General features: G+C 47.0%; 2 non-coding genes across 2 annotated transcripts; one reads left to right on the top strand and one right to left on the bottom strand.

The window, feature by feature from the left end:
• Positions 1–54,062: 54,062 nt before the first annotated feature.
• On the bottom strand, positions 54,063–54,135 carry trnak-cuu (transfer RNA lysine (anticodon CUU)). Its single transcript has one exon. It is a non-coding gene; the product is annotated as a tRNA-Lys (tRNA).
• Positions 54,136–60,320: 6,185 nt separating this feature from the next.
• On the top strand, positions 60,321–60,392 carry trnaw-cca (transfer RNA tryptophan (anticodon CCA)). The gene has a single exon. It is a non-coding gene; the product is annotated as a tRNA-Trp (tRNA).
• The last annotated feature ends 11,697 nt before the right edge of the window (positions 60,393–72,089 follow it).

Below are 72,089 nucleotides of genomic sequence, written 5' to 3'. Positions count from 1 at the left end.
ACTCCTTTCCTACATCTCTCGCTCCTAAAGCTGGCGCGGACTGCAAGTCCTTCTTGAGCTGATTAAATGCTGCCTCGCAACCCTCATCCCAGTCCCACTCTACCCCCTTGTGTAGGAGCCTGAGCAGAGGGGCTGCGGTGGCTGCATAATCCTCAATGAAGTCTCTGCAGTACCCAGTGAGCCCTAGAAAGGATCTCACCCCTGTCACTGTGTTGGGGGCTGGTAACTCCTGTACTGCCGTCCTTCTAGCCTTGTCTATGGCCCTTGCCCCAGCGCGCACAGTCAGCCCCAGGAATTTGACTTCCTTCTGGCCGATTTGTGCCTTATTCGGCTTTACTTTAAACCCTTCTTCTTTTAGCAGCTCCTGCAGCTCAGCCAGCAGTGGGCCATGCTCCTCCCTGATCGGTGAACAGGAGCAGGTCATCACATACTGCACCAACTGCTGGGGTCTGCTAAAGCCCTTTAAACAGTTCGCCATGCATTGGTGAAAAATGCTGGGGCTGTTGTGGAAGCCCTGGGGAAGACAGTTCCACGTGGATTGTTGGCCCTTAAAGGTAAAGGCGAACTTGAACTGGTCCTCCCGATTTAAAAGAATGGACCAGAACCCATTTGAAATGTCCAACACCGTGAAAGTGGTCGCGGATGCTGGAATACTCCCTCTGAGGTCCGCTACGGCTCCTACAATGTGTGCACAGGCAGGGATATTCTTATTTAGCACTCGATAGTCCACGGTGGCCCTCCATGAGTTGTCCCATTTCTTAACCGGCCACAGTGGAGAGTTCACATGGGTTGCTATCGGTCTTAACACCCCTTGCTCTACCAGTGATCCCAGCGTCGTTGTCAGGACTACCTCTGCCTTCCTGGGGAAGTTATATTGCTTTTGTGGTTGGGTCATGGGGTCCCCTTCTATACTAACTTCCACCCCCGTTACCCTGCCACAGTCATGTTTGTGGGTGGCGAATGCTGCAAGGTGTGCCCGTACATATGCCTGGTACTCCACTGGGGTGTTACTGACCAGTAATTCCAAGTCATAACCCTCCTTTGGCTTCACGGTACACAACGTTTCCTTGGCCTCTTTTTCTGTGATCACTGCCACCTCACCTTCCCTGTCTGTCTCTATGGCTCCCCATCGACAGTGGTTCCTCAGATCCAAAATGATCTAGTGGCTAATGATAAAATCAGCCCCCAGGATACATTTTCCCTCCTGCTCCCATTTCATCAGGACACACTTCCATTTGGTTTTGAGTGTCCCTAACTGAATGGTGAGCGGGATGGGAAACGAACCAGTTTGCTCGTTGCCTGTGAACCCCACTAGACTGTACGGGACCCCGTTCGATAGAGGTGAGGTAGCCGGGTTATCTGCATGTACAAGGGTGCAGGAAGCACCAGTATCTAGCAGGTAGGTCCCGTTCACTTTCTCCACCTCCATTGTAACGCACGGTCTCTTCCGGGCATCGTACTATCGAGAACACAGGTACACAGGCTGCGCTGGCTCTAGTCATACACATGGGTGGGTTGGAGCAGAGGGATTTACCGTACCGGCTACTGTACCGGTTGCGGTAGCTACTGCTCCCAGTCCATTTATAAGTGTCTGTAGGGTGGCTACGAGTGTCTCATATGAGTCGGGTGTTCCTGCTGTGGCTGAAGTGGCCTTTCCCTTAGTCTCTTTCCATGGGTTCCTACAGTCCTTCCTCCAGTGCCCACTTTTCCCACACCCAAAACATTCACCCCCTTTGTGGGGAGGGTTCCCACCTTCCTGATGCCACTCTCTCTTGCATTGGCTGGGTTTAATCTCATGGACCTTCCCGTTCCGGTAAGCCACGGTCAACTGTCTGACCACTGTCTCCTCGGTGGTTCTGGGATCTCTTGGATCGAACCAGACCTGGGCTTTGGCCTTTACTCCAGGTAAGCTGTTTGCCAACAGGCTGCGGAGCCAGTGAGCCAACTCGTTAGGGGCCAGGTGGGCCCGGTCAAGAACCCCACTACAGGCCCTTTCGTAGACCGGCCACAACCTGTCGGCGAAAGCCTGTGGAGTCTCCCCATGGAGCTGCACTGTCTTCTCCACACGGGAGAAAGGACTCCCGTCGTTCATACCCATGGCCTCTAGAACCTCCTCCTTAACCGTAGCGTACGTGTTTCGCCCCTTTCTGCTGTCTGCAGAGAGGGAATGGCACAGCTTGGTGTCTCGTGAGAGGAGCAACAGCTTAGCCTGCTCTGAATCATTGCACCCGTTAATATCCCCTGTGTGTTCCACTTCCAGGAAGTGTACCGAGGGATCCCCCTGTTGGGTGAGCTTAATTAGGTGGCCTATCATAGCGCTCAGTTTTTGGGTGTCATGGGGGCTATGAAATTGCTTACTCGGGGTCCTGCTGCCCCATTTGCACCAGGTGGACCAAACGTCTGCTGCCGCACCGAGTGCATTGGCCCTGGTTCCAGCCCTCCTTGTATTGGCTTGCCTGCTTCCCCCTGCTACCAAACCGATTTAAAACTCGGGGCCGCCGTTGTTGGTAGTTCACAATCGTTACCTGCCCTGCACTCTGGTTGACACCCCCGCTGCTCTGGGCTGTTCCCGGGAGCTGCAGGCGGTGACTGCGGGGTTTCTCCTTGCTCTACCAGGTATTCCTGGGCTAAACCCGGGTTTATCAGGCACACAATGCCTTTAGCCCGGGATAGAGCAAGGTTCAAGCCTTGGATCAGCTGCTGGCGGGGGCCATGGTCACCAGCCTCAAATTCCCTGGTACTGGCTACCTTATAGGCTACCTGAATGTCTTTCACCCTCTCCCCATAATCTTTAACTTGCTTGGCGAAGCAGGAATTCTATTCCCACAATGCAAGTTCGCTATTCTTGGCTTCAATAATCTGACACTGTAAAAGGTCCAGTTGGGTTTTGTGCCTTTCTTTAGTGAGCTCTCTACTTTCCTTTCACGGTCCCACCTCAGTCCACAGCCTTTCCCCGACTGTGTCCCTTGCACTGGACCTCTCTTCTGCCTGCCTCAATACTCCCTTTAATTTCTCATTCTCCTCATCGAGAAGCCGGATCTGTCGCTGAAGGCAAATTAGCCAAATGGCCTTCTCTATTGACTTTTTATGGTCCTTGCTCTCGGTCCATTGAGCTGCAGCATCTTCTGGACGCTCAGCATACAATAGATCAAGTACCCACTCCTGAGCCACATTTACCCTCTTAAACACATACGAGGAAATTCCCTCTTCCTTTTTGCTTCTTTTCACGAAACCACTCTCTCTCTTATCACGTCCCTTGCCGCAGAGGCCCTTGGTTGTCACCATTATGTAAGGGGTGGTTTTCAGAGGGTCAGCTTTCCCTTCTGCCCTTAAATGAATCGCTCCCACACCCTTGGTTCTCGACACTTGAATTATAAAGGGGCTGTGACAGACTTGGGCAAACAATCGGTTTCAAGATAGGAAGCAGGTGTGGCTTTATTGTGTTTAAAAGGAAGTAAAAGGCACATCTTTAATAACACACACAGAATAGTAATAGCAATAGACACTAAGGGGTACAACACGTTGAATAAATTGTCAACATACAGCCTATGGGGAAAAGAATACAGCTTAAACTCTAAATGGGGTAAAGAGGAGAATGCAGATACATTTACACGAGTTATCCCAGCCTCCCCCGCTCTCAATTCCCCTGACTAACTAAGTTATAGCTCTGGGGGTTCAGGAGCTATGCTCACCAATAGCTTTTGACAGTTGCCGGTGAATCGCGGTTTCGGGATTCACTGCACTTGGCCTTCTAGGCAAGCCGTATCCCGGACGGAGGAGAGGCCTTCGGACTGCGTAGTCTTCGGTTGGGGTGCGTCCGTTGATATGCTAATTTGCGTTTTGGATGTATGGGGAAAGTACCCACTTTCTTTGGTTAGGAATAATTTTAGTTAGTCCTTTTTGGTAATTTCTCACCCGTTGGTTGTTCAGAAGTAGATTGTAGAGTGGAAATAAATGTCGATTCTTCGGTTTTTGCTGAGTTGGTTTCGGTTGGTCGTTTCGCTGGTTGTGGTGGCCCGGATTGTCAATTTGGTTCCTGACAACCTTCCGTTTCGTGGGCCTCGTGCTGTTTGCATGCTCGGTCAGTCCTTGATGAATTCTTGCAGTTTTCTCCACTACACCATTTCTTCACTCCCCACCTCCGGCTGCTTGTGTTCTTTTCCTTGTAAAACTGGGAATAGATATATCCCAAAAAGGCTTCCTTATCTCCCATCAAATCTGGCCCAGCTCTTTGTTTCAAGGGAGCTGCTCATTAGTTTTGAGCTCTCTTCTTTTTCAGAATTTGTCGGGCTTGTTCAGCAGTAATTTGATTGAGTTGTGTCATTTAGATAATGGTTGGTAATTTGATTATCTATTAGGGGGTGAATTGGTGTTGCATAGTTCCCCCAGACAGTCTGGGATCCTTAATACACGAATTTGCTTCACAGAGGTTAGCCCCATGTCATGTATTCGGTAGCTCTTTTTTCGCAGCCAAAATGTTGTAGAATCTTAAAATTGATATGCTGCTTCCCAGAGATGTTTAGGGGATCTCAGGCTTCTGTAATTTAGGTACAAATTAAATTCTCTTTCTTATGAGTTAAAACACTGTGGGGGCTCCATGAATGCATCCCCTTTTATCCCCTGCAGGCCTCGTCTTCCTCTTTAAACTCATTTGTGTCCCGAAGTTTGTCCTTCCATTTTAAAAGTCCAGAAAGGGATTTTTCTCCTCTGCAGGGGAACAGGTACAAGGAATCTTTGCGAAATATTGGTAAATTCTACATCTCCAAAGCAAGTAAAGCAGTATTAAATATGGAAACCAAAACTGCACGCATTATTCCAGGTCTTGCCTTACCAATCTCCTTTATAACTGCAACAAGACTTCTCTGCTTTTCTACTCCATCCCCTTTGCAATAAAGGCCAAGATTCCATTTGCCTTCTGATCAATTGCTATACCGACATACTAACCTTTTGTGTTTCATGCACAAGTACCCGCAGGTCCCGCTGTTACTGCAGCACTATGCAATTTTTCTCCATTTAAATAATAACTTGTCTTTGATTTTTTTCTGCCAAAGTGCATAACCTTGCACTTTCCAACATTATACTCCATCTGCCAAATTTTTGCCCACTCACTAAGCCTGGCTATGTTGTTTTGCAGATTTGTTGTGTCCTCCTCACACATTGCTTTTCCTCCAATCTTTGACTACGTTACACTCGGTCCCTTCTTCCAAGTCGTTAATATAGATTATACATAGTTGGGGTCCCAACACTGATCCCTGCAGCACCCCACTAGTTACTGTTTACCAACCAGAGAATGAACCATTTATCCCGACTTTCTGTTTTCTGTTAGTTAGCCAATCCTCTATCCATGCTAATATATTACCCCCAACCCCGTGAACTTTTATCTTGTGCAGTAATCTTTTATGTGGCACCTTGTCAAAATGCCTTCTGGAAGTCCAAATACACCACATCCCCTGGTTCCCCTTTATCCACCCAGTTCATTACATCCTCAAAGAATTCTAGCAAATTTGTCAAACATGACTTCCCTTTCATAAATCCATGCAGACTCTACCTGACTGAATTATTTTTTTTCCAAAAGTCGGAGGAGCAGTGACCGGAGGAGGTGTGAGCAGCGGCCTATAAAGGCCCAGCGGGAGTCCGGGGATCGGCGGCAGTCGGTGGAGCAGCGGCTGGAGGAGCAGCGAGCAGCCAGCTACAGCTGGTGCAGGGTCAAAAGTAAGAAAGAAGTCACAAGTAATCAAAGGGTGACGTCACAGCCAAGAGGGTAAGTGATTGGCTGGTTGAGTGGTGAGTAGTTTTCTGTTTCTTTGTCTTTCTTCTTGTTCTTAGCAGCAAGTAATCTAATGGTTAAGTCATGGCAGGAGAGCTCGGACACGTGTCATGCTCCTCCTGTGCTATGTGGGAAGTCAGGGGCGCTTCCAGTGTTCCTGATGACGACATGTGCAGGAAGTGTATCCAGCTGCAGCACCTAACAGGCCGCATTGCGGCACTGGAGCTGCGCATGGTGTCACTCTGGAGCATCCGCGATGCTGAGAATGTCGTGAATAGCACGTTTAGTGAGTTGGTCACTCCGCGGGTAAAGGTTACTCAGGCAGATAGGGAATGGGTGACCATCAGGAAGAGCAGTGGATGGAAGGTTGTGCAGGAGTACCCTGGTGTCATCCCCCTGCAAAACAGATACACCATCTTGGGTACTGTTGGAGGAGATGACTCATCAGGGGAAGGCAGCAGCAGCCAAGTCCATGGCACCAGGGGTGGCTCTGCTGCACAGGAGGGCAGGAAAAAGAATGGGAGAACTATAGTGATAGGGGATTCTATTGTAAGGGGAAAAGATAGATGTTTCTGCGGCTGCAATCGAGACTCCAGAATGGTATGTTGCCTCCCTGGTGCAAAAGTCAAGGATGTCTCGGAGCGGCTGCAGTGTATTCTGGAGGGGAAGGGTGAACAGCCAGCTGTCGTGGTACATATTGGTACCAACGATATAGGAAAAAATGGGATGAGGTCCTACAAGCTGAGTTTAGGGAGCGAGGAGTTAAATTAAAAAGTACGATCTCAAAGGTAGTAATCTCAGGATTGCAACCAGTGCCACGTGCTAGTCGGAGTAGAAATTGCAGGACAGCTCAGATGACGATGTGGCTTGATGAGTAGTGCAGGGGGGAGGGATTCAAATTCCTGGGACATGGGAACCGGTTCTGGGGGAGGTGGGACCAGTACAAACCGGACGGTCTGCACCTGGTCAGAACCGGAAGCAATGTCTAGGGGAGTGTTTGCTAGTGCTGTTAAGGAGGGGTTAAACTAATATGGCAGGGGGATGGGAAACTATGCAGGGAGATAGAAGGAAGTAAAATGGGTGCAGAAGCAAAAGATAGAAAGAAGAAAAATAAAAGTGGAGGGCAGAGAAACACAAGGCAAAAATCAAAAAGGACCACATTACAGCAAAATTCTAAAGGGAGAAAGTATATTAAAAAGACAAGCCTGATGGCTCTGTGCCTCAATGCGAGGAGTATTCGTAATAAGTTGGACGAATTAACTGCATCAACAGCAATTAACAAATATGATATAATTGGGATTACAGAGACATGGCTCCAGGGTCACCAAGGCTGGGAACTCAACATCCAGAGGTATTCAACATTCAAGAAGGATAGACAGAAAGGAAAAGGAGGTCGGGTAACGTTGCTGGTTAAAGAGGAAATTAACGCAATCGTAAGGAAGGACATTAGCTCGGATGGTGTGGAATCTGTATGGATAGAGCTGCGGAATACCATAGGGCAGAAAACACTCATGGGAGTTGTGCACAGACAACCAAACAGTAGTAGTGAGTTTGGGGACAGCATCAAACAAGAAATTACGGATGCGTAAAGGTACAGCAGTTATCATGGGCAACTTTAATCTGCATAGACATTGGGCTACCCAAACCGAGAGGCGGGAGTGCGTGGTTGGTGAGGCCTATAAAAGGCCCAGCGGCAGCGAGAGGCGGCGGCAGTCCGAGAGGCGGGAGTGCTTGGTTGGTGAGGCCTATAAAAGGCCCAGCGGCAGCGAGAGGCGGCGGCAGTCCGAGAGGCGGGAGTGCATGGTTGTTGACGCCTATAACAGGCCCAGCGGCAGCGAGAGGCGGCGGCAGTCCGAGAGGCGGGAGTGCGTGGTTGGTGAGGCCTATAAAGGCCCAGCGGCAGCGAGAGGCGGCGGCAGTCCGAGAGGCGGGAGTGCATGGTTGTTGACGCCTATAACAGGCCCAGCGGCAGCGAGAGGCGGCGGCAGTCCGAGAGGCGGGAGTGCGTGGTTGGTGAGGCCTATAAAGGCCCAGCGGCAGCGAGAGGCGGCGGCAGTCCGAGAGGCGGGAGTGCATGGTTGGTGAGGCCTAAAAAGACCCTGCGGCAGCGAGAGGCGGCGGCAGTCCGAGAGGCGTACCTGTGCAGCTGCAGCGGGGAGAGAAGGCAAAAATGAAGTAGAAAGAAATCAAAAGGTGACGTCACAGCCAAGAGGGTAAGTGATTGGTGAGTAGTTTTTCTCTTTTCTTTTTTCTCTTCTATATCAGTGAGTAACTTTTAACATTGTTGTTGCCAATTTAAGTGTATCTAAGGGTTAAGTCATGGCAGGAGAGCTCGGTCGGGTGTTATGCTCCTCCTGTACCATGTGGGAACTCAGGGACGACTCCAGTGTCCCTGACGACTATATCTGCAGAAAGTGTATCCACCTCAAGCTCCTGACGGTCCACGTTGCGGAATTGGAGCTGAGGGTGGATTCACTCTGGAGCATCCACGATGCTGAGAATGACGTGAGTATCACGTGTAGCGAGTTGGTCTTACCGCAGGAGAAGGGTCCACAGCCAGCTAGGGAATGGAAGACCAGCAGGAAGAGTAGTGCAAGGAAGGTAGTGCAGGAGTCCCCTGTGGTCATCCCCCTGCAAAACAGATACACTGCTTTGGGTACTGTTGAGGGGGATGACTCATCAGGGGAGGGCAGCAGCAGCCAAGTTCATGGCACCGTGGCTGGCTCTGTTGCACAGGAGGGCAGGAAAAAGAGTGGGAGAGCGATAGTGATAGGGGTTTCGATGGTGAGGGGAATAGATATGCGTTTCTGCGGCCGCAACCGAGACTCCAGGATGGTATGTTGCCTCCCTGGTGCAAGGGTCAAGGATGTCTTGGAGCGGGTGCAGGACATTCTAAAAAGGGAGGGAGATCAGCCAGTTGTCGTGGTGCACATTGGTACCAACGACATAGGTAAAAAAAGGGATGAGGTCCTACAAAACGAATTTAAGGAGCTTGGAGCTAAATTAAAATGTAGGACCTCAAAAGTAGTCATCTCGGGATTGCTAACAGTGCCACGGGATAGTCAGAGTAGGAATCGCAGGATAGCACAGATGAATACGTGGCTTGAGCAGTGGTGCAGCAGGGAGGGATTCAAATTCCTGGGGCATTGGAACCGGTTCTGGGGGAGGTGGGACCAGTACAAACCGGACGGTCTGCACCTGGGCAGGACCGGAACCAATGTCCTCGGGCGAGTGTTTGCTAGTGCTGTTGGGGAGGATTTAAACTAATATGGCAGGGGGATGGGAACCAATGCAGGGAGACAGAGGGAAACAAAAAGGAGGCAACAGCAAAAGACAGAAAGGAGATGAGGAAAAGTGGAGGGCAGAGAAACCCAAGGCAAAGAACAAAAAGGGACACTGTACAGCAAAATTCCAAAAGGACAAAGGGTGTTAAAAAAACAAGCCTGAAGGTTTTGTGTCTTAATGCAAGGAGTATCTGCAATAAGGTGGATGAATTAACTGTGCAAATAGATGTTAACAAATATGATGTGATTGGGATGACGGAGACGTGGCTCCAGGATGATCAGGGCTGGGAACTCAACGTCCAGGGGTATTCAACATTCAGGAAAGATAGAATAAAAGGAAAAGGAGGTGGGGTAGCATTGCTGGTTAAGGAGGAAATTAAGGCAATAGTTTGGAAGGACATTAGCTTGGATGATGTGGAATCTATATGGGTAGAGCTGCAGAATACCAAAGGGCAAAAAACATTAGTGGGAGTTGTGTACAGCCCTCCAAACGGTAGTAGTGATGTTGGTGAGGGCATCAAACATGAAATTAGGGGTGCGTGCAATAAAGGTGCAGCAGTTATAATGGGTGACTTTAATATGCACATAGATTGGGTTAACCAAACTGGAAGCAATACGGTGGAGGAGGATTTCCTTGAGTGCATAAGTGATGGTTTTTTTAGACCAATATGTCGAGGAACCAACTAGGGGGGAGGCCATTTTAGACTGGGTGTTGTGTAATGAGAGAGGATTAATTAGCAATCTCATTGTGCGAGACCCCTTGGGGAAGAGTGACCATAACATGGTGGAATTCTGCATTAGGATGGAGAATGAAACAGTTAATTCAGAGACCATGTCCCGGAACTTAAAGAAGGGTAACTTTGAAGGTATGAGGCGTGAATTGGCTAGGATAGATTGGCGAATGATACTGAAGGGGTTGACTGTGGATGGGCAATGGCAGACATTTAGAGACCGCATGGATGAACAACAACAATTGTACATGCCTGTCTGGCGTAAAAATAAAAAAGGGAAGGTGGCTCAACCGTGGCTATCAAGGGAAATCAGGGATAGTATTAAAGCCAAGGAAGTGGCATACAAATTGGCCAGAAATAGCAGCGAACCTGGGAACTGGGAGATATTTAGAACTCAGCAGAGGAGAACAAAGGGTTTGATTAGGGCAGGGAAAATGGAGTACGAGAAGAAGCTTGCAGGGAACATTAAGACAGATATGTAAAGAGAAAAAGGTTAGTAAAGACAAATGTAGGTCCCCTGCAGTCAGAATCAGGGGAAGTCATAACGGGGAACAAAGAAATGGCAGACCAATTGAACAAGTACTTTGGTTTGGTATTCACTGAGGAGGACACAAACAACCTTCCGGATATAAAAGGGGTCGGAGGGTCTAGTAAGGAGGAGAAACTGAGGGAAATCCTTATTAGCCGGGAAATTGTGTTGGGGAAATTGATGGGATTGAAGGCCGATAAATCCCCAGGGCCTGATGGACTGCATCCCAGAGTACTTAATAAGGTGGCGTTGGAAATAGTGGATGCATTAACAGTCATTTTCCAATATTCCATTGACTCTGGATCAGTTCCTATGGAGTGGAGGGTAGCCAATGCAACCCCACTTTTTAAAAAAGGAGTGAGAGATAACAGGGAGGTCAGCCTGACATCGGTAGTGGGTAAAATGATGGAATCAATTATTAAGGATGTCATAGCAGTGCATTTGGAAAGAGGTGATATGATAGGTACAAGTCAGCATGGATTTGTGAAAGGGAAATCATGCTTGACAAATCTTCTGGAATTTTTTGAGGATGTTTCCAGTAGAGTGGACAAGGGAGAACCAGTTGATGTGGTATATTTGGACTTTCAGAAGGCTTTCGACAAGGTCCCACACAAGAGATTAATGTGCAAAGTTAAAGCAAATGGGATTGGGGGTAGTGTGCTGACATGAATTGAGAACTGGTTGTCAGACAGGAAGCAAAGAGTAGGAGTAAATGGGGACTTTTCCGAATGGCAGGCAGTGACTAGTGGGGTACCGCAAGGTTCTGTGCTGGGGCCCAAGCTGTTTACACTGTATATTAATGATTTAGACGAGGGGATTAAATGTAGTATCTCCAAATTTGCGGATGACACTAAGTTGGGTGGCAGTGTGAGCTGCGAGGAGGATGCTATGAGGCTGCAGAGCGACTTGGATAGGTTAGGTGAGTGGGCAAATGCATGGCAGAAGAAGCATAATATGGATAAATGTGAGGTTATCCACTTTAATGGTAAAAACAGAGAGACAGACTATTATCTGAATGGTGACAGATTAGGAAAAGGGGAGGTGCAACGAGACCTGGGTGTCATGGTACATCAGTCATTGAAGGTTGGCATGCAGGTACAGCAGGCGGTTAAGAAAGCAAATGGCATGTTGGCCTTCATAGCGAGGGGATTTGAGTACAGGGGCAGGGAGGTGTTGCCACAGTTGTACAGGGCCCTGGTGAGGCCACACCTGGAGTATTGTGTACAATTTTGGTCTCCTAACCTGAGGAAGGACATTCTTGCTATTGAGGGAGTGCAGCGAAGGTTCACCAGACTGATTCCCGGGATGGCGGGACTGACCTATCAAGAAAGACTGGATCAACTGGGCTTGTATTCACTGGAGTTCAGAAGAATGAGAGGGGACCTCAGAGAAACGTTTAAAATTCTGACGGGGTTAGACAGATTAGATGCAGGAAGAATGTTCCCAATGTTAGGGAAGTCCAGAACCAGGGGACACAGTCTAACGATAAGGGGTAAGCCATTTAGGACCGAGATGAGGAGGAATTTCTTCACCCAGAGAGTGGGGAACCTGTGGAATTCTCTACCACAGAAAGTTGTTGAGGCCAATTCACTGAATATATTCAAAAAGGAGTTAGATGAAGTCCTTACTACTAGGGGAATGAAGGGGTATGGTGAGAAAGCAGGAATGGGGTACTGAAGTTACATGTTCAGCCATGAACTCATTGAATGGTGGTGCAGGCTAGAAGGTCCGAATTGCACATTTGGAAAGCAGTGACAAGATCTGTCCAAGTCAGCAAGGATTTATGAAAGGGAAATCATGCTTGACAAATCTTCGAGAATTTTTTTAGGATGTAACTAGCAGAGTGGTAAAGGGAAAACCAGTGGATGTAATGTGTTTGAACATTCAAAAGGCTTTTGACAAGGTCCCACACAAGAGATTAGTTTGCAAAATTAAAGCATATGGTATTGGGGGTAATGTATTGACGTGGGTAGAGAACTGGTTGGCAGACAGGTAGCAGGGAGCAGGGATAAATGGGTCCTTCTCAGTATCGCAGGCAGTGACTAGTGGGATGCCACTGGACTCAGTGTTGGAACCCCAGCTATTTACAATATACTTCAACGATTTAGATGGAATCAACGGAATTGATTGTAATATCTCCAAGTTTGCAGGTGACTCTAAGCTGGGTGGCGGTGTGAGCTGTGAGGAGGATGCTAATAGGCTGTAGGGTGACTTGCACAGGTTCGGTAAGTGGGCAAATACATGGCAGATGCAGTATAGTGTAGATAAATGTGAGGTTATCCACTTTGGTGGCAAAAACGTGAAGGCAGAATATTATCTGAATGGTGACAGATTAGAAAAAGGGGAGGTGCAACGTGACCTGGGTGTCATGGTACATCAATCATTGAAAGTTTGCATGCAGGTACAGCAGGCGGTGAAGAAGACACATGGCATGTTGGCCTTCATAGCTGGGGAATTTGAGTATTGGAGCAGGGAGGTCTTACTGCAGATTGAAAGGGCCTTGGTGAGGCGTCACCTGGAATATTGTGTTCAGTTTTGGTCTCCTAATCTGAGGAAGGATGTTCTTGCTATTGAGGGAGTGCGGCGAAGGTTCACCAGACTTATTCACGGGATGGCAGGACTGACATATGAGGAGAGACTGGATCGACTGGGCCTGCATTCACTGGAGTTTAGAAGAATGAGAGGGGATGTCATAGAAACATATAAAATTCTGACGGTGCTGGGCAGGTTAGAGGCAGGAAGAATATTCCCGATGTTTGGGGAAGTCCAGAACCAGGGGTCAGAGTCTAAGGGATAAGGGGGAAGCCATTTAGGACCGAGATGTGGAGAAACTTCTTCACTCAGAGAGTTGTTAACCTGTGGAATTCTTTGCCACAGAGAGTTGTTGATGCCAGTTCGTTAGATATATTCAAGAGGGAGTTAGATGTGGCCCTTAAGGCTAAAGGGATCAAGAGGTATGGATAGAAAGCAGGAAAGGGGTACTGAGCTGAATGATCAGCCATGATCTTATTGAATGGTGGTGCAAGCTCGAAGGGCAGAATGGCCTTCTCCTGCACCTATTTTCTACGTTTCTATGTTTCTATGTCCTGCTACTGCTTTTTTAATAACGGACGCAACATTTTCCCAACCACAGACGTTAGGCTAACTGGTCTACAGTTTCCTGCTTTTTGTCTTCCTCCTTTTTTAAATAGGGGCATTACATTTGCAGTTTTCCAATCTGCTGGGTCCTCCCCAGAATCCAGGCAGTGCATGTCCACAGATCCCTGAATGTAGCAGGCCAGGTAGATAAGGTGGTTAAGAAGGAATATGGAATGCTTGCCTTTATTATCCTAGGATAGAATACAAGAGATGTGGTCGGTGGGGCAGGTTTGGCCACTGCTGGAGTACTGCGTGCAGTTCTGGTCGCCATATTACAGGAAGGACATGATTGCACTGAAGAGGATACAGAGGAGATTTACGAGTCTGTTGCCGGGAGTGGAGAATCTTAGCCATGAGGACAGATTGGATAGGCTGGGTTTGTTTTCCATGGAACAGAGCCTGAGGGGAGACTTCATTGAGGTGTATAAAATTATGAGGGGCCTAGATATAGTGGATAGAAAGGGCCTATTTCACTTAGCAGAGGGGTCATCAACAAGGATACATAAATTTAAAGTAATTGGTAGAAAGTTTAGAGGGGAAATTTCTTCACGCAGAGGGTTGTGGGGGTCTGGAACTCATTGACTGAAAGGGTGGTAGAGGCAGAAACCCTCACCACATTTTAAAAGTGCTTGGATGTGCACCTGAAGTGCCGTAACCTGCAGGGTTATGGACCTAGAGCTGGAAAGTGGGATTAGGCTGGATGGCCTCTTGTTGGCCGACGCAGACACGATGGGCCGTAATGGCCTCCTTCCGTGCTGTAAACTTCTATGATTCTATGATGTCCTTCACAAAGAGTTGAGGTGCGTGCGAGGTGACTTGGGCACATCTTTCCTCACGTGACAACATTTCAAAGGCAACTCAACGACTGTAAAGCACTTTGGGGCATCATGAGTTCCTGACAGACGCTGCAGAAATGCAAGTCCTTCTTTGCAAAATTTCGATGCAAATTCAAAATTCGCGGCAAAATGAGGGCTCGTCCGGGATTTGAACCCGGGACCTCACGCATATTTCAAACAACAATCCCGAAGCGAGAATCATACCTCTAGACCAACAAGCCAACTATGTAGTTTATTTGGAGATAAGGTGTAACCATTATTAAGCATTTATATTTTGTTGCTATTCCTGATTGGAGGAGCACATGAGACGGAATCAGTGACTTTGTCTTTTTGACATGTCTTCTGAAGCGCCACACGGTCCCACTCCTGCAGTCAATGAGCTGTCGGGACGTTGATGTATCCATCATCATCATCATCATAGGCGGTCCCTCGAAATGAGGATGACTTGCTTCCACGCCAAAAAAGGATGAGTTCATGGTGGTATGGTGTAACTCCTCCCTGTGCGATCCCCAAGTTTGGCCAGGGAGCGTACAGACTGACCTGACGGCCTCTGCGTTTCACTCAACAAGTGAGACACCATAAGTAAAGAATAATCGCGAGTTGACAGACAACCAAAAAGTGGGAAGCTATTCTGATCCCGGCAGGAACTTCTATATTTCTGAAAATGTCCCACCAAGGTGGAATTGTGATCTCTAGAATCTTTCTCCCGATCTCTATTGTTTTCTGTTCTCGAGAATCGAAATGTTTTTGTGAGATTACTACAGCTGCTAGCAGAGCAGTTAGTTGTTAGGGTAGTGGGGGAATTTCATCGCCAAATGTACAACATAATCCTGCAGTTTTTTGATGTTTTCTCTCACAGTGAGGTGAACAGTGGAGGGTTCAGGAATGGGGACAATCTGTTCCTGGGACACTTGAACTTCTGCCTCGGGTTTAAAGCAAATACTGCTGTCACTGACCGGACACCAGAAGTGTCCATGTTGGTAGTGGGGCGCACTGGTGGTGACACAATATGTCCCACCCCCGATGTATGCTCCCTGTGGAGGAACATGGTTTTGTGCCCTTACCTCCATGGTACAGTTGATAGACTGTGCACCAGCAGCTTTAAACCCACACTGTGGTTTAGAATAGGTGTTCAAGTGCTGGGGACACAGTATTATGTGTGCACCCGGAGAGGTCAGTACCCGTCACAGCGTGTTCCCACTTTATGACATAGGGTGGGACTGGTGTGAAATGAACATGTGCACCTCCTTGAATGACTCCAATGTTCTCCACCCTGTAAACAGTGTGGGAAGGGCTGTCCCACCCATGACCGACATCCTTAGTACTATCCCCATGATGGTGTGATTAGAACATCGCGATCGACTGGGACAGGGTAAGTTTCAGAAGCTAGGCCGAGCTGGCACGGGCATCCTGAGTTACTGTATGGGTGGAGGGCTGCGAGGTGCTTGTTACTGATCCAGGAGGGGACTAAACCTTGTTTTAAATCCTCCAGGTTGTTGCGGCCCTCGCCCAACAACCATGCCCCGTACAGCACACACACCTCGTTCTGTGCAACCTGGTCAGAAGCATTCCTATCCTCCCGTATGAGTGCATTCCCTGTCTGTGCATGTTTTTCCAGCTCAGCCACGATTTCCTTTCAATGGATCATCATAGCCTGGTCCTCGTGTAGCTCTGAGCCTTCTCCTGTGTTTTCTTCTTTCATGATGTTTCTCAGTTGGTTCTTTTGACCATTTATCTGCATGTGTCGTTCTATATCGTCCAGGCTATTTATCACAGAGGATCCTGCATGATATGCAGTTAAAATGTCGTTCAAGGTGCCCCTTCCAGGTCTTCCCGTGCCCCTGGTGTCCCTAGCGTATACGATGTATATATCTGTTTTGTCTACATTCTCAAATTCTAACTCATAAAAATTCTTGAACATTTCTCTGAGTAGGGCCTGGCATAGCTGCTCTGTTCCCTTCGGGCACCAGTCAGGTATATGCACCTCGGTAAAGTTTAAAATAACTGAAGCTACTGCATAATGTAGCCCCTGGTATAACACCTTTTCGGTTGGTACCAATACTAATCCATTCCCGAGTCACTTGGTGGTGGTCGGACACCTTTCTATTATTGTTCTCACTGGTGGGGTCGTGGGCCGGGGTTTCTTAATGTGTGCTATAAGTTCGGTGGTGTTAATTGGGAGTGGGGCGTGTGGGACCACACACCCGTGTAGGCTGGAATCCCACCTCATCCCTTCCCCCTCATCTTGCCATTGCCTGGCAAAGGCGATTGATATGCCTGCAGGACAGATCTCCTCTGACCCCCACATGCAGACGTAAATTCCCTGTTCAGAATCCCACCACTTGTTCTAACACACCTTCACTCCTCCCCGTGTCCCCGTGATGGTACGTTACGTGTCATTCCCGAGTCTTTCCCAGTCAGAGTGCTGATCCCCCACATCCTTGCTCAGCTTCCTGAGCCAGCACCATCTACCCAGGAGAATCTTTCCTTTACAAGTCAAACACACGTTTTCCCTCCGTGACACTGACCCACGCAGCAACGACCCGTATCCTGGGGCATGGAACGGAGGCCTCCCCAGAGGTAAACCCTTCCTGGCTGGAGTAGTGGGTGGAATGAGACCCCATCCACCCTGGCCACCTTCCCTCGTGGGCGTACACGGCGAGCTCTTCCACACCCGGGGTGCCACCCCCTGCAGTCACGATCGGTGCTCTCTCTCCTGAGACCATAAATGGGGGATTCTTCCACGTCTCCTCAGCTGTCGCTGCTCATCCTTATCTCGGTGAGCAGGAACAGGACCCTGTTCATGTTGTTATCGATCTTGTAGTGCCTCTTTTGCTGCCGACAAGGTGGGGTATTTTCCTTTCCCCAATACATATGTCACTATTTAGTCACCGGCTGTCGGCTGAAACTCTTAACTTCTATATTCATATAAACATCCTTATCCTATTCTACTCGTTTCACACCTTCCATACGTGTGGTTTCTTTTCGGTTGTGGTGCCCTGAAATCATTACACGCATAATCTACACTGCGCTAGATTCTTACTAAACATACCTTAACACATATCGTATTATTTATGTACATCTGCCACCCATCTCCGGGTGGCCAGGTTAATTCCTGTCCTTCTCTTTTCTTCCCTGGTCTCAGTGTTTCCAGCGGGGCCGGTAGTAGTCGGAATGTACCGCAGGACCTGGAGTGTCCTGACCGGAGGTGGGTCTGAGTCTCACACTATTGGGGGAATGTCGCCTCCGGTGCTACAGCACACCGCTCCTTTGGGGGTGGCTGCCTGGCTCATTTTGTCCCCTGGGGGTTCTGCCTGGTTGAGGGCCGTGGGCTGGGGACCCCCAATTAGTGGCTGGTCCACCACTATCTCTTCTGGGGCTCCCTCGTCGCCCGAGGCTACCGGCTGGGTGTCCCTGCTCGCAGGCTGGTCCCTGATCTTAGGTACCCTTTCATGGCAGGTCCCTCTCCCGGGGCTGAACCATTTAAATTGGGGCGCTGGTGACCACGGTGCCTTAGGCCGTGGTGTGAGGAGAGTCCTTCTCAGGGTTTTGACCCCTGGGGGTGCGTCCAAGTCCCAAATGATTTGGGGGATAGCTCCTCCAGTAACTCAGTCCATCGCCCCTCTGGGTACAGTCTGTGGGTCTGCCACGTCCCCTGTGGGATTTCCACAGTCGGGGGCTGCTGGCTGAGGGTCCCTGCCTTTAGCACATTCCCTGTTCCTGGCTGTCCCTTACGTTTAGCTGCTGTCCCGGGTTTGAAAAGTTTGCACTGGTTTATGTGGAACCACTTTGTACGGCGGGGCATTTTCACGGCACAGACCATGGGGCTTGCCTTGTCGACAATGTGGTACGGCACCATGTACAGTGCCTCATAAACCCCTACTCGAGCGTAGTTCCATACCATAACCTGGTCCCCTATCTCCCATTCGTGGTGTTTGAGGGGCTCTAACAGCAGTCAGTTGCTCCGATGCTGTTTTCCCATATTGTCAGCAGCCTGCCAGTGAATCTGTTTAATGTGTTCAAACAGGTTCCTGACAAAGCTGTCCCAGCTCGCTTCCCGGAGCTGACCTTCCGTGAGTACCGGGGCTAACACATGGGTGGGGGTTCACCTGGCTCTGCCGGTCATGAGCTCATACGGGGAGTACCCCATGATATTTGACTGGCTGGCCCGGATCCCTATGAGGACCAGTGATAGGACCTCTACCCACCTCTTGGGTGAGTCCCCGGTCTCTTTGCGCAGCCTTTCTTTGATGTTACGGTTTAAACGCTCCACAGGCCCGGATGACTGCGGGTTGTGGGCGACATGCCATTTACCTTTAATGCTGAGCAACTTAAGGGTCTCCTGCATCACCTGCCTGGTGAAGTGGCTCCCCTAGTCGGACTTCACGTACTGGGGTAGTCCCCATCGGGAGAACACCTCCCTGACCAGGATCCTGGCTGTTCCCAGGGCAGTGGCTGTTCGGCATGGGAAGGCTTCCACCCATTTGGTGAATACATCCACCAACACGAGACAGTACTTGTAACCTCCATGGGCAGTGGGTAGGGGCCCAATGTAATCGACCTGGATCGACTGCCAGGATCCCTCTACCCTCCTGATATGTCCCATAGACACCTTCCTTTTCTGGGGGTCGGGGTTGTTGGCAGCGCACACCAGACAGCTGGCACAGAACTCGCGGACGTATTCCCTGAGTCCCGGCCACCACCCTGCCTGTTCCACCAGTTTCCAAGTGGTCTCAGGTCCAGGGTGTCCTGCTCCTGGACCCTCGTGGGCCAGCTGGAGGAATTATCTCCGCTGTTGTTGGGGTACTACCCATTGCTCCCCCCTGAACAGCATGCCTTCTGTACGGGCCGTCTACCCTATCCCCTTTTTCTAGCGTGTTCAGGACAGTTTTGGGGACGGGGTCTTGGATCTGAACCGTTTTTAGGTCCGGGGACAATGCTACCCCTGCCCTCCCTGTCATCCCAAACCTGCCCCTGACTGCTGCGATGGGGCCTGGGTTGTACAGATCCTAGAGCTTGCCCGTGCGCGCACCTTGCTTGGCCAACATGTCAGCCTGCTGGTTTCCCTCGCTACGGGGTTCAGTGGTGGAATGTGCCTTCACTTTATGTATATAGATCTTCCATTCCTCCCCCACGGCTGTCATGATCTTTTCCAGTCGGGGCTTAATTGCCAGGGGTCTCCCGTCTGCAGATGTGTATCCGCGACGGGACCAGATAGCCAAGTACTCCAGACACGAATTGCATGTGAACATACTGTCCGTGAAAATCGTGTGTGGGCTGGGGGATTCTTCGGGGTGTGTGACTAAATACACCACCGCAGACAGTTCAGCGTGCTGGGCACTCATCGTACTGGGGAGTTTAATCACCAGGGCAATGCCTGCCTCTGGGTCATAAACTCCGCAGCCTGTGAGTCGTTCACCCGCAGATCCGTGCTTGAACCGTCCACAAGGATCTCTCGGCCTCTGCGGTGTAACCCAGCCCGAAAACCTATGTTAATTTCCCACCGTACACCGGTGGGCAGTCCCTGGATAGATCATGTTGGCTGCGAGTCTTCGCTCGCAGAGACCCTTTACCCTCAGGTCCATCTGGGAGAGGAGTAGGGTCCAGCGAGCAATGCAGGCACTGCTCTCTGTCCCGTCCTAGATCCGACCGTCCAGGAGCATTTGGGTGGGCATATGGTGGGGAAGGAGTGTGATCGGGGACCCCCCTGTGAAGATCAGTGAACTTTTCACAGCCCAGTGAGTGGCTAGGAGATGCCGCTCACAGTTGGAGTGTCCCTTCTCCACATCCGTGAGTATCCTGGGGGACTAGACCACTGGTCTCAGCCGGCCATGCCACTCTTGGAGCAGTACTGCACTCAGGCTGTCCCTTCACTGGCTGCTACCTCCAGGAAAAACTCTTTACCCCCATCAATAGCCCCGAGAGCTGGTGCGATCTGCAGGTCTTTCTTGAGTTGGATAAATGCTGCCTCGCAACCTTCGTCCCATTCCCACTCCACTCCCTTGTGTAGGATTCGGAGCAGAGGGGCTGCTGTGGCTGCATAATCCTCAATGAGATCTCTGCAGTACCTGGTTAGCCCGAGAAAAGGTCTTACTCCTGTCACTGTGTCGGGAGCTGGTAACTTCTGCACTGCTGCCCTTCTAGCTTTGTCAATGGCCCTTTCCCCAGCGCGCACAGCCAGTCCCAGGATTTTTACTTCCTTCAGGCCGATCTGTGCCTTTGTGGGATTCACTTTAAACCCTTCTTCTTTCAGCAGCTCCAGCAGTTCAGCCAGCAGTGGGCCATGTTCCTCCCCCTCATCGGTGAACAGGAGCAGGTCGTCCACATACTGTACCAGCTGCTGGGGTCTGCTGAAGCTCTTTAAAAAGTTGGCCATACATTGATGGAAAATATTGGGGCTGTTGTGGAAGCCCTGAAGGAGACAGTTCCAAGTGTATTGCTGTCCTTTAAAGGTCAAAGAAAACTTGGACTGATCGTTCCTTCTTAAAGATATGGACCAAACCCGTTGGAAATATCCAGCACTGTGAAGGTGGTCGCGGAGGCTGGGATATGTCCAATGAGGTCGATGACAGCAGCAACAGTGGGTGCACAGGCGGGGATGTTACGGTTCAGTACTCGATAGTCCACAGTGGCTCTCCAGGTGTTGTCCTGTTTCTTAACAGGCCACAACGGTGAGTTCACATGGGTAGCTATTGGTCTCAATACCCCTGTTTCACTAAAGAATCCAAGGCTGTTTCCATGTCTGCCTCCGCCTCCCTGGGGAAGTTATATTGTTTCTACGGTCGGGTCATGGGGTCCCCATCTATGCTAACCTCGACCCCGTTTATCCTCCCACAGTCGTGTTTGTGAGTGGCAAAAGCTGCAAGGTTTGCCCTTACATACTCTTGGTACTCCATTGGAGTGTTACTGACCAGTGATTCACGGTCGTAACACTCCTTTGGCTTCATGGTGCACACTGTCCCCTTTCCCCGTTTTTCTGGGATAACCATTACCTCACTCTCCTGTCCCGTACAGACTGACCCCCAAAGACAGTCGTTTCTTAAATCCACTAGGATCCCGTGGCCTAGAATAAAGTCAGCCCCCAGGATCCCTCTCCCTTCCTGTTCCCACATCATCAGGACACAAGTCCACTTGGTGTGGAGTGTTCCTAAATGAACAGAGAGTGTAATGGAGAATGAGCCAACGTGCTCGGTGCCTGTGAAACCCACCAAGCTCTAGGGGACCCCGTTAGACAGAGGTGAGGCGGCGGGGTTATTTACATAGACAAGGGTGCTTGATGCACCGGTATCTAGCAGGTCAGTCCCTTTCACCTTCTCCACTTCCATCTGAACGGTCGGTCTCCCCCATGCATCGTACTCGAGGGAACACAGGTGAACAGGCTGTGTCTGTTCTAGTCACTGTTTTGGCTGGGATGGGGCAGATGGGATTTTGGTACCGGTGGCGGTGGCTACCCTCCCAGAGCCATCCAGCATTGTTCGCAGCGCAGTCAGAAAGGTATCAAACGTGTGGGGAGGGGCTGGCTTCTCGGTCTCGGTCTTTTGGGCAGGGGCAGGAGAACTCTTCCCTGCGCTACTCTTCCATGGGTTTCTACAATCCTTTCTCCAGTGCCCACTCTTTCCGCACCCAAAACAGGTACGTTTTGTACCGGAGGGATTGCCCCCCTCGTGGCACCATTCCCTCTTGTCCTGACTAGGTCTGATTTCGAGGACCATTCCCTTGGGTGGGTTCTCTTCCATCCCCCTGCCGTTCCAGTAGGCTCGGGTAAGTTCCCTGACCACTCCCTGTTCGGTGGCCTGGGGATCTCTCGGGTCAAACCAGGCCTCAGCCTTTGTCCTTATACGTGGTAAATTGTTTGCCATCAGGCTTCGTAGCCAGTGGGCTCTCTCATCCCGGCTTAGGTGATTCCTTTCGAGGTCCCCTCCACAGACGCTCTGGTACACAGGCCACAGCCTGTCTGCGAAAACCTGTCGGGTTTTCCCTGTGAGCTGCACTGTTGGGACTCCCATCATTACAGTCCATGGCTTCTAGAATATCTTCCTGGACAGCGGCACATGTCCTCTGCCCCCTCTTACTCTCGGCAGAGAGGGACTGGTACAGTTTGCCGTCCAGTGAGAGGAGGTGCATATTTGCTATCTCAGCATCATCACACGCGTTAATATCCCTTGCCTGTTCCACTTCCATAAAGTGGACTGAGGTGTCCCCCTTTGGGGTGAGCTTTCCCAGGTGACTTATCATAGCCCTAAGGTGTTGGTTCATGTGGGGAACCACAAACTGACTTTCCACGGGCCCCAGACACCCAGCACCGGTGGGCGGGCCAAACGTTTGTTGCCGGACCAGGCACATTGGCCCTGGTTCTGGCCCTTCCTGTTCTGGATCGCCTACCCCTCCTCCCTGCTGCCAAGCCAAGCTGAAACTCGGGGCCACAGGTGGTGGTGGTCCGCTATCCCTGTCCGCCCCACAACTCGTTCACCCTCCTGCTGCCGAACCGGTATAGTCACCGGCACCACAGGTGGTGATTGAACAGTTTCCTCCTTCTCTTCCAGGTTTACCCGGGCCATACCCGGGTTTATTAGGAATACCTTGCCTTTTTCCTTGCACAGAGCAAGGGTTAAACTTTTGATTGTTGCTGGCAGGGACCGTGGTCTCCTGACTCAAACCCATTAGTGCTGGCTACTTTATAAGCTGCTGTACGTCTCTTAACTTATCCTCCAGCTCTTTTACTTGAAGGGTGAGGCGAGTGTTTTCCTCCCACAGTATCTTTTCATTATTCTTCGCCTCGGTAACCTGCCACTGAAAATAGTCCTGGCTGTTTTTGAACCTTTCCATTCGCTGTGTCTTTCCATGTTTTAGTTTACGGAGTTCCCCCCACACCTTTCTTCTGCCATAGCCCTGTCATGTGATGTTTCTGCACATTCACATCGTTCTGCCTGCAGTGACTCGATGTTCTTATCTCGGGGTTGGACCTTTTGCTGTCGTCAGGACAACCAAATTGCCTTTTCTACTGATTCCTTATGGTACTTGCTGGCTGTCCACTGGGCCGCAGCGTCTCCTGAACACTCAGCGCGCAAAAGACCAACCACCCATTCCTTAGTGACATTCACTTTCTTGTACACATAGGAGGAAATCCTCTCTTCCATCTTTGTTCTTTCCTCCAAAACAGCAATCTCTGCATCACATCATTTACACCAAAGTACTGCCATGGTCGCCATTCTGTCGGGCGTGGTGTGTGGGGTGAGGTTCACCTCTGACCTTCTGAGCGGTTTGAATCGCTCGCACTATCTGGGTTTTAGACTTTGGATTTATTTGGGAATGTGACAAAGTGCAAGAAACAACTGGTTTTGGTGCAAAGAACCTCAATTTTATTCAGAGCACGAACGTAAAATGTCAAGTTTGTAATTACTAGAATAAAAAAACACTTATCACACTTTAAAGGGGTTACAGAAAAATAATACACCTCCCACCTCCCAATGCCTAACTCTGACTCGGTGAAACTCGAGGGCAAACAGGGATTATGCTCACCAATCCTCTTATTGTTAGTTGGCGGTGGTTTGCAGTTTCGAGGTTCGCTGGACTCTGTAAGTTCTGCTTGCCGTACCCCGAACGTCGGGGAAGACGTCTTACTGCGTGGTCTTCAGTTGGGTGGTGTCCGCTGATGCGGTAGGGTGCGTTTTGGATTTATGGGGTGAGTACCCACTTTCTTCCGTCAGCAGTAGGTTTTAAAGTTCTTTTGGGTAATGTTTCACCTGTTGGTATCGTGGAACAGATTGTAGAGGGGAAACTTTCGAAGCTTCGGTTTATTCTTGAGGACTTTTGTTCTTCGAATTTGTCGATCGCGGTGTTTTCGATGTTACCACATTGGCTGTGGTCAGTTGCTGCCACGATGATGATGTCCGAAGTTACTGGGAACTGCTTTCTCTGCTGTGATGATGTCCTTCCTTCTCCTGGAGTGTGGTCCAGGAGTGTCGTCGAGGCTGAAGATGTCGGAGCTCAGAAGAGCTGTATAGGAGGCTGTGTAGCAAGCTCTCTGGAAGGCTTGTTACAAAAAGCTGCAGCGATCTCTCTCCTTTTTCCCTCCTTCCCGTTCTCCTTCTTTTGTTAAAAAACAGGGACCCAGTTATACTTTGGGAGCCGTTCTAATCTGCGTGACAAATGAGCCCCGATTCTTTGTTTTAATTTTGGCGTGCTTGATATCTCTTTGTTATATTTTGGCGGGCCATTAATGGTAACCTGTCTCGGATGTGTCGATCTTTTGAATTTGTTAATTGATCGGGAAAATTAGATTTTTGGTATTTGCAATGTCTGCCGAGGCCTGGGTTTTCCATGCGGGCTGGATGGGCCATTGTCATTATGTATACGCTGGATGGGTTTCCTGCTCAGAGTGATGGCTGGCTATCTCTGGGTTGATTGTTGCTATGTCAATGTCCCCCAGGGAGATGGGTTTTCGAGTTTACACAATTCCCCAGATAATTTGTTCAGCTTCAATATCCCAGACAGCTTCAATACCCAAACTGCTTTCTTTGAACGATCCTTTAGTTCTCAGCCCTTTCCACACGGAACCAATCTGCCTTGTAAAATCCCAAATTTGATTAAAACTCGTAGTTTCTTCCATGTGCACTTTAAGATCCCAAACTTTCTGGTTGATTGTTCCAAATTAAATTTCCTTTCCAATGAGTCCACACACTGCGGGGTTGTCCAACGAATTTTTGCAATCCTACTCCGGCACCTATTTTCTATGTTTCTATGTTTCGATGTTTCTATGTTTCAAAAACTTTGGCATGATTGGTTCCATGGTGTAATGGTGAGCATTCTGGACTCAGTACACCAGTGATCTGAGTTCACATTGTGGTGGAACCTCAATTCTTGCTGTCCCAGCTGCTGAAAATTTGGGACAAACAAGTGAAAGACACCTGGTGTTGGTGGGCAGTTGTGTTGCCTTTGTCAGTGAAGCTTGATCTGCGAGTCTAGTTGTCAAATCGTGTGTTCAACCATCAGTTACCTGTTCCAAATCAGCGGAGGATAAACCAGTTTTTTATCTTATGCTGCCTTTACCTGCACAATGTGTGCTGAGATTATCTGTGCAATATGCTTTCAGCAGGATGAATAAAAGCAACGCTTTTTGAAATACAGGCACTGCATGTTTTGTACTCGAAAAAAATTGCATTTTCTTTTCATGCCAAGCATTTACATTAATGCATTGCAATGCCAATGCACTTTTTACCTGTCAAGACTGAAGTACAAGCTGTGATGAACAGTGTGAAACAAAAACAGGCACTTGAGAACCCAAAGCCTCGACGGCATCTGTGTGAATTGGTCTGCATCGATAATTAGCAGAACGTAAAGAGGGGAACGCTATGGAAGAGAAAAGTCTCAGCCAAAGTGTAATGTTGGAGATGATTTTATTGTTTTTGAGAAATGTTTCAAATAATTTTTGCATTGTTGGTTCCATGGTGTAATGGTAAGGACTCTGAATTCAGCGATCTGAGTTCAAATCTTGGGGGACCCTGCATGCTTGTTGTCCCAGCTGCTGAAAATTTGGGACAAACAGATGAAAGACACCTGGTGGGCAGTTTTGTTGCCTTTGTCATTGATGCTTGAGCGACAAGTCTCGTTGCCAAATCGTGTGTTCATTCACTGGAGTTGAGAAGGATGAGAGGGGATCTCATAGAAACGTATAGGATTCTGACGGGACTGGACAGGTTAGATACAGGAAGAATGTTCCCGATGTTGGGGAAGTCCAGAACCAGGGGTTATAGTCTTAGGATAAGGGGTAGGCCATTTAGGACCAAGATGAGGAGAAACTTCTTCACTCAGAGAGTTCTTAACCTGTGGAATTTCCTGCCGCAGAGAGTTGTTGATGCCAGTTCATTGGATATATTCAAGAGGGAGTTAGATATGGCTCTTAAGGTTAATGGGATCAAGGGGTATGGAGAGAAAGCAGGATGGGGGTACTGAAGGAATGGTCAGCCATGATCTTATAGAATGGCGGGGAAGGCTCGAAGGGCCGAATGGCCTAATCCTGCACCTGTTTTTTTCTATGTTTCTATGTTGCTAACCATCAGTTACCTGTTACAAATCAGCGGAGGAGAAATCAGTTTATTGTCTATAATACTGCCTTTACCTGCACAATGTGTGCTGAGTTTATCTGTGTAATATGTATTCAGCAAGATGAACAAAAATAACGCTTTTTGAAATGCAGGCACTGCCACGAGAGATAAAAAAAGGCCGAACCAAAGTGTAATGTTGGAGATGATTTTGCTGTTTTTGAGAAATGTTTCAAAGATTTTGGTGTAGTTGGTTCCATGGTGTAATGGTGAGCACTCTGGACTTTAAATCCAATTATCTGAGTTCAAATCTCAGTAGAACCTGAATGCTTGTTGTCCCAACTGCTGAAATTTAGGGACAAACAAGTGAAAGATACCTGGTGCTGGAGGGAAGTTTTGTTGCCTTTGTCATTGATGCTTGATCCACAAGTCTAGTTGTCAAATCGTCTGCTCAACAATCAGTTACCTTTTACAAATCAGCGGAGGAGAAATCAGTTTGTTGTCGAATGCTGCCTTTGCCTGCACAATGTGTGCTGAGATTATCTGTGCAATATGCATTCCGCAGGATGAATAAAAGCAACGCTTTTTGAAATGCAGGCACTTCATAGAAACATCGAAACATAGAAAATACTTGCAGGAGTAGGCCATTCAGCCCTTCGAGCCTGCACCATCACACAATAAGATCATGGCTGATCATTCACCTCAGTACCCAATTCCTGCTTTGTCTCCATACCTCTTGATCCCTATAGCCGTCAGGGCCACATCTAACTCCCTCTTGAATATAGCCAATGAACTGTTATCAAAAACTCTCTGCAGTAGTGAATTGCACAGGTTAACAACTTTCTGAGTGAAGAAGGTTCTCCTCATCTCGGTCCTAAATGGCTTTCCCATTATTCCAAGACTGTGTTCCATGGTTCTGGACTTCCCCAATATTGGGAACATTCTTCCTGCATCTAACCTGTCCAGTCCCATCAAAATTTTATATGTTTCTATGAGATCCCCTCTCATTCTTCTAAACTCCAGTGAATAAAGGCACAGTCGATCCAGTCTCTCCTCATATGTCGGTCCTGCCATCACGCGAATCAGTCTGGTGAACCTTTGCACTCGACAAAACGTTGCATTTTCTTTTCATGCCAAGCATTTTACATCAATGCATTGCAATGCCAACGCACTTTTTACCTGGCAAGACTGAAGTACAAGCTGTGATGAACAGTGTGAAACAAAAACAGGCACTTGAGAACCCATAGCCTCGACGGCATCTGTGTAAATTGCTTTTGTGTTGCTTTCACGGGAAATTAACCCCTCACCTTCTTTTGCACAATAAAAGAAATGCTAACTGAGGGACAGTCGATACTTCAATCATTGTCCTGTACTTTGAGGAGCGGGCAGGGAAGTTGACCTGAGTCCATGATCGGATCGGCCATGATCGTATTAAATGATGGAACAGGCGCGAGGGGCGTATGGCCGACTCCTGCTCCTATTCCTTATGTTCTTATGTTCTTGCGCATGTTCGCCTAATTTGTAATCTGCGCCTGATTTTTTAATGTGGAGAACAGGTTTTTTCAGTTCGACAAAAATCTTCACTTGCTACATTCTAACTTAGTATGGAGGACGTTTTCACTGTGGAAACTTTGAAATCAGGCGTCAGTGGCCGGACATGCCCCCTTTTGAAGAAAAAATTCTGTTCCAAAGTGGAACTGTTCTACCTGACTAGAACTGCAGAAAATATAACGTGGAGAATTGTGATTTCTAACATAGTCTGTTCTCCACCAGTTGCTCCTAAAAATCAGGCGCAAATCATGTGGAAACTTGGGCCCCATATATGTATCAATAGAATCAATTTCCACCAGTTTCTTTAAACCCAATCACATAATTTATTTCTAGTGGGCTGGATGGAGGAACATGATCCATGTAAAAAATTGTTATCGTTTTACTTGAACTGAATGCTCATAAAATATTGGAGTGGGAACAAACTGGATAATAGCACTGCTGGCAACATTTGCGGAATATAGTCGTGCAGCCAAAACGCACAATGACAACCTGGGACTGTGCGGCACCGAAAACTCGGGGAAAACAGTTGAACACTTTGCACCTGGGTGGGCTTGAACCACCAAACTTTTGGTTAACAGCGAAAAGCACTAACCCATTGCGCCACAGGGACTGATGGAAGTATAAGGTGCAACACATCCACAACCAGGGTGTCAGTCAGTTAAAGCTTCAGATTGCTCTGACTGGTATGGAACTTGTCCACTCTCAGTTGTACTTTTCCCAAATAAATGAAGGGACATTCATTGTGGATGCGTGGAAGCAGTCTGGTTCCGCACACTGCAGATACTTCCATGTCACCACCAACCAGCTCTCCCACAACCGGTGTGATCTACCTTCCAGCCTTCCGGTGCCTTGTCTGTGACGAAGTATTCTGACTGTCCCGAAGCCGGTATTAAGTTTTAATTCCTTTTCAGCTCCTGGCTGAGGATATTCCTGTGATTAAATGGGAACTAAATGCTTACAGGGACAGTTGGATTCACCGTTTCTTTGCATGGTGAAATTTCAAAGATTGAAAGCGACGCACATCAACCCCAAACGTCCCGTGAGATGGAAGCCCAGTTGCTGTTTCAAGCTTGAATGCAGGTACAAGCAAAACTTATTCAAAGAAAGTCCAAGTCCCTGAGACGCCTGATTGTTTGCACCAAACTCTTTGCAAAGAGTTGAGGTTCATATTTGGTGATCTGGGCACATCTTTCCCCAAACTACAACACTTCAAACATAACTCAATGGCTGTAAAGCGCTTTGGGGCATCATGAGTTCCTGAAAGGCGCTGCAGATATGCAAGTCCTTCTTTGCAAAAGTTCGATGCAATTTCAAAATATGCGAGCAATATCAGGGCTCCTCTGGGACCCCTCGTAAATTTCAATGAACAACTCCGAAGGGAAATCACAGCCCGAGACCAATGAGCCAACTGTTTGACAAACGTGAAGATAAGGTGTAACCATGATCAAAGCATTTTTTTGTGTGTCGCTATTCAGAACATAAGAACTTAAGAACTAGGAGCAGGAGGAGGCCATATGGCCCCTCGAGCCTGCTGCGCCATTTAATATGGTCATGGCTGATCCGATCATGTACTCAAGTCCACATCCCTGCCCATTCCCCATAAGCCTTATTCCATTATCAGTTAAGAAGCTATCTCTGTCTTAAATTTATCAAATGTCGTGGCTTTCTCAGCTCTCTGAGGCAGTGAGATCGACAGATTTACAACCCTCTGAGAGAAGAAATTCCTTTCATCACAGATTTAAATGGGAGGCCCCTTATTCTGAGATTATGTCCCCAAGTTCTAGTCTCCCCTATCAGTGGAACTATCCTCTCTGCATCCACCTTATCAAGCTCCCTCATTACCTTATACGTTTCGATAAGATCACCTCTCATTCTTCTTCATTCTAATGAGTAGAGGCCCAACCTACTCAACCTTTTCTCATAAGTCAACCCCTCATCTCCGGAGTCAACCCAGTGTACCTTCTCTGAACTGCCTCCAAAGCAAGTATATCCTTTCGTAAATATTGTAAGTGTTTGTGATCCTAGCCCAATTGCCAGACGGACGGTTTGAATCGCCCCCACATTACGAAAGTTCTAGACCCGGGAATTATTATTCAGAGTGTAAATTAAATGAGTCACGGAAAGGGATGCTTCGGTGATAAATCGTAGTATATTTATTTGGTCTAACATACAATGGCTAAAACATGCACTGCTAAACTAAATCACTGTCTCTGTGGAGAATTAAATCCAGGTTACAAACAATATACATACAGTACAGAAATGAACCTAGTAACACGCAGTAATTCCCTGGTGGATTCTAACCCCACCCCTACCAATGAATTACCCTCCCCAGAATAGCCCTGAAAAGCTTCACTTCTGAGAAAACCCTGAGCCCTTACCCAGCTGGCCTGGGATATCTGGTTACTGGCTTGGGACACTCGCGACCATGTTCACCACCACACGCAGCCGGTTTCCTTGCTCAGCTCAGTGCCTGGTCTTCAGTCTCGGTGGCTTCTTCTGCAGTACTGCGGCACCTTCCTCTGGTACATCGATCGGTAGAGCGAGAGCGAGATGGAGAGGGGGCTCTCTCTAGACACAAGCGGCAAGCTGCAAGCTCCAAGCTTCACACCAAGCTCCAAGCTAAAAATAAAGTGGAAAGGACCCTGTCTTTCTGGGAGTCTTGCTACCCCTATCTTTCCCGCCAATCTTTAAAACCCCTTTGCTTCTAAGCACGGGTACTTAGTCAGTGATGGGCCATCCCACCCATGCATTGGGCTGATGGCCCTTAGTCTGGGCATCTCTCTGAGCCTTTGTGTTGGGAAAGACCCAGCTCCTCCTTGGCTGGCCAGGCTGGTGGGTTCATTGTTCTGTGTCTCCTTCTGAGATGGAAGTGAGAAGTGCTTTTACAAATTAGAGTGGCTTTGTCAGTGGCCCCCCTTCCTGGACGACAGCTCTTTTGTCAATGGATGACTGACAGGTCTTTTGTCCCAGCTAACTGCCATGCGGTCTCTGGAGTTTTAACAAAACCAGCTTTTTCACATATCTGCGCAGGGTGTCCCCAGCACAGGGAAAATAGCCTCAGAAAAATAAAAACCACAAAATATTCTCGACTGAGTCCACTCTTTAAACAGAAACTTTGCGATCTTTTCATTCTGCTCTGCTAATTATCGATCTTGCCACGTAAAAAGTGCGTTGGCATTGCAATGCATTAATGTAAAATGAATGAAAAGAAAATGCAACGTTTTGTCGAGTGCAAAACATGCAGTGCCTGCATTTCAAAAAGCATTGCTTTTAATCATCCTGCGGAATGCATATTGCACAGATAATCTCAGCACACATTGTGCAGGCAAAGGCAGCATTAGACAACAAAGTGATTTGTCCTCCGCTGATTTGTAGAAGATAACTGACGGTTGAGCAAACAATTTGACAACTAGACTTGTAGATCAAGCATCAATGACAAAGGCAACAAAACTGCCCACCAGCACCAGGTGTCTTTCACTTGTTTGTCCCAAATTTTCAGCAGCTGGGACAACAAGAATTTAGGTTTCACCGAGATTTAAACTCAGATCGCTAGATTTAAAATCAAGAGGGCTCACCATTACACCATGGAACCAACTATGGCAAAACTTTTGAAACATACTTCGTCACAGACAAGGCACCGGAAGGCTGGAAAGTAGATCACACCGGTTGTGGGAGAGCTGGTTGGTGGTGACATGGAAGTGTCTGCAGTGTGCGGGGCCAGACTGCTTCCACACATCCACAATGAATGTCCCACCATTTACTTGGGAATAGTACAACTGAGAGTGGATAAGTTCCATCCGGGTCGGAGCAATCTGAAGCTTTAACTGACTGACACCCTGGTTTTGCATGTCTTGCAGTGTGTATCTGTGGCGCAATGGTTTAGTGCATTCGGCTGGTAACTGAAAGGTGGGTAATCCAAACCCATCTCCGGGCGAAGCCTTTTAATGTTTTTCCCCGAGGATTCGGTGCCGCACAGTTCCGGGTTGTCATCGTGCATTTTGGCTGCAGGAATATATTCCGCAAACATTGCAAGCAGTGCTGTTATCCAGTGAGTTCCCACTCCAATACTTTTATGAGCATTCAGCACAAGTAAAACGATAACAATTTTTTACATGGATCATGTTCCTCCATCCAGCCCACTCAAAATAAATTATGTCATTGGGTTTTAAGGAACTGGTGAAAATTGATTCTATTGATACATATATAGAACTGGAACTTCGGTCTCAAGTGCTCCTCCTATCAAGAATAGACACACACACAATCAATGGTTTTACAACTGAGTCATAAACACTTACAATTTCTCATACAGCATGTAAATGAGATAGGGATAAAAATTCATCACATGTAAAGAGAAAATGAATGATTAAAGATACTACTGTCCCTCAGTAACTATATTATTATTTATTTCATCCTGAAAAAGGTTATCGGTTATTTAACGGTGATTAAATTAATTCTTATTTTTTCATATTTGCTGCATGTCGTCAATTTTATAAGGTTTTGAATTGAAAAAAGCTGTTACAGAAGTTACCGCCCTGACCTGGAATCGAAGCTGTTTTTCGGTGGTATAAGTAGTGGTTTTACCCAATCATTGAAAGGTGACTTCAAAGAATCATGTGGCGTTAAATTCAGATCACTGTTACAATATGTTTCGGTGTGAAACAAGTGGATTGAAAAGGACAATAATGACACCAAGCATTACGATGCAGCGATGCAGCAATGCAGCGTTCCCTGGTGGTCCAGTGATTAGGATTCGGCGCTCTCACCACCGCGGCCCTGGGTCGATTTCCGCCCAGGGAAATTGCACTTCCATCAAAATTAAAACCTTAAAAGAAAGAGTTACATGCATCTCATGTGAAAAAAAGATTCATTGATTTAAACATCATTAATTAATCCATTGTAGAACTTCAATCATTTATTTTGCCCTGAGTATGTGAGGAACTTTTATCCCGATCTCATTGTATTTTAGGAGCATGGTCCAGCCCCGGTATCTCCACCTGTGAAAGCAGTAAACTGCTGGAAATACACAACAGGACGGGTAGCCTTTGACAAACAATTAAACCCAGGTTACAGACTCTCTCCCTTCACCTGCCCTTTGCGGGACACTTGTTCCCCTTTAATTTTACAGACTGACTGAGTTCACTCACTGCGGGGAGAGAGTAGGTGTCTCCGCGGCCCCACTGTGCTAACATGGAAGATAACACGATGGGGATGTGGGGTGGTGGGTGGGGATCAGTGACATGTTTGTGTAAAGGGCAGCGGAGGAGAAGGATTGACAGCTGTCAGTGAGGGACAGAAGTTGTTTAAGGTGAGCCAACACATTCCCGATCAGCACAGAAGGCATTCACTGGTCAGCTGCCCTCTGCTGTACTTCTGGTCAGAGCGGTTTCCGCAGTGGAGCCCTTATCACGTTTGCTTTCCACGTGAAAGGATCCCGTGCAGGAAGATGAAGTTTAAACTTGCTGTGGATGAACAGTCATGGGCGAGTTTATTCTCCTGTCAAAAGGGCGACAGTGGCTTCTCCCTTATTCTTTAATTGCTCTTTATTTCACTTCACTAAATAGATATATTTGAGTGAGAGAAATTGTTCCACAGTGTCGCCCACTTCATCGTTTGTTCCCTTTTAAACACATAAAATGAGGCCGGGGGAATAAATACAGAAAACAAAGCAGAGGGATATAGACAAGAGGAAGAGAGAAGGGGAAATACTGTCCCCACCCAGAACTAATGCAGAAACCCCTCTGCTGCGCTCGGTGTGGCCACCACAGCCTGGATACACTAACGTCCCAACAGCTCATTGATTGTCGGAGTGGGACCGTGCGGCGCTTCAGAAGACAGGACGAAAAAGCAAAGTCACTGATTCAGTCCCATGTGCTTCTCTGACTGACACCGGGGAAACGGTGAGACAGATTTTGGAGCATCGGTCTGGTTATTGTGAAACAGCAAAGAAAATATTACGTCTGGAATTAAATTATTTACTGTGTATCCTGCTCGTTTCGTGGTTAGGCATTCACAGAGGGAGCCCGAGTTCGGAAAGTAACTTTTTAATTCAAACTTTTTTCATATAATTACATACAATTAATTAAACTCTGTGGGAGGTGGGGTGATTAAAACATCACCGATCAGAAAGGAATTGTCCGCAAGAGGCCTCCAACCGGAATTTTTGGGCTAATATTCCCACCCGGATTGTTTTACAGACTTATAGTCAATACTTCAATAACTGAACTGTAATAATTTCAGGAGCTTTCATCATAGATTATATTTTACACCCTATCTGACTTAACACACTCTGAATTTTTGAAATTGGTTTAAAATGTTCATTGCTCAGAAGACAAGGAAACTGGGGTACTTTTTTCAATTTATTTCACAGCAAATATATTCTAAAATGATGTTTCGGCCCGAGCTCAAACCGGGGCCGTTTCGTGCGTGAGACGAACGTGATAACCACTACACGACAGAAACCACTGCTGAACTTATTGCCCAGACAGAAGTGTTAAGCAAGAAGGTGTAATTCTGAATCCCTTTCTGTGAAAAAATCTTTTCACAAACATTTCTCTGACCGAAGCTGCACAAGTCAAAAATGTTCCTTTCAAAGTCGTCAAACTCCCAAATTAACGCACCCCGCGAATCTTCTGGATCAGAAAGCTCGAGTTGTGCCGACTCAATCCATAAATCTGACTTTACTCACCCTGTATTTTAGGAGATTGGTTTAAAATGTTCATTGCTCATAAGACACGGAACCTGGGGCTAATTTTGTTCAATGTATTTCACAGCAAATATATTCTAAAATAAAGCACGCGCCCAGGCTCAAACCAGGGACATTTCATGTGGGAGGTGAACATGATAACGGCTACACTACGTAAATCTTTCCTTAACCCAGCCCCCGGTTCGTCATTTGTACCACAATTTAACCCAATGAGATCGGGATAAAAGTTCCTCACATGCTCATGGCAAAATAAATGGTGAAAGATTTACAAAATAATTTATGTATTAATTAATGATGTTCAAGTCAATGATTCTTATTTTTTATACATGATTTGCATATAGATCTGTAAAATAAATGAACTCTTTTTTTTATAAGGTTTTGAATTAAAAGTACAACTTCCCAGGGTGGGAATTGAATCCAGGACACAAGGTTGAGAGTATTGAATCCTTACCACTCGACAACCAGGGACCAATAGACCGTTTCACTGCTGCATCATTATAGTTCATGACATTATTGTCATTTTCAGTTCACTTGATTCACACCGAAAAAGATTGTAACTGTTGTGTATGCATGCCTGTTTACTGTGTGATGTCTGTAACACTGCTATGCAACACTGAATATTCTCCTACACTCTACACACCTTACTTACACCAGAGGATGCTGCTGCTTGAGACTGAAAGGTTACCTGCAACCCAGTATATAAAGGAGCTCACAGCTTGGTGTCCTCACTCGAGGAGCTTCAAATAAATGACTACAGGTCTACACAGTTTAAGTATCATACCCTGCCTCGTGGAGTCATTACTCAAGGTGCCTGCATACACTACAGTCAACGCCACTTGAAATCACATTCAAATGATTCACTGAATCCACCCCTTGTACCACCGCAACATAGGTTCGATTCTTGGTCAGGGAGATAATATTTACAACACAGTTTTCAAACTAATAGCCCTATATAAATGTCAACATGCAGCTAATGTGAAAAAATTAATTCATTTAATCATGTTCAATGAACCGATAACTTTCTTTTGCTGAATTAAAGAAATGATAATATGGTTACTGAGGGATAGTGGTACATAAAAACATAAGAACATAAAAATTAGGAACAGGAGTCGGCCATCTAGCCCCTCGAGCCTGCTCCGCCATTCAACAAGATCATGGTTGATCTGGCCGTGGAATCAGCTCCACTTATCCGCCCGCTCCTCACAACCCTTAATTCTCTTATTGGTTCAAAATCTATCAATCTGTGACTTGAATACATTCAATGCGCGAGCCTCAACTGCTTCCTTGGGCAGAGAATTCCACAGATTCACAACACTCTGGAAGAAGGAATTCCTTCTCAACTCGGTTTTAAATTGGCTCCCCCGTATTTTGAGGATGTGCCCCCTAGTTCTCGTCTCCCCGACCAGTGGAAACAACCTCTCTGCCTTTATCTTGTCTATCCCTTTCATTATTTTAAATGTTTCTATAAGATCACCGCTCATCCTTCTGAACTCCAACGAGTAAAGACCCAGTCTACTCAATCTATCATCATAAGGTAACCCCCTCATCTCCGGAATCAGCCTAGTGAATCGTCTCTGTACCCCCTCCAAAGCTAGTATATCCTTCCTGAAGTAAGGTGACCAAAATTGCATGCAGTACTCCAGGTGCGGCCTCACCAATACCCTCTACAGTTGCAGCAGGACCTCCCTGCTTTTGTACTCCATGCCTCTCGCAATGAAGGCCAACACTCCATTCGGCTTCCTGATTACCTGTTGCACCTGCAAACTAACTTTTTGGGATTCATGCACAAGCAAGGGCCCCCAGGTCCCTCTGCACCGCAGCATGTTGCAATTTCTCCCCATTCAAATAATATTCCCTTTTTCCTGTTTTTTTTCCCAAGGTGGATGACATCACACTTTCTGACATTGTATTCCATCTGCCAAACCTTAGCCCACTCATTTAACCTATCTAAATCTATTTGCAGCCTCTCTGTGTCCTATACACAACCCGCTTTCCCACTAATCTTTGTGTCATCTGCAAATTTTGTTGCACTACACTCTGTCCCCTCTTCCTAGGTCATCAATGTATATTGTAAACAGTTGTGGTCCCAGCACCGATCCCAGTGGCACACCACTAACCACCGATTTCCAACCCGAAAAGGGCCCATTTATCCCGACTTTCTGCTTTCTGTTAGCCAGCCAATTCTCTATCCATGCTAATACATTTCCACTGACTTCGCGTACCTTTATCTTCTGCAGTAACCTTTTGTGTAATACCTTATCGATTGCCTTTTGAAAATCTAAATACACCACATCCATCGGTATACCTCTATCCACCATGCTCGTTATATCCTCAAAGAATTCCAGTAAATGAGTTAAACATGATTTCCCCTTCATGAATCCATGCTGCGTTTGCTTGATTGCACTATTCCTACCTAGATGTCCCGCTGTTTCTTCCTTCATGATAGTTTCAAGGATTTTCCCGACTACAGATGTTAAACTAACCAGCCTATAGTTACCTGCCTTTTGTCTGCCCCCTTTTTTAAACAGAGGCGTTACATTAGCTGCTTTCCAATCCGCTGGTACCTCCCCAGAGTCCAGAGAATTTTGGTAGATTATAACGAATGCATCTGCTATAACTTCCGCCATCTCTTTTAATACCCTGGCGTTTCATCAGGACCAGGGGACTTGTCTACCTTGAGTCCCATTAGCCTGTCCAGCACTAACCCCCTAGTGATAGTGATTGTTTCAAGGTCCTCCCTTCCCACAATCCTGTGACCAGCAATTTCTGGCATGGTTTCTGTGTCTTCCATTGTGAAGACCGAAGCAAAAAAATTGTTTAATATCTCAGCCATTTCCATATTTCCCATTATGAAATCCCCTTTTCATCTTCTAAGGGACCAACATTTACTTTAGTCACTCTTTTCCGTTTTATATATCGGTAAAAGCTTTAACTATCCGTTTTTATGCTTTGCACAAGCTTACCTTCGTAATCTATCTTTCCTTTCTTTATTGCTTTCTTAGTCATTCTTTGCTGTCGTTTAAAATTTTCCCAATCTTCTATTTTCCCACTAACCTTGGCCACCTTATACGCATTGGTTTTTAATTTGATATTCTCCTTTATTTCCTTGGTTATCCACGGCTGGTTATCCCTTCTCTTACCGCCCTTCTTTTTCACTGGAATATATTTTTATTGAGCACTATGAAAGAGCTCCTTAAAAGTCCTCCACTGTTCCTCAATTATGCCACCGTTTAGTCTGTGTTTCCAGTCTACTTTAGCCAACTCTGCCCTCATCCCACTGTAGACCCCTTTGTTTAAGCATAGTATGCTCGTTTGAGACACTACTTCCTCACCCCCAATCTGTATTACAAATTCAACCATACTCTGATCACTTATTCCGAGAGGATCTTTTACGAGCTTCAATCATTAATTTTCTCTTTACATGTGATGAACTTTTATCCCTATCTCGTTTACACGCTGTATTTTAGGAGAATGGTTTAAAATTTTAAGTGCTTATTGTCATGTATTCAACCAACATTGTAACCCATATATAATCTGAACTCAGTTGTACACTGTGAGAACAATGACCACGAGGTGGTGAACTTATGGGAGACACTGCTAACCTGGACCTTCAGGTATAAAAGGGGAAGCTCCACCCAATTTCATCACTTGAATGCAAAGGAATAAAGGATAGGTCACAGACTGACCTTCTCTCAAGCATGGGCCTCGTGTGAATTTATACTGTACAGCAAGGACGTATCACTTATGACTCCAGGAACCCGGTGCAACTTTTGTTAAAATTAACAGGACCAACTATTTCACAGAAAAAATCTTCTCTGACATAATGTTTTTAGATCATGCACTGGTCGATCATTCTTCGGTGCAAAGTGGATGAACTGACCCTTCCCCACATTGAACCCCAGTAATCATAGTTAAGGGGAGATTTAATAGAGATTTTCAGAATTATGGGGAAACTGTTTCCACGGGCAGGAGTGTCGGTAACCAGAGGACACAGACATAAGATAATTGGTAAACGGAAAAATCCGGGTCGGGGGATGTGGGGTGAGGAGATGTATTTTTACCTGCTCCTGATCTTTACATGTTTCTGATCTTATGACCTTTCACAGGAGAACAATCTCGCCCCTGAGCATGTATGAGGAGAAAGCTCCAGAAAATATTCAATATTCCCACCCGGTGAGCTTTCGCGTGTGAGGCGAACGTGTTCACCGCAACACTGCGGAAACATCTCCACTTTCAGCACCCGGTCAGACGGAAATGTTAAGCGAGCAGGTGAACTGCTGAATCCCACTTTTAAGGAGTTGGTCGTGGTGCCGAACAAATGGGTTTTGCTTAATGACGATAATAAAGAAGTGGGACTCGAACCCATACTTCCAGAAAAAACTGCAAACTGAACACAGCACCTGAGACCGCTCGGCCATCCTGACTATTTCATGCTGTATGTGGCCACCTGCAGGTTGATTTTGATCTTTTGTGTCCTGTCACATGAAATAAATGAGGGCAGCAGGCGTATCTCTGCCTGACACCGGGGAAACAGTGAGACAGACCTTGGAGCAAGGGTCTGGTTATTGTTAAACAGCAAAGAAAATATTAATTCTGGAATTATCCAAAAGCAATGTGACCCCGACGTAAAATAATCAGGGGCTCAGTTTTGCCAGTATTTTCACAACTTAATGTTGCAATGTGAAACAATGCAGGAAATCAGTGGTGAAGATAAAATCCCACGGTGCTCATTTTCAAATTCAACTCAGTACGATTTGAAATAAAGTGAAAGAATTTTACAGTGAAAAGATTTGGAAGTGTTACTTGTATTTGTGTCTTTAATTGAACTTTGTGGCGTCTGACTCCCGTTCATGCCTCTGCTGAATAAGAAAGGAGAGTTTGACGTTGATCAGACTGCACTGCCCCTTATATTTGTGAGCTCATCCTTTATATTCAGTGGTTTCTCGCCCTTTGATGGGCTGCAGTGTAGCGGATATCACGTTGGCCTCACACGCGAAAGGTCCCCGGTGGATCCGTTTTCTCTCACTGAAAGTTATCTATTTATTGAAGTGAAAAAAGAGCAATTAAGGAATAAGGGAGCCCTTTTACCAGGAGAATAAATAGCAAATAAAAACAGCAAATGCTGGAAATCTCAGCAGGTCAGGCAGCATTTGCCAGGAGACTAAACTTGCCTCCGATTCTTCATCCACAGTAAGTTTAGGGAAATTCCAACGTCCTGGGCCCATACAAAGTTTCTACGGATTGCGGGATTTACGCATATCTTGCCCAGCAAATATCCTCAAAAACCTTGCAGCTAAAAAAGCAAGCGCATTGTGTAATTTTGCAGGTGCAAGTGTTTAAAAACACTCATAACCACAATAAAATAAAATAAACACAAATAAAAAAAAACTCTGCCAACTAAGGCAAGTTTATTTTTAACCCGAATTACAAAGCTTAAAAAAAATTGGAATTATCTTGTTTTTTTCTAATGCGTTTATTAACTTTAATTTCAATTAATTTTAATTATGTGAGGTCTGTTTTTTATTATTTCTCAGTGTGTGTGTGTTTTTTGTTCTCATGAATAGCACTGAGAACCCGCAGGTACGCGAGTCTCATTGCTATTAATGGGAAAGCTGTGGAATACGTACCTGATTGGCTGAGCAGTCACACGTGGGATCACTCCGGACGGGAGCGTGCTTCGCAGCGCGGGAAGAGAAGGCCTCCCCAGTGGAATCCACGGTGCCTCCTAGACCACCAGGTAGGTTCGTAAAACATCTCCGGTCGGAAGGGAATTGTCCGCGGGAAGCCTCCAACCGGAATTTTTGGGCCAATATTCCCACCCGGATTGTTTTGCAGACTGACAGTCGAGACTTCAAACACTGAACTGGAATAATTTCAGGAGCTTTAATCATAGATGACATTTTACACCCTATCTGACTTAACACACTCTGTATTTTATCAGATTGGTTTAAAATGTTCATTGCTCAAAAGACAAGGAACCTGGGGCACTTATGTTCAATTTATTTCACAGCAAATATATTCTAAAATGATATTTCTGCCTGGGCTTGAACTGGGGACCTTTTGTGTGTGAAAAACTAACATGATAACTGCTACACTACTGAAACCCCTGCTTAACTGCCTGCCCAGAGAGAAGTGTCAAACCAGAAGGTGTGATTCTGAATCCCTTTCTGTGAAAAAATCATGACACAAACATTTCTCTGACCGAAGCTGCACAAGTCAAAAATGTTCCTTTCAAAGTCGTTAAACTCCCAAATATCCGTGCCCCCCGAATCTTCTGAATCAGAAAGCTCTAGGTGTACCGACTTAATCCATAAATAACAAATAAAAACAGAATTGCTAGAAATCTCAGCTGGTCAGACAGCATCAGCGTTTTTACCAGGAGACTAAGCTCGCCTCCGATTGTTCATCCACAGCAAGTTTAAACATAATATAGAATCATGGAACGGTTACAGCACGGAAGTAGGCCGTTCGGCCTGTCGAGCCTGTGCCGACTCTTAGCTAGTCCCACTCCTCTGGCCTTTACCCGTACCCCTGAGATATTTTTTCTTCAGATACTTATCCAAATCCATTTTGAAAGATAAGATTAATTCTGCCTCTGCCAACCTTTCAGGCAGCACATTCCGGATCCTAACCACTCGCTGCCAAATGGCCTCCTCCTGTTCCTATGTTCCTGTGTATAAATTCTGGGAAATACGAGTTCAATTCCTGCCACTCTCACAGCCTTCCTAAATATAGCACCGTCATTCTATTCTCGTAAAACCAGCTCCTGAAGTATCGGCCAGCTGTGTTGGTTGGACCTCTGGTTATGTTCCTTAGACAACATCTACCACCGTGTGTCTGTAGTGTAGTGGTTATCATCTTCACCAAACACACCAAAGGTCTCCGGGCGAAATCATTTTGAAAACATTAAAATGGGCCGAATGGCCGACTCCTGTTCCTAATTCTTACGTTCTTATGATCTTATGTCCTTTCACTGGAGAACAATCTCTCCCCTGAACATGCATGAGGAGTAAGTTCCAACAAAATATTTCCACCCGGTGAGCTTTCCCGCGTGTGAGGCGAACGTTTTAAATGCTACACTGTGGACACATCTCTACTTGCAGCACCAGGTCAGACGGAAATGTTAAGCGAGCAGCTGAACTGCTGAATCCCACTGTTAAGGACTTTGTCGTGGTGTCAGAACAAATTCTGGGTGAGCCTCCATTTGCCGGCGAAGTTTGAACTTGCGGTTAGAACTTTTGCAAAGAATGACTGCATTTTTACGTGGCCTTTCAACAACTCAGGATATCCCCAAGTGATTTAAAGTCAATGAAGTACCAATGGAGCCTTGTAATGTGGGGAAAGATGTGCCCCAATCACCCCACACGCATCTGAACTCTTTCCGTAGCAATGGAGTGTGTAACCTGGGTCCATAACATAAAGTAATGGGCTCATCAACGATTAAAGCCCATTATTAATCCTCTCACACACCTCAATTATGTTTATGCAATGCATCGATGGAAACTTCAATTACAGAAGTTTACTGAGTTAAGAAACTTTAATCATTGATGAATTTTTATCCCCTATCTGATTTTACACACACTGTATTTTAGGAGAGTGAGTTAAAATGCCCATCGCTCATGATACAAGGAACCTGGGGCGACTATTTAAAAGGTATCCCACAGAAAAATATTTGCTAAAATAATGTTTCTGTCTGAGCTCAAACCGAGGATATTTCACATGTGCGGCGAAGGTGATAACCGTTACACGACGGAAACCTCTGCTTGCACCTCGAAAAAAAGCATCCTGCAGCGCTGCCTCACTTCCCAGCAACAGATCAAAGCGACAAACAAACCCATCGATTATTCCCACTACCCCACCTCCACAGATACTGCCCGACCTGCTGAGTGTTTCCAGCATTTTCTGTTTTTACTGATTACAGGTATTCGTTCAAAATCAAACTGGAGGTAGCCACACACAGATTGAACAGAGCCAGAGAGACTGACAGGATCGGGAAACACCGGGAAATGGGGCGAAACCAACAGGCGCCTGGCTGCAATCACCGACAGAGACATGTGATTTACATAATCCTGGCGAGCTCAGTAGATACAGCATGAGGCTCTTATTCTCAGGGTTGTGGGTTTGAGCCCCACGTTGGGTGAATCATTATCGTTAAATTTTATGTCGCTTTCCCGGCAAACTTCATGAATTAACCGATCAGCTTCTTTTGCACAGTGAAAGTAATGTTAACTGAGGAGAGTCGATAATTGAACAATTGGTTCTGGGCTTTGCATGTTAACTGTTAAACCATATCCCATTTTACACACTGTACTTGAGGCATCTGATTCAGAATGTTTATTGTAACATGAACGTGCCCCTGGGGAAACAGTGAGACAGGTTTTAGAGCAAGGGTCTGGTTATTGTGAAACAGCAAACACAATATCAATTCCGGAAGAACAACACTAAATTAACTGATTTGAACACGCAGCCTCCTGATCGGGAGTTAGACCCGTAACCGTTGCACCACGATGTCCAGATTCTACAACAGTCCCAGCGGATCGGAAGGTAGAAAATGTAACATCGCTATTCAAAAAAGGAGGGAGAGAGAAAACCGGGAACTACAGGACAGTTAGTCTGACATCAGTCATCGGGAAAATGCTGTCATCCATTGTTAAGGAAGTGGTATCAGGGCACTTTGAAAATTACAACATGATTTGACAGAGTCAACATGGTTTTATGTAAATGTCATGGGCAGGTACAGAAAATAATCAAATAAGACTAATGTTCAGCTGGCCTTCATATCTCGCGAACTCGATCACCAGCAAGTGAGCAGGAAGGCCAATGGAATCTTGGCCTTTAGAGCAAAGGGGATGGAGTATAAAAGCAGGGAAATCTTGCTCCAGTTATACAGGTATTGGTGAGGCAACACCTGGAATACTGCGTGCAGTTTTGTTTTCCATATTTACGAAAGGATATACTTGCTCTGGAGGCAGTTCAGAGAAGGTTCACTGGTCGATTCCGGAGTTGAGGGGGTTGACTTATGAGGAAAGGTTGTTTCGATTGGGCCTCTACTCATTGGAATTCAGAAGAATGGGTGATGATCTTATCCAAATGTATAAGATTATGAGGGGGCTTGACAAGGTGGATGCAGAGAGGATGTTTCCATTGGTGGGGGAGACAAGAACGAGATCTTAGAATAAGGGGCCGCCCATTTAAAACTGAGGTGGGGAGAAATTTCTTCACTCAGAGGGTTGTAAATCTGTGGAATTCGCTGCCTCAGAGAGCTGTGGAAGCTGGGACATTGAATATATTTAAGTCAGAAATCGATAATTTCTTAAATGATAAGGGGATAAGGGGTTATGGGGAGCGGGCGGGGAAGTGGAGCTGAGTCAATGATCAGATCAGCCATGATCTTATTAAATGGTGGAGCAGGCTCGAGGGACGGTGTGGCCGACTCCTGCTCCTATTTCTTATGTTCGTATAACTGGAACACAAGGGGACAGATGTTGTGTGCAGCTATACAAAGTCCTGGTTAGACCTTACTTGGGGGACCGTGTTCAGTTCTGGTACCGCACAAGCAGCATCAGCTTTTTTGCCAGGAGACTAAACTCGCCTCCGATTGTTCATCCACAGCAAGTTTAAATATAATGTTCCCGCCTGGGATAGAACCAGGAAATTTTCACATGGAAAGCAAACGTGATAACCGCCACACTACAGAAACCTCTGTTACAGGAAGCACAACAGAGGGGTGCTGAACAGTGAGCTCCCTCGGTGCTGATCGGGACCGATGCTGATGTGGAAGCAAGTCATCCTCGACTCCGGGGGACTGCCTCAGAAGAAGAGAGGAGGATCAGGAATGTGTTGGCTCACCTTAAACAACTTCTGTCCTTCACTGAAAGCTCTCGATCCTTCTCCTCCGCTGCCCTTTACAGAAATGTCACGTAATTACCACCCACCATGTTCACTTCCACATCCTCACAGTGTGCCACAGAGACTCCTGCCGTCTCCCCGCAATCAGCGAACTCACTCATTTTTTAAAGTTACACCCGGAACAAGTGTCCCGCAAAGGGCAGGAGAAGCCAGAGAGTCTGTAAACTCAGTGTGTAACAGAAAGTAACGGGGTTATTAACGGTGATTACAGCAATTCATCATCACCATAGGCAGTCCCTCGAAATCGAGGAAGACTTGCTTCCATTCAATAAGTGAGTTCTCAGGTGACTGAACCGTCCAATACAGGAATTACAGTCTCTGTCACAGGTTGGACAGACCGTGGTTGAAGGAAATGTTGGGTGGGACTGGTTTGCCACACGCTACTTCCGCTGCCTGTGCATGTGTTATACATGCTCTCGACGATGAGACTCGAGGTGCTCAGCGCCCTCCAGATGCTCTTCCTCCACTGAGGGTGGTCTTTATCCAGGGACTCCCAGCTGTTGTTGGGGATGTTGCATTTTATGAAGTGGCTTTGAGGATCCTTGAAACGTTTCCCCTGATCACCTGGTGCTCGCTTGCCGTGCAGGAGCTCCGAGCAGAGCGCTTGCTTTTGGAGTCTTGTGTCAGGCATGCAAACAATGAGGCCCGTCCAACGGAGCTGGTCGAGTGTGGTCAGTGCTTTGATGCTGGGGATGTTGGCCTGATCGAGGACGCTAACGTTGGTGCATCTGTTCTCCGAGGGGATTTGCTGGATTTTGCAGAAACATCATTGGTGGTATTTCTCCAGTGACTTGAGGTGCCCACTGTATAAGGTCCATATCTCTGAACCATACAGGAGGACGGGTATCACTACAGCCCTGTAGACCATGAGCTGAGTGGCAGATTTGAGGGCCTGATCTTCGAACACTCTCTTCCTCAGGCAGCCGAAGGCTGCACTGGCGCACTGGAGGCAGTGTTGAACCTCGTCGTCGATGCCTGCCCTCGCTGATAATAGGCTCCCGAGGTATGCAATTATTCATCCTCTCACAGACCTCAATTATTTTCATGCGATAAACTGATTGAGAATAGAAAGAGGGTTAGTATCTGGGTCTTAACCACCCGACCACCAAGGAAAAATTACGATAATGGTATGTATTATATCTATATTAATAGAATCATAGAATCAGAAAGTTTCAGCACAGAGTGAGGCCATTTCAGCCCATCGTGTCCCCGCCGGCCGACCAAGAGCTATCCAGCCTAATCCCACTTTCCAGCTCTCGGTCCAGAGCTCTGTAGGTTGTGGCACTTTAAGTGCACATCCACGTATCTTTTAAATGCAGTGAGGGTCCCTCCCTCTACCACCCTTTCAGGCATTGAGTTCCAGACCCCCACCACCCTCTGGGTGATGAAATGTCCCCTCATATCTCCTCTAAACCTCCCCAATTACTTTAATTCTTCTCCCCCTGGTTGTTGACCCCTCTGCCAAGGGAAACAGGATCTTCCGATCCATTCTATCCAGGCCCCTCAATTTTATACACCTCAATCAGGTCTCCGCTCAGATGCCTCTGTTACAAAGAAAACAGATTCAGCATCTCCAAACTATCCTCATTGACAAAATTCTCCAGACCAGGCAACATTCTAGTAAATCTCCTCTGCACCCTTTCCAGGGAAATCACATCTTTCCTGTAATGTGGTGACCAGAACTGCACGCAGTACTCCAGCTGTGGTGTAGCCAGTGTTTTGTACAGTTCAAGCATAACCTCCTTGCTCTTGTATTCCATGCCTTGACTAACAAAGGCAAGTATTCCATATGCCTTCTTAACCACATTAACTACCTGGCCTGCTACCTTCATGGATCTGTGGACCTGCACTCCAAGGTCCCTTTGTTCCTCTAAACTTTTCAGTGTCGTACCATTTAATGTATATTCCCTTGCCTTGTTAAACCTCCCCAAATGCATTACCTCACACTTATCCGGATTGAATTCCATTTGCCACAGTTCTGCCCAACTGACCAGTACATTGATCATCATCATCATAGGCGGTCCCTCGATCGAGGATGATTTGCTTCCATGAGTTCACAGGAGTTTCGATGAAGGACCCGATGTTCCAGTCCTGAATCCAATTGAGGGGATGGAAGATCCCTTTGTGTGGATTTTTTTAACGTGGGGCGACCGTTGCACACCTGCCACCACATGGGCTTGACAGAGCTGGGTCTTGGTCCAGTGGAAAGGGTTAACCAAGACGACAGGAGACCAGCTCTGCTGCACGGACCCAGTGCCCACAAATATCGCAGTGTGGGCTGGGCCCGTGCTGCCCCTGGGCCCTCGGCTCTGCTGGGCCCCGTCCCCTCATCTGGCGCACCTCCTCCACGATCTGTCGCCGCTCCTCCACCATAAAAATTCAACGCATCTCGCCACATACACTCACCGCTCATCCGTCCCGACCTTCCCACTCCTCTGTACCTGGGCCCTGCCGATGTTCCTGCTCACGCTCCAAAATGACGACCAGGGTTTTGATGACGTCACCCAGACGCCCATTTCAAAAACATCGGCATTTGTTTAAATACCTTAAAACTGTTAACATATATGTGATAAAGCTTGAAGCACCTCCCGGAATTCCTTCTAAGATGTGATTATGGTTTGTTGATCCAGATTCCAGAATCCATGGAGAGATGTTACCCATGGTATGAGGTGGTGTGGATGGATTCCGATGGACTGCATGGATAGCTTACCAACTTCGCTTGTTTTTTAGTATCATCGCGCTGGTCCCTCGGAGAACAGTGTGAAGTGGTGGGAGGATCAATGTGGCCAGGATTCGTGTCCTGGTCAATATTTATCCCTCAATCAACATCACAAAGACAGATGATCAGGTCATCATCACACTGCTGCCTATAGGAGCCTGCCGTGTGCAAATTGGCGGCTGTGTCTCCCACACTGCAAGAGTGACCGCACTTCAAAAAGTACTTCATTGGCTGCAAAGCGCCTTGAGACATCCATTGATATCTTCCTGTAGTCCGCCACTTTCTTCTTCATTATCAACCACTCAGCCTATTTTAGTGTCATCTTAAAACTTCTTACTCATACCCTCAACATTTCAGTCCAAGTCATTGATGCATACCACAAAAAGCAAGGGACCCAGCACTGAGCCCTGCGGAACCCTACTGGATCACAAAATCAACCATTACGCTTTGATTCCTGCCTCTGAACAAATTTTGGACCCAACTTCCACTTTGCTCTTGAATCCCATGGGCTTTTACATTCGTAAGCAGTCTGCCAAGTGCGACCTTATCAAAAGCTTTGCTAAAGTGCATATACATTATATCATACCACTGCCCTCATCAACCCTCCTGGTTACCTCCTCGAAAAATGCAATGAACTTAGTCAGACACGACCTTTCCTTGACAAATTCATGTTGACTATCCTTGATTAATCCATTTCTTTCCAAATGAAGATTTATCCTGTCCCTCAGGATTTTTACAAATAATTGTAAAAGGTTCGGCTGGCCAGCCTGTATTTACTCAATCCCTTTCTCCCTTTTTAAACAAAGGTACAACGTTAGCAGTGCTCCAATCCTCTGGCCCCGCACCTGTAGCCAGTGAGGATTGGACAATGGTGGTCAGAGCCTCTGCTATTTCCTCTTTTGCTGCTCTTATCAGCCTGGGATACATTTCATCCGGGCCTGGGGATTTATCCACTTTCAAAGCTGCTAAGCCACCACTACTTCCTCTCTCACTCTCTTTATTTCATCTAATATTTCACACTTCTCCACCCACATTGCAAAGTCCACATTGCCCCTCTCTTTTGTGAAATCAGATGCAAAGTATTCATAAATATCCTACCCACGTCTTCCGCCTCTGCGTACAGATTCCCTTTATGGACTCTAATAGGCCCCACTCTTTATCTTGTTATCAGCGTGCTCTTAATGTATTTGTAAAACATCTTTGGGTTTTCCCAGATTTAATTGCCAACATTCTCTCATGCTCTCTCTTTGCTTTCCTGATATATTTTTTAATTGCACCTCTGCACCTCTAGAGTTTCTGCAGTATTGAGTTATCCGTATCTGTCATAAGCTTTCCTTTTTTTCGTTAACTTTCCCTGTATGTCCCCTGACATCCCAGGAGCTCTAGATTTGTTAGTCCCACCTTTGTTTTAAGGGAACATACTTGCTCTGTACCCTCAGGATCTCCTCCTTGAATGCCTCCCACTGCTCTGAGACTGATTTAACAGCAAGTAGCCGTTCTCAGTCCACTTTGGCCAAATTCCATCTCAGCTCAGCAAAATTGGCTTTACCCCAATTGAGAACTTTTATTCCTGGTCCCCTTTGTCCTTTTCTATAACTACCCTAAACCTTACTGAGTATGATCACTCGCACCAAAATGCTCTCCCTCTGATACCCCTTCTACCTGCCCCTCTTCGATCACAAGACCCAGTCCAGAACCGCTCCTCCCTTGATGGGCTTGTTACATACTGGATAAAGAAGTTCTCCTGAATGCATTTTAGGAATTCTCCACCATCTGTACCATTCACACTATCATTTTCACAGTTCATATTCGGGTAGTTAAAATCCTCCACTTTTACAGCTCGATAGGTTTTGCACTTCTCAACATTCTGCCCATATACTTGTTCTTCTATCTCCCTCTAACTTCCTGGGGGTCTACAGTGCACTCCCAGTAGTGTGACCGCCCCTTTTTTGTTCTTCAATTCAACCCACATGGCCTCGTTTGATGACCCCTCTCACACATCATTCCTTTTGACAGCTGCAGGATCCGTCAATAATCTCTCACAACTCAACTGAAAGCAGCTGGAATGTGCAGATTTGAGAGGGGTTTTCTGCACGGTCAGGGCTGGAAACTGTCGAGTTTGAATGTGTACCGAACTGTACAGAGTATTCAACAAATATAGCAGGACTGGGAGACATTGTGCTTTGTCAATACTGAACCAGAAATGCACATTATTCAATGCTTCTCATATTTAATTGAGCACGTTTTCAGCTGGTTTTGAAACAGGAACCTTTTGCGTGTTAAGCGAATGTGATGACCATTACACTACGGAACCCACACTTTCAAAGCAGACTGCAACCTGAATGCAGCAACTTAGACCGCTCGGCCATCCTGACTGCTCAATATTATGTGTGGCCACCTGCAGTTTGATTTTGAACTTTTGTGTCCTGTCACATGAAGTAAATGAGGACAGCAGGCGTATCTCTGCCTGACACCGGGGAAACGGTGAGACAGACCTTGGAGCAAGGGTCTGGTTATTGCGAAACAGCAAAGAAAATATTAATTCTGGAATTACCCAAAAGGACAGGGACCTCAGCATGATTTAAACATGCAACTTTCTGATCAAGAGGCAGACACACCACCGCTGCACCACGAGACCTAAACACTGAGTCTGAGATGTTCGTCAATATGAAGGTTCTGCAATAAAAGGGGCTTTAAATTCCCCTTTAAAATCGCCTGTCAGAAGCTGCGCTCACCTGCCAGTCACCATATGTTTATTTGTTAAACTTTTGTGTTGCTTTCACGGGATAGCATCATTAGTAAACCCATCACCTTCTTTTGCACAATGAAAGAAATGCTAACTGAGGGAGAGTTGATACTTTAATCAATAAATACAGCAAATGCTGCAAATCTCAGCAGGTCAGGCAGCATTTGCCAGGAGATTGACCTCGCCTCCCATTGTTCTTCCACAGCAAGTTTAAACATAATGCTCCCACTTGGGATCGAACCAGGGACCTTACACGTATAGAGCAAACGTGACAACCACTACACTACGGAAACCTCTCGCAAAGCAGTCACAACAGAGGGGAGCTGACCAGTGAACTCCCTCTGTGCTGATCGGGAATGTGCTGGCTCACCTTAAACAACTTCTGTCCCACACTCAAAGCTCTCAATCCTTCTCCTCCGCTGCCTTCACAGAAATGTCATGGATCACCCAGCCACAGTGTTCACTTCCACATCCTCACAGTGGGGCCACAGAGGCTCCTACCGTCTCCCCGCGATTCGCGAACTCGCCCAGTTTGTAAAATTAAACCCGGAACACGTGCCCGGCAAAGGGTAGGAGAAGCGGGAGAGTGTGTAAGCTCGTTCTGTAACAGATAGTAGTGAGGTTATTAACGGCGATTACAGCAATCATTAATCCTCTCACACACCTTAATTATTTTTCTGCGATGAACTGATTGAGAATGGAAAGAAGTTTAATGCTCGAGATCTTCACCACTTGACCAGAGAACAGCTTCGATAATTTGTATAAATATAAAAATATATATTTATTTATGGACCTGAATATCAACGGCTCGCTGCCAAGACCTCATGGCGCGACGGTCGTGCATCTAACTTTGAGCGAGAGAAATTGTTCCACAGTGACACCCATTTCATCTTTTGTTCCCTTTTAAACACTAGAAACTGAGACAGGGGAATAAATAGAGAAACCAAAGCTCAACGATACAGACAAGAGGAAGAGAGAAGGGGAAATACTGTCCCCACCCAGAACTGATGCAGAAACCCCTCTGCTGCGCTCGGGGTGGCCACCCACAGACTGGATACACTAACGTCCCAACAGCTCATTGACTGTCGGAGTGGGACCGTGCGGCGCTTCGGAAGACAGGTCGAAAAAGCAAAGTCACTGAATCGATCACATGTGCTCCTTCTGCCAAGAATAGCTACACACAAAAAATGCTTTTATAAAAGTTACACCTTATCTCAACGTTTGTCAAAAAGTTAGCTTGTTGGTCAAGGGGTATGATTCTCGTTTCTGGCTTGTTGATTGAAATTTGCGAGAGATCCCGGCCGAGCCCATTATTCTGCCGCGAATTTTGAAATTACATCGAACTTTTGCAAAGAAGGACTTGCATTTCTGCAACACCTTTCAGGAACTCATGATGCCTTAAAGCGCTTTACAGTCGTTGAGTTATGTTTGAAGTGTTGTAGTGTGGGGAAAGATGTGCCCAAATCACCCCACACGAACCTCAACTCTTTGCGAAGGAGTTCGGTGCAAATAATCAGGGACTTGGACTATCTTTGAATGAGTTCTGCTTGTACCTGTATTCAAGCTTAAAACAGCAACTGGGCTTCCATCTCACGGGAGCAGCGTGTCGCAGTTCGCGAGTAGGTGACGAGGTTTGGGGTTGATGTACGTCACTTTCAATCTTTGAAATTTCACCAAGCAAAGAAATGATGAATCCAACTGTCCCTGTAATCCTTTTGTTCAGGTTTAATCACAGGAATATCTGCAGTCAGGAGGTGAAAAGTAATTAAAACCGACGACTGGCTTTGGGACAATCAGTATACTTTGTCACAGACAAGGCACCGGAAGGCTGGAAGGTGGATCACACCAGTTGTGGGAGAGCTGGTTGGTGGTGACATGGAAGTGTCTGCAGTGTGCGGGACCAGACTGCTTCCATGCATCCACAATGAATGTCCCTCCCTTTATTTTGGAAAAGTACAACTGAGAGTAGACAAGTTCCATCCCGGTCGGAGCAATCTGAAGCTTTTTCTGACTGACACCCTGGTTTGGGATGTCTTGCAGTTTACATTTAAGTTAGTCTCTGTGGCGCAATGGGTTAGCGCATTCAGCTGTTAACCGAACGGTTGGTGGTTTGAGCCCACCCAGGAACGAAGCTTTTAAATGTTTTCCCCGAGGATTCAGTGCCGCACAGTTCCAGGTTGTCATTGTGCGTTTTGGCTGCACGAATATATTCCGCAAACATTGCCAGCTGTGCTGTTATCCAGTGAGTTCCCACTCCAATACTTTTATGAACATTTAGTTAATGGAAAACGATAACAATTTTTTACATGGACCATGGTCCTCCATCCAGTCCACGAGAAATAAATTACGTTACTGGGTTTAAAGGAATTGGTGGAAATTGTCTGACCGATCGTTATGGCTTTGCTCAGATTCTGAGAGTCAACAGTTTGCGAAGAATTATCTCATGGCCAATGCCTAGTATGAAAATGTCTCTCAGCATTTGTTCTAGGAATCCCTCAAATTCGCAATGTCCTGCGAGGCACCTTAATTTGGCGACATAGCTCGCCACTTCCTGGCCCTCCGACCGTTGGCACGTGTAGAACCGATACCTCGCCATCAGATCGCTTTCTTTAGGATTTAGATGCTCGCAGACCAGCTTACACAATTCTTCATAGGATTTAGTTGTTGGTGTCACCAGAGCTAGAAGATTCTTCATGTGGCCATAGGTTGGTGCCCCACAGACGGTAAAGATGATCGCCCTTCATTTGGCAGCGTTCTCGTCGCCTTCCAGCTCGTTGGCCACGAAGTATTTGTCGAGTATCTCCACAAAGGCTTCGCAATCGTCCACTTCTGAGAACTTCTCCAGGATACCAACTGTTCCTTGCATTTTTGCGTGGTTGTTCATTGTCTCGTCGCCAATTGATATGCTCATAATAAAGGATGAAACTTAGTATTGTGAACACTGAGTAAGTGTGACCTTTGCTCCTTTAATAAGACTGCAGAGTGCAGGTACCTGATGGGTGGCCTGCTGACAGACCGTGCTCCCAAGGGATACTGGGATCCCTTGGGACTCCGACAGGTAGGCCCTCTGGTGGTGGTGTGCACAGGTTGTCAAGGGTTAAATACATAACACAAGATGTGAACAGAAATCAACCATCAAAAGCCCTGTCATTAACCGCAAAGGGTTTCCTGCAATTTTCTGATCGCAAAGCGCTTTCAGTCCTTGTCCTTAAAATTGAAGACTTGGAAATTGGGGATTTTAATGACTTTGAAAGGAGGACATTGTTGTTTGGTGCCGTTCTGGTCAGAGAAATGTTTGTGAAAGGAACTTTTTGCAGAGAGAGGGATTGAGCATTTCAGCTTGTTCCTGAACACTTCTCTCTGGGCACTGAGCGAAGCAGCAATTTCTGTCGTGTGGAGGACATCACATTTCCTTCACACTTGAAAAGTTCCCGGTTCAAGCCTGTGCAGAAACCTTATTTATCAAACAAAAACTTGTCTGCAATAAAAACTGTTTTGGATACATTGTTGAATGAGCAATGCACATTTAAAACCAATCTCCTCCAATACAGATTGTGTAAAATCAGATCGGGGATAAAACTTCATCAAGGATTAAAGTTTCATGAGTTATTAAAGTTCACTTTTTGAAGTTTTGACTGTCCCTGTCAGCATTTCATTCATTCTGTGAAACAATGCGATCGGTTTACACCAGCAGATCTAAGCTGCATTTGAAACCACAAACAACTCATTAATTATTCGCTTTTCCCTAGTTCCAGAGCTCAGAGGGTTATTGTCCATCCCTGGGATACAAGCTACCTCGGACCCAGGCCAAAGCTCCCCGTACACCGAGCACAGGCTCAGGAAAACCCCGGGGGAGAGGTTATCCCGGTCACTGGGCCTTCCAGCAGCCCTGAACAAGCGCCCGGTCTGAAACTTTCCAGAGTAATAACTTGTATCTGGAACATCTAACAGTAAGGACGGCCGAGCGGTCTGAGGCGCTGCTTTCAATATTTGATTAAATTATCAATTCTCCCTCAGTTCGCATTTTTATCATTGTGCAAAAGAAGATCATGGGTTCATTAATGATATTTACCCGCGAAAGCAACATAAAAGTTTAATGAAAAGTAATCGCCCAACGTGGGGCTCGAACCCACGACCCTGAGATTAAGAGTCTCATGCTCTACCGACTGAGCTAGTCGGGCTTCTCAACATTTACTCTGTCAATCCCCTTCAGAATATTGTCCGTTTCAATGAGATCACCTCTCATTCTTCTGAACTCCAGAGAGTATCGGCATATTCTACACAATCTCTCACCATAGGACAGTCCTCTCATCCCAGGAATCAATCTGTTGAACCTCCGTTGTACCACCCCCAAGGCAAGTGTATCCTTCCTCAGATAAGGAGACCAAAACTGTGCGCAGTACTCCAGGTGTGGTCTCACCAGGGCCCTGCACAATTGGAGCAAGATTTCCTTACTCTTGCACTATGGGCGGAATATTAGGTGCTATGGTCCGAATATCCTGATTTTCTTCTGATTCTACGGTTGTATAAAAAGTTATTAAAATTCGACAGTCACTCGGCAAACATATTTGTATTTCCTTCAGTGTGCAACACTGATGGATGGATTAATGATGATTGAAACAATTATTCAGTATTTCACAGACTTGAATTATATTTGTCAGCTTGCTCTGTAAAAATGCTTTCCCTAACCAGGAATCAAACCCAGACCATGGCAGTGAGAACACCAAATACTAACCACTAGACTACCAGGGAACACTGCTTGCAGCCTCTGCGATAGCTTTAAATATAGTCAGCTTACAATCACAGCTGTGAATTGTGCGGTGACACGGGGTGTAACTGGATTTGCTGGGAGCAGCGTGGAGGCCCCGACCTGCGTGAGAACACCAGCGGCAGGTCGGGGCCATAAAAGGAGCGGTGAGCGGCGGCCTGGGAGCAGCGTGGTGGTGTACCACGGCAAGGTAGAGTGCGAGCTGGTGAATGAGGGCGACGGCAGCGAAGAGTGACGTCATCAAAGTCCAGGTCGGTGATTGGAGCGTTGGCAGGTCCAGCATGAGCAGCGAGAGACTGTGGAGGGATGTGATCGGGGCCCAGGGGTGGTGTGCGTTCAGGGCCAGGGGCCCAGGGGCAGCACGGGCCAGCCCACACTGCGATATGTGTGGGCACTGGGTCCGTGCAGCAGAGCTGGTCTCCAGCCGTCTTGGATAACCCTTGCCACTGGACCAAGACCTCGCTCTGTCAAGCCCGTGTGATGGCTGGTGTGCAACGGCCACTACACGTTAAAAAAATCCACGCACAGGCATCTTCCACCCTTCAACATGCAGTTCGGGACTTGGAATATTAGGTCCATCATTGAAACACCTGTGAACTCATCCTTTTTTGGCGTGGAAGCAAGTCATCCTCGCTTCGAGGGACTGCCTATGATGATGACGAACTGGATTTGCTGCAGTCCGCGGGCAGCAGGTGATGAAAACGGGCGTGAGAGGGTGAGTGACAGGTGGGCACTACTTCTGATGCTGTCTGACCCACGGTGGGAGTGGCCGGGGATTTTAAAGCCCTTTCATTGCACCAATGCAGGGTAAATGAAACTGTGTTTCAGGAACCTTCATGTATACAAACATGGGCACTCTGCACTGTAGACCTCGTGGTGTAACGGTCGTGTGTCTGACTCCAGATCAGAAGGCTGCGTGTTTATATCACGTCGGGATCACTGTACTTTTCCATATTGTTCTTCCGGAATTGAGATTTTCTTTGCTGCATCACAATTTACGTTCCCACCCATCTTTGTACCATCAGCAAACTTGGCTCCATTACACTGGGTCCCTGTATCCCTGGGATAGGGGAGGGACGACACACCGGAGAAGTGTGAGCTTGTGGACCGGAGAAGTTGCAGCTGCTGGAGCTGTGCGTTTTATCGGGGAGGGACGGGGGGAGAGCCCGCCGAGCGACCGGAGAAGCTGAGAAGCTGCTGTGCTTTTCATCGGGTTTGACACTGTTTAAAAATTGCAGAGTGCCAAGTTTTCTCTCCCTACTGCCCATGCGCGAAGGTGCCGGCAGTGTTTTCGGCGCAGGCATTTGGCTCCACCCCCCACTTCACCATCGACACCATGCCAGCACTCTGGGGACTGTACACAGCGGCCAGGATGGGGCGAGTTTTTCCCCGAGCCATTTCCAGCGCGCAAAGTCGGTGCGCTTGAGGTCAGTGCGCCGACAAAACTGCTTGGGGAAAATCTAGCTCTTAAAGAGTAAGGAGTACACTGTAGGAAATACAAATATGTTTGCCAAGCAACTGTCAAATTTTAATAACATTTTATACAACCATCGAATCAGCAAAAAACAGGGCACTTGCCCCATAGTACTTAATATATAGCCCACAGTACAAGAGTAAGGAAGTCTTGCTACAATTGTACAGGGCCCTGGTGAGAGGAGGAGAAACATCTTCACTCAGAGAGTTGTTTACCTGTGGAATTCTCTGTCGCAGAGTTGTTGATGCCAGTTTGTTAGATATATTCAAGAGGGAGTTGGATGTGGCCCTTATAGCTAAAGGGATCAAGGGGTATGGAGAGAAAGCAGGAAAGGGGTACTGAGCTGAATCATCATCCATGATCTTATTGAATGGTGATGCAGGCTCGAAGGGCCGAATGGCCTACTCCTGCATCTATTTTCTATGTTTCGATGTTTCTCTGTCCTGCTACTGCTTCTTTAATAATGGATTCCAACATTTGCCCAACCACAGAGGTTCGGCGAACTGGTCTATAGTTTCCTGCTTTTTGTCTGCCTCCTTTTTTAAATAGGGGCATTACATTTGCAGTTTTCCAACCTGCTGGGTCCTCCCTAGACTCCAGCGAGTGCATGTCCACAGATCCCTGAAAGTAGCAGGCCAGGTAGCTAAGATGGTTGAGAAGAAATATGGAATGATTGCCTTTATTAACCGAGGCATCAAATACAAGAGATGGGGTCGGTGGGGCAGGTTAGGTCACAGCTAGAGTACTGCGTGCAGTTCTGGTCGCCATATTACAGGAAGGACATGATTGCACTGAAGATGGTGCAGAGGAGATTTACGAGGATGTTGCCGGGAGTGGAGAATCTTCGCCATGAGGACAGATTAGAAAGGCTGGATTTGTTTTCCATGGTACAGAGACTGAGGGGAGACCTCATTGAGGTGTATAAAATAATGAGGGTCCAAGATTTAGTGGATAGAAAGGACCTATTTCAGTTAGCAGAGGGGTCAGCAACAAGGAGGCATAAATTTAAAGTAATTGGTCGAAAGTTTAGAGGGGATATTTCTTCACGCAGAGGGTTGTGGGGGTCTGGAACTCACTGCCTGAAAGGGTGGTAGAGGCAGAAACCCTCACCACATTTAAAAAGTGCTTGGATGTGCACCTGAAGTGCTGTAACCTACAGGGTTATGGACCTAGAGCTGGAAAGTGGGATTAGGCTGGAGAGCCTCTAGTTGGCCGGCGCAGACACGATGGACCGAAATGGCCTCCTTCTGTGCTGCAAACTTCTTTGATTCTATGAACTCATTTGCAAAGAGTTGAGGTGCGTGTGAAGTGATTTGGGCACATCTTTCCTCACATGGCAACATTTCAAAGGTACTGAACGGCTGCACAGCGCTTTGAGGCGTCATGAGTTACTGACAGACGCTGCAGAAATCCAAGTCCTTCTTTGCAAAATTTCAATGCAATCTCAAGGCTGGTTTGGGATTTAAAGCCAGGATCTTTCTGCAAATTTCAAGTAACAACCACAAAGCAAGAATCATACCCCTAGACCAACAAACCACCTGCTTAGCAAATGTGGAGATAAGATGTAACCATTATTGAAGCATTTTTAGTGTGTGTTGCTGTTCTTGATCGGAGGAGCACATGAGACGGAATCAGTGACTTTGCCTTTTCGACATGTCTTCTGAAGCGCCGCACGGTCCCACTCCTGCAGTCAATGAGCTGTTGGGACGTTAATGTATCCATCATCATCATCATCATAGGCGGTCCCTCGAAACGAGGATGACTTGCTTCCACGCCGAAAAAGGATGAGTTCACAGGCGTTTCAATGAATGACCCGAACGACATCCCAAAGCGTGAAAGATGCCTGTGCGTGGATTTTTTAAACGTGTGGTGGCCGTTGCACCCCAGCCATCACACGGGCTTGACAGAGCTCGGTCTTGGTCCAGTGACAAGGGTTGAGGAAGACGACAGGCGACCAGCTCTGCTGCACGGACCTAGTGCACACATATCGCAGTGTGGGCTGGCCCGTGCTAACCCTGGGCCCCTGGACCCAAACTCATGCCTCCGCTGGGCCCCGATCACATCCCTCCACAGTCTCTCACCGCTCCTTCGCCCCGATCTCGCCGCTCCTGCTGTATCTGCCCACGCTCCAATCACCGACCTGGACATTGATGACGTCACACTTCGCTGCCGCCACCCTCCTGCACCAGCTCACGCTGCTCCCTGGATTAGTCTCCCGGGACCTCCAAGCTGCTCCCAGGGCCGCTCGCCGTTCCTTTTATGGCCCCGACCTGCCGCTGGTGTTCTCCCGTTAGTGTATCCAGGCTGTGGGTGGCCACCCCGAGCGCAGTAGAGGGGTTTCTGCATTCGTTCTGGGTGGGGACAGTATCTTTCCCCTTCTCTCTTCCTCTTGTCTGTATCCCTGTGCTTTGATTTCTCTATTTATTCCCCCTGTCTCAGTTTCTAGTGTTTTAAAGGGAACAAAAGATGAAATGGGTGTCACTGTGGAACAATTTCTCTCACTCAAAGATAGACGCATTACCGTTGCGCCATTAGGTCGAGGCAGCTAGCCGTTGATATTCAGGTTCATATATAAATATATATAAATATATCTATATGTCTCATAACTGTTCCCTGGTGGTCGAGGGATTAAGATCCGGCGCACTAAACTGGTTTCAATTCTCGATCAATTCATCGCATAAAAATAATTGAGGTCTGTAAGACGATTAATGATTGCTGTAATCACCATGAATACCAATACTTTCTGCGATAGACCGAGCTTACAGACTATCTGGCTTCTCCTGCCCTTTGCTGGGCACGTGTTCGGGGTTTAATTTAGTAAACTGGGCGAGTTCGCTGATCGTGGGGAGACGGTAGGAGCCTCTGTGGCCCACTGTGAGGATGTGGAAGTGAACACGGTGGCTGGGTGATCCGTGACATTTCTGTAAAGGGCAGCGGAGGAGAAGGATTGAGAACTTTCAGTGTGGGACAGAAGTTGTTTAAGGTGAGCCAACACATTCCCGATCAGCACAGAGGGAGCTCACTGGTCAGCTCCCCTCTGTTGGGGCTGTTGTGCCAGAGGTTTCTGTAGTGTAGTGATTATCACATTTGCTTTATACGTGAAAAGTACCCGGTTTGATTCTGGGTAGAAACATTATGTTTAAACTTGCTACAAGGGAACAAGCGGAGGAGAGTTTAGTCTCCTGGAAAATGCTGCCTGACCTGCTGAGATTTCCAGCATTTGCTGTTTTTATTTGCTATTTATTCTCCTGGTAGAAAGGCTACCTTATTCCTGAATTGCTCTTTATTTAACCAATAAATAGATAACTTTCAGTGAGAGAAAACGGATCCACCGGGGACCTTTCGTGTGTGAGGCCAGCGTGATATCCGCCACACTGCAGCCCATCAAAGGGCGAGAAACCACTGAATATAAAGGATGAGCTCACAAATATCAGGGTCAATGCAGTCTGGTCAACGTCAAACCCTCCTTTCTTATTCAGCAGAGGCATGAACGGGACTCAGACGCCACAAAGTTTAATTAAAGACACAAATACAAGTAACACTTCCAAATCTTTTCACTGTAAAATTCTTTCACTTTATTTGAAATCCTACTGCGTTGAATCTGAAAATGATCACCATGGGATTTTATCATCGCTGCTGATTCTAATTTCTCTGCACGGAAGGAATAACCGGTGCTGTTAAATTTGACAAAAGTTGCCACAGATTCCTGGTGACATCTGCAATACAGTGTGTAAAATGGGTTAACATGCTGAAGAACAGAAGAACAAAACAAATAGGAGCAGGAGTCGATCATACGCCCCTCGAGCCTGCTCCGCCATTTAATACGATCATGGCCGATGTGATCATGGACTCAGGTCCACTTCCCTGCCCGCTCCGCAAAGCACAGGACAAATGATTGAAGTATCGACTGTCCCTCAGTTAGCATTTCTTTCATTGTGCAAAAGAAGGTGACGTGTTAATTAATGATGCTTTTCCATGAACGCAATACAAAAGTTGAAGAAAAAAACATACGGTGACTGGCAGGTGAGCGTTGCTTCTGACACCCGGTGGGAATGGGCGGGGATTTTGAAGCCCCTTGTGTTGTGAAAGCTTCATATAGAGGAACATCTCACAATCATTGTGTAGGCCTCGTGGCACAACGGCAGCGCGTCTGACTCCAGATCAGAAGGTTGCGTGTTCAAATCACGTCGGGGTCACTGTTCTTTCAGAATTAATATTTTCTTTGCTGTTTGGCAATAACCAGACCCTTGTTCCAAGGTCTGTCTCATTGTTTCCCCAGTGTCATGCAGAGATACGCCTGCTGCCCTCATTTAATTCATGTGCCAGGACACAAAAGTTCAAAATCAACTTGCAGGTGGCCACACACACCACCGAGCGGTCTCAGGTGCTGTGATTAGATCGCAGTTTTTTCTGGAGGTGTGGGTTTGAATTCAACTTCTGACATTTCTTGTTTTTAATCATAAAGCGAAACTCATTGTTTGACAGCACGACCAACTGCTTAAAACTGGGATTCAGCAGTTCACCTGCTCGCTTAACATTTCCGTCTGACCTGGTGCTGAAATTGGAGATGTTTCCGCAGTGTCGCGGTTAACACGTTCGCCTCACACGCGAAAGCTCACCAGGCGGGAATATTTTCTGTAGCTTTCTCCTCATGCATGCTCAGGGGCGAGTTTGTTCTCCTGTGAAAAGTTCATAAGATGATAAGCATGTAAGAATTAGGGGCCGGAATAGGCCATTCGGCCTCTCGAGCCTGGTCCACCATTCAAGAAGATCCTGGCAGTTCCTCGACAGCAAGTTTAAACATTTGGGGCAGAGCCAACAGGCACCTGCCTGCAATCAGTGAGAGAACGGTATGTTTGGCAGAAGCCTGGCGAGCTCAGTCAGTGAAATATAAGACTTTTAATCTCAGGGTCGTCGTTTCGACACCAACATTGGACATTTACATTTTTCATAGAATTATAGAATGATAGAAGTTTGCAGCACATAAGGAGGGCATTTTGGCCCATCACTTCCACCCCGGCCAACAAGAGGCAATCCAGCTTCATCCCACTTTCCAGCTCTGGGTCCATAACCCTGCAGGTTACGGCACTTCAGGTGCACATCCAAATACTTTTTACATGTGGTATCTGCCTCCGCCATTCTTTCAGGCAGCGAGTTCCTGACCGTCACAAACCTCTGCATGAAGAATTTTACCTTCAAATCCTCTTTAAACCTTCTACCAATTACTTTAAATATATGCCCCCTGGTTGTTGACCCCTCTGCTATCCACTATATCTCGGCCCCTCATAATTTTATACATCTCAATGTTGTCTCCCCTCAGCCTCCTCTGTTCCAATGAAAACAAACCCAGCCGATCCAAACTGTCCTCATAGCTAAAATTCTCCACGCCTGGCAACATCCTCGTAAATCTCCTCTGTACCCTCTCGTACAATCACATAATTCCTGTAATAAAGTGACCAGAACTACATGCAATACTCCAGCTGTGGCCGAACCAGTGTTTTATACATTTCAAGCATAACCAACCTGCTCTTCTATCCCATGCCTCAGCCAATAAAGGTAAGCATTCCGTGCGCCTTCTTACCCACCTTATCCAACTGGCCTGCTACCTTCAGGGATCTGTGGACATGCACTCCAAGGTCCCTTTGTTCTTCCACACTTCTCAATGTCCAACCATTTAATGTGTGTTTCTTTCCTTGTTTTCCCTCCCCAAATGCACAGCCTCACACTTCTCTGGATTAAATTAGTATCACCTGAAAACGTTTTAATCATACCTCCTATATTTAAGTTTAGATCATTGATGTTGCCACTAAAAGACAGGGACCTAGCACTGAGCCCTGTGGAACCCCACTGGAAACATCCTTCCAGTCCGAAACACTCCCTTCAAACATTACCCTTTGCTTCCTTCCTCTGAGCCAATTTTGGATCCAACTTGCCACTTTGCCCTGGATCCCATGGGCTTTTACTTTCGTGACCAGTCTTCCATGTGGGAACTTGGCGAAAGCTTTGCTAAAATCCTTATACACTACATCAAACGCACTGCCCTCATCGATCCTGTTGGTTACCTCCTCAAAAAATTCAATCAAGTGAGTCAGACAAGACCTTCCCTGAACAAACCCATGCTGACTATCCGTGATTAACCCATGTCTTTCTAAATGCAGAAATTAAATCATTGATAAATTGTATCCTGCTTTCACGGGAAAGCACCATTAATTAACTGATGATCTTTGTTGTGTATGTATAAAATAAGTATACATACTGTACACTCAATGTACAGTTACATAAGACCACTGGATGTATCTTCACACTGTACACACACTATGCATGTACCACCAGAGGGTGCAACTGGTGGAGAACTCGGGGTCACCTGCACACAACAGGTAACCAGGTATAAAAGGGAGCTCACAGTACTGTACCCTCACTCAGGAGCTGCAATAAGTGGACGAAGGTCACCACAGTTCAAGTGCAATACCTGACTTCGTGGAGTCATTACTAGAGTGCTTACAAACACAATAACTGGTGACGAGAATACGAATTTCCATGTGACAATGGCTAACCTTGGCACGCTTGAACAATTCGCCGATGGGGAAGATTGGGAGGCCTTTGTGGAAAGGCTCGAACACTTCTTTATTGCGAATGACGTGGGGGGAGACGACCCGACATCGCTGGCTGATAAGTGCTGAGCTGTCCTGCTCAGCAGTTGTGGGCCCACCGTCTATGGCCTTGTCAGGGACCTGCTAGTCCCAGAGAAGACAATAATATATGTGGAGCTCGTAACGCTGATACAGGAACAGCTCAAACCTATAGAGAGCATCCTCACAGCCAGACACCGGTTCTCTCCCCACCGGTGGATCCGAAGGCCAGGAAATCGCAAAATATGCTGCAGACCTGAGACGATTGGCTGCAGCATTTGATTTTAGTGATCACCTCACCTCACCACTAAGGGACATCTTTGTTACTGGAATCGGTCACGAGGGCCTTCTCCACAGACTGCGCCCTGCGGACACCACGGTCACCCTGCAGAAGGCAATTAACGTGAGCCAGGCGTTCATGATCTCGGCCTGCGATTCCAAGTGGATGTCTCACCCCCAGGACTCTAACCCAGCAAGTACTGTGAACGGAAAGGTGCCTTTTAGAGGCAGGGCTGCTGCTAGCAGTCTCTCTCAGGGAAGAGAGAACAGAACACCGAGTCCCACAATCCTGAATCCGCCACATGGGGCCAACCGGCCAACCCCATGCTGGCGCTGTGGAGGAAATCACAGGGCCCACCAGTGCCACTATAAAGACTATACTTGCAAAGGCTGTAACATGAAGGGCCACCTCCAGCGAATAAGCAAGAGAAATCGTACTCACCGAGTCGATGAAGAGTTGGCCGATCATCCGGACTCCAGCGACGATGAGGTGTACGGAGTGTTTACCTGCACCACCGGGAGTTCCCCGGTGAAAATGGAAGTTAAAATCAATGATGTTCCAGTCACGATGGAGGTGGACATAGGGGCGAGCCAGTCACTGATGAATCAGGCGGCCTTTGAGAAACTCTGGGACAATCCAATCGAACGACCTAAAATGATCCCGATCGAAGTGAAACTGCTCACCTGCACAAACGATACATCCCAGTCGTTGGCAGCGTGGATGTCCAGGTGTCCCATGGCGGCGAGATGCACAGGATACCTTTGTGGATCATTGCTGGTGATGGTCCAAAGCTATTAGGAAGAAGGTGGATGAAAAAGATCAATTGGAGCTGGGAAAAGCTCAAACCTCCAGCGATCGACATCCCTCATGGCCCCGAAGTTGGATCCAGCACAACACCTGAAAAACCAACCGCCCAACTCGACTGTGAGGCGACGACACAGACCGGTCAACCCAACGGCGAGATGATCCAGCCCAAACGACTCGACCTTACCTTCCAGGCTCCAGTGGCAGGACTCCAGAGGAAGAAAATTCACGCAGAAGATAACTTCCCGGCTTCCGTGGCAGAACCTGGGGAGAAAAGGATCACCGCAGCCTACCTCATGGAGAGAAAGAAGATTGCGTCCGAACCACGAGGTGAAGGGCCTGAAGTCAAGATGGCGGCAGCCAGACCACAAGGGAGCAACACGTGATGCCGAGCGGCGAACAGGATTGGGGTAAAGATTGCAAGACCCTCTTAAAGGAGACCGGCAACCCATCACAATTAAAGGGACAGTTCCACTCTTTATACAGCGATGATGGTGATAAATATGTAAAAGATGTAACTGACAATTTCAAGTTTTTAAATGTAACTAATCATGATAAGTCAGGCGATTGCGGTCAGAACCAAAGTATTGTGAGTGTCAACGAAGTGATGACGTGCGATGCTGGGATTTACAAGCATGCCGACAAAACCAAGGGCAACCTCCCGTCAGCACCCAGGTCCAGCGATCATGTAGCCTGCCCCTCCGGGACCAATGTGATACCCCAGGGAGTGTGGCCACACACAGAGGGTGCATACCAGCTGCAGGGCCAGTGATCAGCGGACGGCAAAGGCACCACGACCAGTACCCTGCCCCCGATCGGCTCTAACTCTCTGGCCACCAGGGCCAGTACTGGGAGCGAGCGGATAGCAACCTCCTGCCCTCCCAACGGGACCTGGGATGACCAGGCTCCCACTATCGCTGAAGAGTAGCAGGGAGACACTGCAGCCTTCAAAGGAGGACAGGGAGGCCACACACTCCTGTGGCTCTGCCCATCACGAGGCAACGGCAAAGGCTCTGAGACTCAGCCAGGTGAGCGATCTGAGCCCACCCAGCTGGCAGGGGACGCAGTTCCGTAATCAGACAACCTGGACACAGTCTGGTCACTCTGGAACTAGTGTCCTCACCCACCTGCACATACACAACCCAGGGGCAAGGCTGTGATACCACGTATGTACCTTACCTGTAAAATGTACTTGTTCCACTACTGTAGAACCCAAACAGTGATGTAACTAATCCGATGTTTTTTTGTTCTTTCTGTCTGTACAGGTCTGCACTTGCAGGTGTTGAGCCACACACATGGTCTATGTATGGGGGGCTGAATGGATGTATGTAGCCATGGACACACATGGATCACACCCAGAACCCACTCAACCCCCACTGCAACCTCCAACCATCCACTGCTGAACATTTCCCAATGTCGTGGCAATAAGGACTTGGCGGTCCACAGGGAGAGAACCAAGCCAAAGCATAGTCAAGGTGCAAGAGCTTTGGGTCTCGGGCCAGAGCACACAATGCAAAGGCCAGTGGCACAAGACTAAGGGGAGAGTGATGTTGTGTATATATAATATAAGTCTACTCCCTGTACATTCAATGTACAGTTACATAGGACTACTGGATGTACCTTCACACTGTATAAACTATGCCTGTACCATCAGAGAGTGCAACTGGTGGAGACCTAGGGGTCACCTGTACACGACAGGTAACCAGTTATAAAACGGAGCTCACCATACTGTACCCTTCTCAGGAACTACAATAAATGGACTAAGGTCACCACAGTTCAAGTAAAATACCTTGCCTCATGGAGTCATTACTTGAGTGCTTACAGACACAATAGAAAGAGATTGAACATTAAATGGTAGGACATTGAGAATTGTAGACGAACAAAGCGACCTGGGAGTGCATGTCCACAGATCCCTGAAGGTAGCAGGCAAGGTGGATTAGCTGGTTAAGAAGACATGCAGAATGCTGGCCTTTTTTAGCCGAGGCCTAGAATAAGAGAGCAGGTGGATTATGCTTGAATATAAAACACTGGTTAGGCCACAGCTGGAGTACTGCGTGCAGTTCTCGTCTCCACTTTACAGGAAGAAGACTGTGATTGCACTGGAGACTTACAGAGGAGATTTCGAGGATGTTATCGGGAGTGGAGAATCTCAGCTATGAGGACAGATTGGATAGGCTGGAGTTGTTTTTCTTGGAACAAAGTGGGCTGAGGGGAGGCATCATTGAAGTGTATACAATTATGAGGGGCCTTAATATAATGGATAGAATGGGCCCATTTCCCTTAGCAGAGAGGTCAACAAACATGGGGCATAAATTTTAAGTCATTGGTAGAAAGTGTAGGGGGGATTTGAGGGAAACTTTCTTCACGCAGAGGGTTGTGTGGGTCTGGAACTCACTGCCTGAAAGGGTGGGAGAGGCCGAAACGCTCACCACATTTAAAAAGTGCTTGGATGTGCACCTGAAGTGCCGTAACCTGCAGGGTTGTGGACCGAGAGCTGGAAAGTGGGATTAGGCTGGAGAGCCTGTTATTGGCCGGCACGGTCACGATGGGCCGAAATGGCCTCCTTCCGTGCTGTAAACTTCTGATTATATAATTCTATGAAAAATAATCACCAAACGTGGGGCTCGCACCTCTGACCCTGAGATTTAGAATCTCATGATCTACTGACTGAGTTAGCTGGGCTTCTGCAAAATGCACCTTTTTGTCGTTGATTACAGCTCCGCCCCAGATGTTTAAACTTGCTGTCGAGGAACTGCCAGGATCTTCTTGAATGGTGGACCAGGCTCGAGGGGCCGAATGGCGTACTCCGGCCCCTAATCCTGACATGCTTATGATCTTATGACATTTCACAGGAGAACAAACTCGCCCCTGAGCATGCATGAGGAGAAAGCTCCAGAAAATAATCCCGCCTGGTGAGCTTTCGCGTGTGAGGCGAACGTGTTCACCGCTACACTGCGGAAACATCTCCACTTTCAGCACCAGGTCAGACGGATGTGTTAAGCGAGCAGGTGGACTGCAAATCCCACTTTTAAGGCGTTGGTCGTGGTGTCAAACAATGAGTTTCACTTCATGATTAAAAACAGGAAGTGTCAGAAGTGTGATGTGAACCCACACCTCCAGAGGATACTGCGACCTAAACACAGAACCTTGGACCGCTCTGCCATCCTGACTATTTAATGCTGTATGTGGCCAACTGCAGGTTTATTTTGAACTTTTGTGTCCTTTCACATGAAATAAATGAGGGCAGCAGGAGTATCTCTGCCTGACACCGGGGCAACAGTGAGACAGACCTTGGAGCAAGGGTCTGGTTATTGCCAAACAGCAAAGAAAATATTAATTCCCGAATTATCCTGAAGAACAGTGACCTCGACGTGATCTGGGGTCAGACGCGCAACCGTTGCGCCACGAGGTCGATATAGCACATCGAAAATGTTTGACTATATGAAAGTTTCACAATACAAGGGGCCTTAAAATCCCCGCCCATTCCCACCGGGTGTCAGAAGCAGCGCTCACCTGCCAGTCACCGTATGTTTTTTCGTTCAACTTTTGTGTTGCTTTCACGGGGTTGCATCATTAATTAACCCGTCACCTTCTTTTGCACAATGAAAGAAATGCTAACTGAGGCAGAGTCGATACTTCAACCATTTTTTTTCTGGGCTTTGCATAGAAACATAGAAACATAAAAACATAGAAAACAGGTGCAGGAGTAGGCCATCCGGCCCTTCGAGCCTGCACCACCATTCAATATGATCATGACTGATCATTCACCTCAGTACACCTTTCCTGCTTTCTCTCCATACCCTTGATACCTTTAGCCGTAATGACCACATTTAACTCTCTTTTGAATATATCAAACGAATTGGACTCAACAAATTTCTGTGCTCGAGAATTCCACAGGTTCAGAATTCTCTGAGTGAAGAAGTATCTCCTCATCTCGGTCCTAAATGGCTTACCCCTTGTCCTGAGACTATGACCTCTGGTGCTCGACTTCCCCAACATCGGGAACATATTTCCTGCCTCTAACCTATCCAATCCCATCAGACCTGTATATGTTCTATGCGATCCCTTCTCATTCTTCTAAATTCCAGTGAAGAAAAGTCTAGTTGGTCCAGTCTTTCTTTACATGTCAGTCCTGCCCTCCCGGGAATCAGTCTGGTGAACCTTCGCTGCACTCCCTCAATAGCAAGAATGTCCTTCTTCAGATTAGGAGACCAAAACTGTACACAATATTCCAGGTGTGGCCTCACCAAGGCCTGCGTCCGCGCACATACAGAGGCTGAATTCCAGGACATAGTCGACGTATTTACTGAGGCGTATGAAAGCATGGGCCTTACGCTAAACATCCGTAAGACAAAGGTCCTCCACCAGCCTGTCCTCACCGCACAGCACTACCCCCCAGTCATCAAGATCCACGGCGCGGCCCTGGACACCATGGACCACTTCCCATATCTCGGGAGCCTCCTATCAACAAGAGCAGGCATCGATGACGAGATTCAACACGGCCTCCATGCGCCAGTGCAGCCTTTGGCCGCCTGAGGAAAAGAGTGTTTGAAGACCAGGCCCTCAAAACTGCCACCAGGCTCATGTTCTACAGAGCTGTAGTAATACCTGCCCTCCAGTAAGGCTCAGAGACATGGACCATGTACAGTCGACACCTCAAGTTGCTGAAGAAATATCACCAACGATGTCTCCGCAAGATCCTACAAATCCCCTGGGAGGACAGACGCACCAACATCAACAGCCTTATTCAGGCTAACATCCCCAGCTTTGAAGCACTGACCTCACTCGATCAGCTCCGCTGGGCAGGCCACATAGTCCGCATGCCAGACACGAGACTCCCAAAGCAAGTGAACTACTCGGAGCTCCTTCATGGCAAACGAGCCAAAGTTGGCAGCAGAAACTCTACAAGGACACACTCAAAGTCTCCCTGATAAAGTGCAACATCCCCACTGACACCCAGGAGTCCCTGACTCAAGACCACCCGAAGTGGAGAAAGTGCATCCGAGAGGGTGCTGAGCACCTCGAGTCTCAACGCCGAGTGCATGCAGAAATCAAGTGTAGACAGCAGAAAGAGCGTTCGGCAAACCTGTCCCACCCATCCCTTCCCTCAACAACTATCTGTCCCACCTGTGATAGGGTCTGTGGCTCTAGTATTGGACTGTTCAGCCACCAAAGAACTCACTTTAGGAGTGGAAGCATGTCTTCCTCGATTCCGAGGGACTGCCAATGTAGATTCCAAAATTCATGGAAACCCCCCAGTGTTTGGACTCACTGAAAAGGAAATTCGATTTAGGACTATTAAACATAAAGTTTGGGATTCTAAAAAGCATATGGAAGAAATCTACAATTCGTAACCAAGTTTGGGATTTTAAAAGGCATGTTTGGGCCTGTGGGGAAAAGCTGCAGTGACAGAGGGGTGGGATTTAGAGTTTGGATATTGTCGCTCATCAGTTTGTCTGGGGGAGCTGTTTAACCATAGTCAGGCTCCCAGAAAACATTAGCATTTAAACAATCGATCACGGAATAAACATTATCCACCCCACCCACAGGACCCAAATATCACATCCATATTCCAACACCTTTTCAACATGTATAGAAATATCTGGCTCAGCTCAGACATCCCGAAGCCAAAGCAGTGCTATTACAATGGACAAGAGTTCATCAGTTCATAAAGAAGGAGTGTCGCCGTCCCAAAGTCTATCAACACCAGATTAAAACATTTAATCAAGTCTCAGTTAGCTAGTCCGCCAAAACTTACACAAAGAAGACCACTTAAATCAATGGGCAGCAAAACTTAAACAAAAGAAACGTTAGATTTGGCACGAAGATTAAGCAGCCTCTCAGAGTATAACTGGGGGCCTATCGTACCAAGAGCAACATATTTTTCTGACCATTACTTTGGAACAACAAGATCAAGATCGAGAGCAAACGGCGAGATAACACAGGAAGAGACATCACGACATCGGAGAAAAGAACTTCAAAAAACCAATCAGTGGAACATCAATACCAACTGACTTGGTAACAGGCATCAACCGGACCACCGCGACCGACGGACCCAACCAGGAAAATCAACCACTAGAAAACCGGGGTCCACGCAAGTTTTCCACTCTACAATTTGTGCCTCGACTGTCCAGCAGGTAAAAATTACCGAAACAACTTAAAACCCTATTGATGACAAAGGATACCGGCTTCGGGACAATCAGAATACTTCTTCACAGACAAGGCACCGGAAGGCTGGAAGGTCGATCACACCGGTTGTGGGAGAGCTGGTTGGCGGTGACATGGAAGTGTCTGCAGTGTGCGGGACCAGACTGCTTCCACACATCCACAATGAATGTCCCACCCTTTATTTGGGAAGAGTACAATTGAGAGTGGACAAGTTCCATCCCGGTCAGAGCAATCTGAAGCTTTAACTGACTGACACCCGAGTTTGGGATTGTAATGTCTGTCAGCATGTAATGCTTGTAGCTCCACACTGTGGATGTGGACGTATTGTGTACTGCAACTGTACAGTTAATCATTAAACAGAACAGGCTCTTTCCGGAGAGTTCCGAGAGAGCAGCCTGCATGTTAGGAAGCTGTGTGTGCTGTGCTCTGTGAAGATGTCACAGGGATGTCTTGCAACATGTGCATCTATCAGTCTCTGTGGTGCAATGGATTAGTGCGTTCAGCTATTAACTGCAAGCTTGGTGGATCGTAGCCCATTCAGGGACAAAGCCTTTAATTGTTTTTCCCCGAAGATTCGGTGCCGTGCAGTTCCAGGTTGTCATTGTGCATTTTGGCTGCACGAATATATTCCGCAACCATTGCCAGCTGTGCTGTTATCAAGTTATACCAACTGTTACTTGCATTTTCGCGTGGTTGTTCGTTGTCTCGTCGCCAATTGATACGCTCATAATAAAGAATGAACTGAGTACTGTGAACAATGAGTAAGTATGACATTAGCTCCTTTAATAAGACTCCAGAGTGCTTCTATACCGTGCTGCCAAGGGATGCTGGAATCCCTTGGGACTTCAACAGGTCGGCCCTCAGGTGGTGGTATGATACAGATCGCCAAGGGTTAAATACATGACAAAGGTGTGTACGGAAATCAATCATCAAAAGCCCTTTCATTAATCACAGGGGTTTCCGGCAATTTTCTGATCTAAAGCGCTTTCCGTCCTTGTCCTTAAAATTGCAGATGTGGGAATTGATGAGTTTAATGACTTTGAAAGGAGAACATTGTTGTTTGGTGCAGTTCCGTTCAGAGAAAAGTTTGTGAAAGGAACTTTTTGCAGAGAGAGGGATTGAGCATTTCAGCTTGTTGCTGAACACTTCTCTCTGGGCACTGAGCTAAGCAGCAGTTTCCGTAGTGTAGCGGTTATCATGTTTGCCTCACACGCGAAAGGTCTCTGTTTCGAGCCTGTGCGGAAACATTATTTGTCAAGCAAAAACGTGTCTGCAATAAAATTGAACAAAAGCTGTCCGGGATACATTGTCGCATGAGCAATGAACATTTTAAAACTAGTATACTCAAATACAGAGTGTGTAAAATCAGATCGGGGATAAAACTTCATCAAGGGTTAAAGTTTCACTAATTATTAAAGTTCAGTTTTTGAAATTTCGACTGTCCCTGTTCGCATTTCTTTCATTCTGTGAAACAACACTATCGGTTTATACCATCAGATCTAAGTTGCATTTGAAACGCACAAACAACTCATTAATTATTCGCTCTTCCACAGTTCCAGAGCTCAGAGGGTTATTGTCCATCCCTGGGATGCAAACTACCTCCGACTCGGGCCAAAGCTCCCCGTGCACCGATCACAGGCTCAGGAAAACCCTGGGGGAGAGGATATCCCAAATACTGGGCCTTCCAGCAGCCCTGAACAAGCGCCCGGTCTGAAAATTTCCTGAGTAATAACGTGTAATTGAAGGACCCAACAGTCAGGATTGCCGAGCGGTCTAAGGCGCTGCGTTCAGGTCTGGAGGCGTGGGTTCGAATCCCACTTCTGACATTCAGTGTTTTTAATTACAAACTCATTTGTTTTGACACCACTCTGAAGTGCTTTGGGACATCCATCTGACTTCATAAAATTACTCCATCTCAATTATAAACGGTGATATCAAAGTTACTTCCCAAACCAGGAAATGATCCCGGGTGGCTGTAGCGAAAGGAATGGTTTTGTGAAGCATTGAAAGGG

Source organism: Pristiophorus japonicus, unplaced genomic scaffold (assembly GCF_044704955.1).
Source record: "Pristiophorus japonicus isolate sPriJap1 unplaced genomic scaffold, sPriJap1.hap1 HAP1_SCAFFOLD_136, whole genome shotgun sequence".
Lineage (NCBI taxonomy): Eukaryota > Metazoa > Chordata > Chondrichthyes > Pristiophoridae > Pristiophorus > Pristiophorus japonicus.
The sequence above is the reverse complement of the archived record's forward strand: the minus strand, read 5'-3'. Positions and strand labels throughout refer to the sequence as shown.